General features: G+C 47.8%; 4 protein-coding genes across 6 annotated transcripts in view; 2 read left to right on the top strand and 2 right to left on the bottom strand.

Annotated features, from left to right (window-relative positions):
* The window catches only part of TM9SF4 (transmembrane 9 superfamily member 4), a 53,522-nt gene extending 45,125 nt beyond the window's left edge, over positions 1-8,397 (top strand). For 2 of the 3 annotated variants that reach the window (XM_049650021.1, XM_049650018.1), the window contains exons 14-19: positions 356-531; positions 1,046-1,109; positions 2,402-2,521; positions 3,371-3,460; positions 6,136-6,263; positions 6,434-8,397. In XM_049650021.1, the coding sequence (XP_049505978.1) occupies positions 356-531; positions 1,046-1,109; positions 2,402-2,521; positions 3,371-3,460; positions 6,136-6,263; positions 6,434-6,572 (717 nt within the window). In that variant the 3' untranslated portion in view covers positions 6,573-8,397. The remainder of the gene's footprint in view (positions 1-355; positions 532-1,045; positions 1,110-2,401; positions 2,522-3,370; positions 3,461-6,135; positions 6,264-6,433) is intronic. The other variant, XM_049650020.1, reaches the window with a different exon arrangement.
* A 14,665-nt stretch (positions 8,398-23,062) lies between these two features.
* LOC125935971 (putative testis-specific Y-encoded-like protein 3) lies at positions 23,063-28,538 on the bottom strand. Its single transcript, XM_049649813.1, is given in 5 exon segments — positions 23,063-25,538; positions 25,540-25,643; positions 25,645-26,039; positions 26,314-26,458; positions 28,440-28,538. Coding segments are annotated over 5 exon segments (963 nt in total). The 3' UTR covers positions 23,063-25,318.
* PLAGL2 (PLAG1 like zinc finger 2) lies at positions 28,536-42,122 on the bottom strand. Its single transcript, XM_049650027.1, has 3 exons — positions 42,022-42,122; positions 36,258-36,634; positions 28,536-33,677 (listed from the first exon to the last, which is right to left on the bottom strand). The coding sequence occupies exons 2-3, from the start codon at positions 36,515-36,517 to the stop codon at positions 32,447-32,449; spliced, it is 1,491 nt and encodes a 496-aa protein (XP_049505984.1). The 5' UTR covers positions 36,518-36,634; positions 42,022-42,122; the 3' UTR covers positions 28,536-32,446.
* A 129-nt stretch (positions 42,123-42,251) lies between these two features.
* On the top strand, positions 42,252-69,345 carry POFUT1 (protein O-fucosyltransferase 1). Its single transcript, XM_049650028.1, has 7 exons — positions 42,252-42,452; positions 44,103-44,224; positions 48,293-48,475; positions 49,858-49,970; positions 60,677-60,869; positions 62,688-62,930; positions 65,736-69,345. The coding sequence occupies exons 1-7, from the start codon at positions 42,320-42,322 to the stop codon at positions 65,922-65,924; spliced, it is 1,176 nt and encodes a 391-aa protein (XP_049505985.1). The 5' UTR covers positions 42,252-42,319; the 3' UTR covers positions 65,925-69,345.
* The last annotated feature ends 609 nt before the right edge of the window (positions 69,346-69,954 follow it).

The raw sequence follows: 69,954 nt of genomic DNA, 5'->3' as shown, positions 1-69,954 counted from the left end.
ATTTTTGCACTTTTGTTTTTTCCCTTTTGTCTTCGGTTAACTACCATGTAATTCTTCATCCTGGCCTCTTCACCACCCCATTATGTTCTTGCTTCCTGCCTCCTCCCTGGATGACAAGCCCCTCTGGGATGCCGGGGCTCCTTCTTTAAGGTCCTCAAGCTGCCCTCCATGTTTCCTCAGGGCTGGATCAGCCCCAGGAGGTTCTGGCCAGGAGCCTTGTGGGGGATGTGTCTGCAGGATCTTCTCGGTCGTAGTGGCCTTCCTTCCGTGGGACCCATTAGGTCCCCCTCCTCCCTGCATAGCCCCTGGCCTGAGCTTTAGGGCCTTGTGGGGCCTCACGGTGCTGTGCCCGCAGGTACCCTTCCCCACCATGGTGGCCCTGCTGTGCATGTGGTTCGGGATCTCCCTGCCCCTTGTCTACCTGGGCTACTACTTCGGCTTCCGCAAGCAGCCATATGACAACCCTGTGCGCACCAACCAGATTCCCCGGCAGATCCCCGAACAGCGGTGGTACATGAACCGATTTGTTGGGTGAGTCTCTGGCAGGGGTGAGCCCAGGGAATTCTAGAGTGGGCAAGGCGGACACTGCCCTGAGCCATTTCCTTAGAACGTAGAACAGGGTACCCTCCCCTGGGATGTTGTGCCTGGTATTTTGCAGCTCCAACAGGCTCTCGTAGACTTCGTGAAAGCTTAACTCGATGCCACATTAAGGAGACCAAGTTGTAACCAGACTTGGTGTTGGCCTAAGAACCCCCAGGATAGGGAAGGGAGGGATGGAAAAGTGCAGATGAGACAGGGGAAGACCATCACTTAGATCTAGGCAAGTTATGCCACCTCTCTGTACCTCACTTTCCCCATCTATAAAATGAGGAGATTGATGCCCAGCTTGCCTCTCTCTCAGGAGGCTGTCATGGTCCAAAAAGTATGCCAGAGAATTAGAACCACCACACCTGTGTGAGCACCATCCCTCATGCTACCTGGGAGGAGCCTGGATGCCCAGTGGCCCGGCTCTCCTAGCGGTGTTAACCCTCCCCTTCTACCGTAGCATTCTCATGGCTGGGATCCTGCCCTTCGGCGCCATGTTCATCGAGCTCTTCTTCATTTTCAGTGTGAGTACTGCTTCTCCCCGGGGCTAGGTCAGCCCCAAGAGGTTGGTAGGGTGCTCCCCCGCCCCTCCACACACAACCTTCACCCCTACTAGCCTCGTCCCTGTCCCTCCACTTATGTGCTCTGCCTCTTACCACCTGAGAGATTTCAGACAGGCCCATTTATGCTCTCAGGGTGTCCACTCCTGCCCCTCAGATGGCTTGGAAGGATAAATGAGATAGGCCATTGTATATGGGGTCTGGTGTGTGGGAAGTGCTCAGTAAATAGAAGCTGTGTCAGTAATATGGCAGCCAGTCTCCACCATGACTAACATCATGGCATCTGATTTGATTTCCAGGTCCCTATACATCTTTTTACCTGTTATACTCTGAACTCTCAGGAAAGCGGGGGGAGTGATTCCTAATTCTCAGGATTGTTGTGAGGCTAGAATGTGACAATGTCTATAAAAGGCACAGGGCTTGGCACTCAAGCAGAGCTTGTTAAGTAGTAGCTGTTGGAATGATGTGACTCCTGCCCAGGCTTGCCAAGATGGAAGTTGGCAGAAGGGCTCTTTAGAGCCATCTGCACCTGGCTGAGCCAGCTCGGCACTCTGCACCTAGAGTGCCTTGCACCAAATCTATACTGGGCCAGCATCCGCTGCCCTGGAGTGGTCCAGCCCCTCCCTGCTGATATACTGGCCCAGCATCTGCTGCTCTGGAATGGTCCAGCCCCTCCCTGCTGAGACCCCCTTGCCCACCTAGCCCTGCCTAGGAAAAGGGTCAGAGGATGGGTTGGCTGCCCCCCAGAGGGGGTACCTTACTCTTTTTGTGTGACCCTGGGCCAATTGCCAGCCTCTCTGAGCCTTGGCTTCCTCATCCATGAATGGCCACACTTTCATAGGCTTATATCTGGAGATGCACATAAAGCATGTAGCACCTTGTCTGGCACACAGTAGGCTGCCCGTAAGTGGTGGTGGCTGCTGTGTAATTTTGATTTGGGTGGGATTCATTATTTTCCACAAGTTGTCAAGTTCAGGCTGGGGCCCACCCATTGCAGGATCAGCCATGCCGCAGCTCCTCCCTGAGAACAGCCTGGCTCCCCCTGTGCTCCAGAGAGGAAGGGCCAGTCAGACCCCACATGCGAGGCCTACAGGCCCCAGTGGTATCATGATGGTGTCTCCATTCCTGTCCTGATGGCAGGTGGTGTGCCGGTTGGAACTGAGGGGTGGCTTTTCGAGAACAGGCAGCATGTGCCAAGGGAAGGGGTCGCTGGGTGGAGGCAGGCTAGCTGAAGGCCAGCTGTGATGTGTCCACAGGCAATCTGGGAGAATCAGTTCTATTACCTTTTTGGCTTCCTGTTCCTTGTCTTCATCATCCTGGTGGTGTCGTGTTCACAAATCAGCATCGTCATGGTGTACTTCCAGCTCTGTGCAGAGGTGAGGGGAATGGGGCCAAGAGTTGGGGGTGAGGAAAGCTGGGTCTGGACTGGATGGGTCATGAAGCTGTCTGGGTTTCCCATGTGGGCCCCCCTCCTCTGGCTATGAGGTCTTAGGCAAGTACATCACTTCACTTAGCTGAACCCCCATTTATTCAGCTGTAGACTGGATTTAAGAATCCCTACCTCACAGCATAGTCACATGGAGTAGTTACTGCGACTTGCAGAAGGACACTTAGATTTGTCAGTACAGAGTCCACTCCAGTAGTGGTTTCTCCAGTAGCTGAGGCAGATGGGACGACCTTCCCTCCCTCTGCAGACTAGCTCTTGGTGGAGCCCCTTGGGAAGGGCTCTGGGACAAACAGCCTGAGCTGAATTCCTGGCTCCTGCATTAGAAGCCCTGGTTGGACAGTTGGTTAACCTCTCTGTGTCTTCTGTTCCTCATCATGTGACAGGATAGCAAGAGGGCCTGACTCAGCTACTACAAGGAGTAGATGAGCTGATTCATGTATAACACTTAGAATGGTGTCTGGCCTGCAGCGAGCATTTGCTCAAGAAATGTTAGTTGTTGTTACTACTGCTCTTTTGCTGTGGTCCTTGTTGATTTTTTTTTTTTTAATTGAGGTATCACGTATGCAGAATAAAGTTCACCAATTTTAGTCTACAGTTCAGTGAATTTTTAGAAATGCATATGGTTGTGTAACCATGATCACAGTCAAGACAGAAAACATTCCCATGACCCCAAATATCACTGTTCTTATCTAGGGTCTTTAGCCCCTCAGGCAACCATGAAACTTGGGGAAGAGAGATTGTGCCTAGAGACAATAACTCTGCTCTGTTTCCTCCTCAGGATTACCGCTGGTGGTGGAGGAATTTCCTAGTCTCCGGGGGATCTGCGTTCTACGTCCTTGTCTATGCCATCTTTTATTTTGTTAACAAGGTACTGCCCTGTGTGAGGGAGCCCCCAGCCCTTTCAGGGCAGGTTGGTGGAGACGAGGGTGCTGGGGGAACACCCAAGTGTCTGAGTCTTTCCCACCAACAGTGGGAAGAACCAAAGTCATTGTGTTCTAGAACATGCTGCCTTTTAGGACAGAGAGAATCTGTGTTCTGTGTGTTTGGGAGACAAAAGCCTTCAGGATAAGTGGCACAATATTGCATGCGAAACCTGTGAGATACAGCCAAAGCAGAACTTAAAGGAAGTCTCTCACCTTACAGCACTGTTCACAGGAAATTGGAGACACTGATAATGAGGTACTCAGCTCAAACTAAGAAAGAAGTAGCAAGAACATGAAAGAACAAAGAAGGTAGATGAGAAGAGTTAATGAGGATAAAAGCAGAAAATTCCGAAATAGGCTTTGGCGCCCAAATTTAGGAACTCGGGTTCACCCAGTAGTGGCATGGAAGGACACAAGCAGATCCCCACTTGCCACAGTGGTTTTGGTAGGTCTGTGCATGACACATGAGCCAGATGGATGGGCCACTGAAAGGAGTTTGGGCTCACTGTGGTGGACCCCTCCCTTCCAAGGCTACCACCGAAGACGGTCTCACCCGCTGTGCCTCTCAGGTCTCCAAAATCCAAAAACAGGCAGAGTCCTCTCTGCTTGCAACCAGGGTGTCCTCCCAAACCAGAGTCACAGGTCAGTTGGTGGAGGCTTAGAACGCCCTTTGGCCAAATCGTCAGGTTGGAAAGAACTGTGTGGATCATCCTATGGTACTCCACCCCCGCTTCCGGTTTGCCGACTGTGCCCCTCTTTTCCAGAGATCCCAGCAAGTAACCATGTAGTTCAGGGGTCAGCAAACTAGTGCGTGCGCCAGTGAGCCTGTTTCTGTAAATAAAGTTTTATTGGAACACAGCCATGCTCGTTCACTTACGTATTGTCTATGGCTGCTTTCACACTATAGTGGCAGTGTTGAGTAGTTGTGACAGAGGCCACATGGCCTGCGAAACCTAAACTATGTATTATCTGGCTTTTGAAGAAAAAGCTTGCTGACCCCTGCTCTAGCACCTCCAGTGACAGAAGACATTCCCTCCTGGCATTCTCAGTCTCTTTGGTTAGCACCTCCTGTCATTATCAAAGTCTTCCTTGATTCACACTGGAATCCATCACCCTGTAACTTCCATCTTCAGGCCATCCTCTTATTCCTGGAATCATCCAGAAGAAATCTAATTTCCCTCCTCTATAGCCCGTATTCATCAGAACTTTTGAGCGGAAAGTGACCAAAACTCATTTCCAACTGGCTTAAGCAAAAAGAGAATGTATTGACTGGTGTAACTTGGGAAGTTTGAGAAGCTGGAGTTCTAGCTTCAGGCATGGTTAGATCCAGCATTTCAAATGGTGCTCCACATCCATTCCTCAGCTGTGTGTGTATTCTTGGCTTTAATCTGCATGCAGGATCTTGCCTCAAAGTGGAAAGATGCCAGTGGCAGCCCTAGAGCTAAAAGAACATCTTTCCTCTACCGTCAAGTTACCAGTCCCAGGGAAGATGCTCATTGGCCTGGGTTACATGCCATCCCTCACTGCTCCTCAGGTCCCATGGGATGGCGTCCTCTGATCGACCTGCTTAGGTTCTGTGTTAAAACTGACAGCCCCAGCAGGGCCACAGAGTAAAGGAGTGGGTACCCCAAAACACTGGGAAGATGGAAGATGGGAGACAGTGTTGGGCAAATGAAACCTAGCTACAGGGCCTCCTAGACTGCCCCGGGGTCATATCATGATCTCCTTGTCTTCTTCCCTGTGCCCCAGTCTTTCTTCTCTGCTCTAAAAACCTCCACCCCAGCCCCAGATCCTGTCTGTAAAATGACAGCCTTGGGCGGCCTGAATTCTAGGGGCCTTTCCAGCTTTGCCTATTTGCCTTGTACCTTTCCTGGTTTTGCCACTGGGTTTACCTACCACTGTCCTGTCCCCTACCTCCCTCACCCCATCTCCAGACACGAGAAAGTAGGAACCTGGGGAGGGTTAAGCCTGAAAACATGGCCTTCACCCCCCAGTTAGAGGATATACTGATTTCTTCCGAGCTCCTGGCATTTTGTGACCATGTGTCTGCCCATGAGCCCCAGCACAGGCCCCACTCAGGCCCTGGTGTGCCGAGTAGGTCTTGATACCAAGGTTCCAGATTAGCTCTGCCCACCCCAGCAAACACCACCACAAACAGGTCTCTGGCATCCCTGCCGGGCCCCTAAACTCTGCAGGAGAGTCCAGCGTGCTCCAAGATGAATTCCCTGTGAGATGTTAACAAAAGTGACAGAAGCATTCTTAGGAGGGAGGATTGTAGGCTGGCTTATGGTGGCTCCCCGCTCTTTAATCCTGTCTCCCACCACCTCCCGGCTGCTGCTCCAGCCATCCAGGATTGTTGCCATGCTGTTCTGGGGACTGTGGAGGGTGAAGAAGTGACACAGCTGTGGCCATTCCTAAGGCATGCTGGCCCTGGCTCCTCTCTCTCTCCTAATGAGCTCTCAGGCCCTTCTCCAGGAAGATTCCTACCCCTACCCGCCCGCCCCACCCCCCCACCCCCCGACCCCCCGCACAAGAAATGGCCTAGGATAGTGGAATTGGGCCTTGGACACCCCCAGCCCTCCAGCCCAAGGCTTACATTCTACCTCCTTCTGCTTCCTAGCTGTGGAACCATGGGTGCTGTTGGACCCCTCTGTCCCCCATCTGTGGCTGGTTAAAAACCTGCCATGGTGGTCATGAGCACTCAAGGCGGTACCCGGGCCCTGCTGCCGATGAAGGCTCGCCATGGCTGTGAGCTCCGCCTGCCCCTCCCTGCCGACTCAGAGCAAGCCCCTTCCCCTACCAGGCTTCCGCTTCACCACAAGATCAGTGAGAAGGTCGGGTGGGGGGCGGTGTCCAGGTTGGCCATGGCAGGCTGACACTAAGTGTCCACCCCTCTCTTCTCTCTCCACTCGCCCCAGCTGGACATCGTCGAGTTCATCCCCTCTCTCCTGTACTTTGGCTACACGGCCCTCATGGTCCTGTCCTTCTGGCTTCTCACGGGCACCATTGGCTTCTATGCAGCCTACATGTTTGTCCGCAAGATCTACGCTGCTGTGAAGATAGACTGATGGGGGTGGACCATGGCCAGGCCCACTCTGTCCACGGACAGGAAGCCACTCTGCGTGGGGAACTGCAGGCACGCAAATAAAATAACTCCTGCTCGTTTGGAATGTAACTCCTGGCACAGTGTTCCTGGATCCCGGGGCTGCGTGGGGGGCGGGAGGGCCTGTAGATAAATCTTGGACTTTTCTTCATCAATTTATTCCAGTTCTGTGGGGGATGAGGTTTTTGTGGGTGGTTTTTTCTTCAGTGCTACGAAAGTTCCCTCCAGCAGGAACTCTCAGACCTGTTTATTCAGGTTTATTTTTGGTTGGGGGTTTTTTCCTTAGTTTTTTTAACGTAAGGATCCAGGATGGATAAATCACCAAGACACTGGGTTTGGTCACTGTCTCCACCTCAGTTCCTCAGGCTGTTGGCCACCCCACAACTAACTGGAAGAGGAAACGCCTGGCCTTCTGGGGCTTCGGTGAGGTTTCCGAGCCTCTCACGGCCCATCCTCACCTCTGATGCCGCGACAAAGCCCAGCTCTAGCCCGGACGTGCATCCTCAGTGCCGACCAGCCTCTACCAGCCCTCTCCCTCACTCTTCTCTCCCCCCAACCTCCTCCCAGGGCTGCCCAAAGCAGGGCTTCCAGCCAGGCCTCCAGGGTGACCAAGTCTTATTGCTACAAGAAAAACCCCGGGAAGTACTTGGGGCCAAGTGCCCCAGGACAGCAGGACTCACCCCTGCTCGGAGCAGCGGGAGTTTGCTGGACCAGAGAAGAGACTTGCAGTGAACTGTGTGTGCCAAGAAACCCTGGATCCAGGGCCAAGCATTTACAGAGTCAAGCCAAGCATCCACGTGTCTGTCTGGGACAAGGGTCCTCACCCCTCAGGATTGCTCCCCAGTTCTTTCCCCGGGGGGTTGCTGCTCTTTGCGAAGTGTGCTGGTGGCGGGCCCTCTCCACTCCCCCTACCAGCACAGAATAAGGCCGGGAGACCTCAGATGCCCTCCTTCAGGTGGCTGGGGAGAGAGGCGTTCTATCCCTGACATCCCCCAGCCTCAGTGCTCATGCTCAGCTCTTTCAGCCAGACCCATCCCCTCCGCCTCCACCTCCATCTCCTGTCTGTCTGATTCTTGCCTCCTTGGGTGACACCTGCTTGTGGGAAGGAAGACGGAAGGTCAGTTCTGTCAGTCTTTCCCCGATTCCCAGGAATAGGCAAAGAGCCAAGTTAGAAAGAGGGAGCTAGCTTTGCAAGCCTGGCTCCTCTGTCAGCACCCAACCCCCTGTGCACCCTGTGCATGTCCCAAACCAAACATTTGTTCTTAAGTTGCAAGAGGCCAAACCCACCCTGGGGTTAGTGTTTAAGTAACAGCCGCTCACCCTTGCATCAGCCCCTTTGGGACTCCCACCACAAGACAAAGCTCAGGATGCTGGCTAAGCTCGGAACACACCCCACCCCCATGACACCCTGCACCCCGACTCCAGGTTCTCCCAGCAGCCCCTACCAGCTCCACCAGTCAAACCAGTGGACTTCTCAACCTTGCTCACAGTGACTCCGTAGCGCCAAACGGTGTCCACCAAGAATCAGGTTGGAGAAAAGGGAACCCAAGCAGTAGAGAATGATAATGGAGGCTTTTGTTCATTCAAATCTCGGATTTTTTCCCTAAGAGATTCTCTTTTTTGGGGGTGGGGGGAATTAGGAAATGGACTCCTCATAAAAGGTTCAAACATCATCAATTTTTCTGACTTTTTTAATCATCATCATTATTATTTTTAATTAAAAGATGCCTGTATGCCTTTTTTTGGTCCGATTGTAAATAAATATGCCATTGACCTGTTGTCCTGTCTCTTGAATCTCTTCAAGGGGTTAGAAGCCTGAGGTGAGTCATCGTCCCTACATGGGTTGAGCTGAGTGGTTTCCCTCAAAGCTCAGTCTCATGTCAGGCTTTTGGGAGCTCAGGCCCCTGTTGTTCCCCTGTGTGGTACAAGCCCATAGCGTTTCCCATTGGCTCGGTCCCTCCATCCTGAATCGCAGGCATCTGCCCTGGTCCCACAGGTAGGAAGTGGCAATCAAGTTTGAGCTTGGGTAGCAGTGAGACCTGGTTTTGGATTCCCAGCTCCAATATTTTACTGCCAACTCACTTCACCTCTCTGCCCTCTAAGACTCCTTCAAGTAGAAACATAGGTCAAACTGTCTTATGTCCCAAGGGGAATTGACTGGTTCGTAAGTCATCAAGGAAAGGAAAGGTTCGTCTTCAGGTATGGATAGATCCAGGGGTTCAAAGGCTAGCCTTAGGATTCTCCCTTTCTCCATTTGCTTCTCTCAATCCCATTCTGTCCCATTGTCAAAAATCTTTCCTATGAGGGAGGCAGTAAGGGCATGTCACAGATCACTCTAGGCTTACATTAGCCAGTTTGGAAAGCCTAGAGGAAAAAGACCTCCCCTTCCTTGCCTCAGTATATTCAATTTAGATCAATCCCAGAAAGGGTTCCTGATGGGCCTGGATTACTGTTTGCACATCTTAGAGCATCACTCTATCCAGGAAGACAGGGTTTTGTTATAGGCTGCATGCTCCAGGGGTATTGGACACTGAGTTTTAGCCCCACCAGAATCCCTTGGAAGGGGTAGAAAGAATAATTAACCACAGCAAGGGATGCAAAGCAAAAACAACAATTACCTCATACCCTACTCCCTCCACTCGTGCCTTGGTTTCCTCGTCTGCGGTGAGAAGGGCGCTGGGTGCCACTCATGGAATACTTCCAGTGTTCCAGATGCTGTTCCACTTTCCACATATTATTCATTCTTGAATATGATCCTCTGAGGCATGTTCTGTTATTAGCCCCTTTTTACAGAGGAGGTAACTGAAGTATCCTGTGGTTGAGGTAGCCTGCTGGGGGTCCCCTGGCAGGTGTGTACCAGAGTATTTTTCTGCTGAAAACTCCCAAACATGTTCTTCCAACTGCTACCATAGCTGCCTTTTAAAAGAACCATACATCTGTGTGTACAGATAAATTTGTGAACTAGAAGCATGGTATATACACCGTGAAACACCACAATCAAGACCATCTATCCATCGACCCGAGTTTCCTATGTCGTTTAGAATTCTGCCCAACAGCCTCTAACCATCCCGAAGAAAACACCAATCTACTTTCAGTCACTATAGAGGAGTTTGCATTTCCTAGGGCTCTATATAAATACAGTATGCTTTTTCTCCCATCTTTCTCATTCAGCAGAAGTCTTTTGAGACTCATCCGTGGTGTCGTGTGTCAGCAGTTGATTCTTTATTTCCAAGCATCATTCCTTTGTATGGATATACCAGAATTTATTTGCTTATCTCCTGATGGATGTTTGGGTTGTTTCTAGCTTGGGTCTACCACAAAGAAAGTTGCTGTGAATAAGTGGAGAAGGGAAGTGCCTAGACCATGTGATAGGTGTGTGTCAGTTAAACGTGGAAGCTCTTCCAAGATGATTGTGTCGCTTTTCATTCCCATCCCAGTATATGAGAGTTCCGGTTGCTCTGTATCCTAATACCTGCTGTGAGTAATCTTTTTAATTTTAGCCATTCTAACAGGTGCATAATACCACACTGTGATTTTAATTTACATATCCCTAAGTGACAAATTATGTTGAATCTTCTCATGTGCTTATATGTCACTCGTATATCTTCTTTGGTGAAGTGTCCAAATCTTTTGCCTTTTTTTTTTTTCATTGAGTTGCTTGGGTTTTTAAAATTATTATTATTACTAACTTTTGGGAGTTCTTTATATATTCTGCATACAAGTCCTTCACCAGATCTACGCTTTGCAAGGATTTTCTCCCAGTCTTTGGCTTGTGTTTCCATTCTTTTAGTGGTGTCCTTTAGAGAAAAGCAGAAAATTTTAATTGTGAGGAAGTCTGGTTTATCAATTGTTCTTTTCTGGATTTAGTTTTTGGTGTCATATCTAAGACATCTTGGTCTAACACAAGATCACAATGATTTTCCTCCTCTTTTTTCTTTTAGAACTTCCATAGTTTTCGGTTTTGTGGTTAGGTCTATGATCCATTAGGTAATTTTTGTATATGGTGCAAAGTATGGATCCAAGTTCGTTTTTCTTATCATTTGTTGAAAAGGTCATCTTTTCTCTTTTTGTGCCTTTGACAAAAGTCAGTTGCCCATATATTTGTAGATTTATTTGTGGGATTTCCATTCTGTTCTATTGATCTATTTTTATACCAATATCATACTTTTTGTTACTGTAGCTTTATAATTCTTAGGATCAGGTGTTTTAGTCCTCCAATTTTGTTCTTTTTCAGGGTTTGTAGGCCCTTTGATTTCCATATGAATTTTCAAATTATCTTAACAATTTCTATAAAAACATATGCTGGAATTTCAGTCAGGATTAATATGGATCAATTTGGGAATAATTGGCATCTTAATAATGAGTCTTCTGACCCATGAACAAGATATATCTCTCCCATTTATTTAGGTTTTTAATTTTCTCTCAGCCATATTTTGTACTCTTCAGTGTTTGGGTCTTCCACATCTTTTTGTTGGATTTTTCCTAGGCATTTCATATTTTTGATGGCATTATAAATGGTATTTTTTATTTCTGATTTTTCATTATACAATTGAATACAAATTGAGTTTTATATATTGATCTTATAGCCTGACAACCTTGCCAATAAATTCATTTACTAGTACTAGTAGCCTTTTTCGTAGATTCCATCAGATTTCTACAGATACTCATGTTGTCTGTGAATAAAGACAGTTTTACTTCTTTTTAAAATTTTGAATGTTTTTTTATTTTTGAGAGACAGAGAGAGACAGAGCACAAGCAGGGGAGGGGCAGAGAGAGCAGGAGACAATCCGAAGCAGGCTCCAGACTCTGAGCTGTCAGCACAGAGCCAGACATGGGGCTCGAACCCACAAACTGTGAGATCATGACCTGAGCCAAAGTTAGACACTTAACCAACTGAGCCACCCAGATGCCCCTCTACTTTTTCTTTTTAATGCTTATTTATTTGTCTTGAGAGAGCACATGTGCAAGTGGGGAAAGGGCAGAGAGAGAGAATCATAAGCAGGCTGCATGCTCAGCACAGAGCCTGGTGCAGAGCTCGATCCCACGGCTGTGAGATCATGACCTAAGCCTAAATCAAGAGTCAGACACTTAACTGATGGAGCTCCCCAGGCACCCCATATTCTACTTTCTTAAGAGAGAAGGTGAGTCATTTATTTGAGGCCCCTTTTGTGTATGTATGTCTCTATTATGGGTGTTCAGTGCTCTAAATTTCTTCCTAAGTACTACTTTAGTGACATCCCAGAAATTCTGATATGTTGTGTTTTTATTGTCATTCTGTTCAAGATAACTTTTAAATTTCTGTCTGGCTTCTGTTTTGATTCATTATTGAGACGGAGAAGTGTATTATTTAGTCTATAAATATTGGGAGATTTTTTTCCAAGGATCTTTCTATTACTGATTTTTATTTTATTTCATTTTATTTTAATGTTTATTTCTGAAGGAGAGAGAGACAGAGTATGAGTGGGGGAGGGGCAGAGAGAGGGAGACACAGAATCCGAAATGGGCTCCAGGCTCTGAGCTGTCAGCATGGAGCCTGATGCAGGGCTCGAACCCATGAACTGTGAGATCATGACCTGAGCTGAAGTCGGTCGCTTAACCGACTGAGCCACCCAGGTGCCCCCCGATTTTGAATTTAATGCTGTTATCGGCAGAGACCATAATGGACAAACACTGTGTGTATGACTTGAATCCTTTTGAATTTATTGAGATTTGTTTTATGGCCCAAAATATGCTCTATCTTGGTCTGTGTACACTTGAAAAGAATGGGTATTCTGCTGTTCTTGGGCAGAGTGTCCTATAAATGTCAGGACAAGTTGGTTGGTAGTGTTGTTCAAGTCTATGGTACCCTTGTTGACTTTCTGCCTGCTTGTTGCATCAGTGATTGAGGGATGGGTATTGAAATTTTTGACTGTAATTTAGATGTGTATATTTTTCCTTGCAGGTCTGTTTTTGCTGAATGTTTTTTGAAACTCTTTTAGGTGCATATTGTCCTCTGGATGAATTTGTTTCTGGTAATAGTCTTTGCTTTGAAATCTACTTTGATGTTTAGCCAATCCCACTTTCTTCTTTTTTTTTTTTAATTTTTTTTTTTAATGTTTATTTTATTTTTGAGAGAGAGAGAGACAAAGCACAAGCAGGGTAGGGGCAGAGAGAGAGGGAGACACAGGATCCGAAGCAGGCTCCAGACTCCGAGCTGTTAGCACAGAGCCCAGCACAGGGCTTGAACTCACGAACTATGAGATCATGACCTAAGCTGAAGTCGGTGCTTAACCAACTGAGGCACCCAGGCGTCCAGCCAATCCTACTTTCTTCTGACTGATTAGCACAGCACATCTTTTTCTATCCTTTTACTTTATTTTTTTTAACTTTTATTTTTAATTCCAGTGTAGTTAACACACAGTGCTATATTCATTTCAGGTGTACAATATAGTGATTCAACAATTCTGTATATTACTCCATGTTCATCAAGATAAGTGTACTTTTTTTTTTTAATTTTTTTTTTAACGTTTTATTTATTTTTGAGACAGAGAGAGACAGAGCATGAACAGGGGAGGGGCAGAGAGAAAGGGAGACACAGAATCGGAAGCAGGCTCCAGGCTCTGAGCCATCAGCCCAGAGCCCGACGTGGGGCTCGAACTCACGGACCGCGAGATCGTGACCTGAGCTGAAGTCAGACGCTCAACCGACTGAGCCACCCAGGCGCCCCAAGATAAGTGTACTTTTAATCCCCTTCACCTATTTTACCCATCCCCTCACCCACCTCCCCTCTGATAACCATCTGTTTATTCTCTATAGGTAAAAGTCTGGTTTGTTTGTTTTCCTTTGTTTTGGTTTTGGTTCATCTCTCTATTTTTCCTTTGTTCGTTTGTTTTATTTCTTAAATTCCACATATGAGTGAAATCATATGATATTTGTCTTTCTCTAACTGGCTTATTTCACTTATCTTAATAGTCGGTAGATCCATTCATGTTGTTGCAAATGGCAGAGTTTCATTCTTTTTTGTGGCTGAATAATGTATAACTGCATCTCCTTTATCCATTCTTCTATCGATGGACACTTAGGTTGCTTCCGTAATTTGGCTATTGTAAATAATCCTGCAGTAAAGATAGGGTGCATATGTCCCTTTGAATTGACATTTTGATATTCTTTGGGTAAATACCCAGTAAGTGGGATTACTAGATCGTAGGGTAGTTCTATTTTTAATTTTTTGAAGAAGCTCCATATTGTCTACCGGCACCAGTTTGCATTCCCACCAACAGTGCATGAGGTTTCCTGTTTCTCCACATCCTCACCAACACTTGTTCCTCGTGTTTTTTATTTTAGCCATTACAACAGGTATGAGGTGATACCTCATTGTGGTTTTGATTTGCATTTCCCTGATGATGAGTGATGTTGAGCATCTTTTCCTGTGCCTGTTGGCCTATCCTTTTACTTTTAACCCATTTGCATTTTATATTTAAACTTTTTTATAGGCAGCATATAGTTTGGTCTTGCTTTTTTTTTTAACCTTATAATCTTTGCTTTTTAATTGGAGTGTTTAGACTATTTACATTTAAGGTGATTGTTGATTTGGCTAGGTTTAAGTCTATAATCTTGCCAGTTGTTTCCTATTTGTTCTAACTATTGTTTCCTTTTTCCTCTTTTTCTGCCCTCTTTTGGGTAAATCAAGTACAGTAGTTCCCCCCCCCCCCCCATTTGTGGCTTTGCTTTCTCCAGTTTCAGTTACCTGCAGTCAACCATGGTCTGGAAGCAGATAATCTTCCTTCTAACATATCATCAGAAGGTCAATGGTAGCCTAACACTACATCACAATGCCTACATTATTCACCTTACTTCATATCGACATGTAGACATTTTATCATTTCACATAGAAAGGTGAGTATGGTACAAAAAGATATTTTGAGAGAGAGAGAGAGAGGCTACAATCACATAACTTTTATTACCATATATTGTTATAATTGTTCTGTTTTATTTTTAGTTGTTATTATTAATCTCTTATTTTGCGTAACTTTAAAAAAATATTTTTTAATGTTTTTATTCACTTTTGAGACAGAGACAGAGCATGAGCAGGGGAGGGGCAGAGAGAGAGGGAGACACAGAATCCGAAGCAGGCTCCAGGCTCTGAGCTGGCAGCACAGAGCCCGACGTGGGGCTCAAACTCACAGACTGTGAGATCATGACCTGAGCCGAAGTCACACGCTTAACCAACTGAGCCACCCAGGCGCTCCTACTTTGTGTAACTTTAAATTAAACCTTATCATGGGTATGTATGTGTAGGGAAGAACATAGTATATGTTTGTACTCTTCATGGTTTCAGGTTTGTACTCTTCATGGTTTCAGGTGTCCGTTGGGGGTCTAGGAATGTATCCCCTGCAGATAAGGGGGAACTACTATATTTTTTTAAGTAAGCTTTACACCCAGTGTGGGGCTTGAACTCACAAACCCAAGATCAAGAGTCATATGTTCTACTAGCTGAGCCAGCCAGGCAGCCCAGGACTACTGTATTTTAATCTCCTTCATTGGCTTATTGGATATTCCTTCCTGGTTTGATATTTTAATGATTACTTTAGGGTTTGTATATATATCTTTAACTTATCACAGTCTACCTTCAAGTGATATTATACCACTTTACATAAAGTATAAGAACATTAAAATAGTATGCTTCCATTTCTCCCTTCCCAGCGTTCATATTATGGTTGTCATTCCTTTTTACTTTACAAATCCCACAATATATTCCTGCTATTTTTATTTAAACAGTTGTCTTTAAAGAATTTAAATAATAATAAAAAAATCTTAGCTAAGTACCCAGGTAGTTACCATTTCCAGTAGTCTTTGTGCTGTTGTATAGATCCAGATTTCCATCTGGTATATTTTTCCATCTGCCTGAAAGACATCCTTCAATGTTTCTTATAGTGAGGATTCGCTAATGATTAATTCTTCTAACTTGTGTATATCTAAAACATCTCAATTGTACTTTCCTTATTGAAAGATATTTTTGCTGGGTGTAGAATTCTAGGTTGACAAGTTTAACCGCGCCCCCCTCCCCGCTTCCTAGTACTTTAAAGATGTTACTCTGCTCTCTTTTATTGCTTGTATTACTTCCAACAACAGATCTGATGTCCTCATATTTGTCCCCTCTATATGTAACAAGTCTCTTTTCTCTGACTGCTTTTTCTTTTTTTAAATTTTTTTTTAACATTTATTTATTTTTGAGACAGAGAGAGACAGAGCATGAACGGGGGAGGGTCAGAGAGAGGGAGACACAGAATCTGAAACAGGCTCCAGGCTCTGAGCTGTCAGCACAGAGCCCGACGCAGGGCTCGAACTCACGGACTGCGAGATCGTGACCTGAGCCGAAGTCGGCTGCTTAACCGACTGAGCCACCCAGGCGCCCCTCTGACTGCTTTTTCTATATCACTGGTTTTGAACTATTTGATTATGGATATTGATGTAGTCTTCTTTATATTTCTCATGCTTAGAGTACATTGAGCTTCTTAGAACTGTGTGTTTATTGTTTTCAGTAAGTTCAGAAAGTTTTAGACCATATCTTCGAATGTTTTTTCTGTCCCCCATCTCTCTCCGTTCCTTCAGCAGTTCTTTTTTTTTTTTTTAAGTTTATTTATTTTGAGAGAGACAGAGATAGTGCAAATGGGGGATGTGGAGAGAGAGAGAGAGAGAGAGAGAGAGAGAGAGAGAATCCTAAGCAGGTGCCACGTTGCCAACACAGAACCCGATGCAGGGCTCAAACTCCCAAATTGTGAGATCATGACCTGAGCCCAAACCAGGAGTTGGACACCTAACCAACTGAGCCACCTGGGCACCCCTCCTTTAGAAATTCTAATTGTCCAGTATTTTAAGCTATTTGAAGTTGTCCCACCGCTGATGCCCACCCACTGATGTTCTTTTCTTTTTTCTTTTTTCTTTTCTTTTCTTTTCTTTTCTTTTTTAAATTATTTTTTCTGTGTTTCATTTTGAATAGTTTCTGTTGCTATGCCTTTAAATTCACTAATCTGTCATGTCTGCTCTGCCATTAACCCCATCCAGTATGGTCTTCATCTCAGACATTGCCTTTTTAATCTCTAGAAACTTGATTTAAGTGTTTTTTATATCTTCCATACGTCTACTTAACTTTTTGTGTAGAATATGCAAAGCATACAATAATTTACCATTCTAACCATTTTAAAGTGTATAATTCATTAAGTACATTCATAATATTGTGCGACCATCACCACTAGCTATCTCCAGAACTTTTTTTTAACATTCCAAACTGAAACTCTGTACTCATTAAACACTAACTCTTCATTCTCTTCTCACTATAGCCCCTGGTGACCACTACTCTACATTCTGTCTCTGAATTTGACTACTTTAGTGGAATCATACAATATTTGTCCTGTTGTGTCTGGCTTATTTGACTTAGCATAAATGTCTTCAAGGTTCATCTACATTGTAGCACGTATCGGAATTTCACTCCATTTTAAGGTTTATATTCCATTATATGTATATACCACATTTTGCTTATCCATTTGTCCACCAGTGGACAGTTGGGTTGTTTCCATTTTTGGCAATTCTGAGTAATGGTGCTATGAACATGGTATACAATGTATACAATGGTATATAAATATCTGTTCAAGTCCCTGCTTTCCAATTCTTTTGGGTATATACCTAGGCATGGAGTTGCTGGATCATGTGGTAATTCTATGTTAAAGTTTTTGAGGAACCACCATACTCTTTTCCCCAATGGCTGTACCATTTTACATTCCCACTCTGAAAGTTCCAATTTTTCCACATCCTCACCAACACTTCTTTTCTTTTCTTTTTTTTTCTTTTTGATAACACCCATCTTTGTGGGTGTGAAGTGATATTTCATATTTTTTATTTGTATTTATCTAATGATGAGCAATATTGCACATTTATTTATGTGCTTATTGGCCATTCGTATATCTTCCTTGGAGAAATGTCTATTCACATCCTTTGCCCATTTTGTAGTTGAGTTGTTTGTGTTGTGTTATTAAGTTCTTTATATATTCTGGGTATTAATTCCTTATAAGATATATGATTTTCAAAATATTTCCCCCCATTCTGTGAGTTCTCTGTCCTTTCTGTTGATAATGCCCTTTGAGATACAAAAGTTCAATTTTGATGAGGCCCATTTTATCTATTTGTTTTGTTGCCTGTGCTTTTGGTGTGACATCTGAGAAACCGTTTCCAAATCCAACATCATGAAGCTTTCCCCCTGTTTTGTTCTAAGGGCTTCATAGTTTCAAGTCTTACAGTTGAGTCTTTGATCTGTTTTGAGTTAATTTCTGTATGTGGTATAAGGTAAGGGCCCAACTTTATTCTTTTGCATGTAGATATCCAGTTTTCCAGCACCATTTGATGAAAAGACTGTCCTTTCCCAGTTGAATGGTTGGCATTTTTTTGTCAAAAATCATTTGACTGTATTTGTGAGGGTCTATTTAACTTTTTAAATGCATGAAACACAGCTATAACTTCTAATGTCCTCAATCTACTCATTTTAACATCTGAATCTGTTGTGGGTTGGTTTTGATTGCTTGTTTTCCTCATTATGGATCATGTTGCCTGCCACTTCATCGACCTGATAATCGTTGTTTGGATGCCAGACACTGTGAGTTTTACCTTGTTAGGTAGTGGATGTTTTTGTAATCCTGTAAACACTCTTGAGCTTTGTTCTGTGACAGTTAAGTGACTCAGAAACAGTTTATCCTTTTGGGTCTTGCTCATAAGATTTTTTTAGGCAATTCCAGAGCAGTGCTCATTCTAGGGCTAATTATTGGCCGCTTTTTTTTTTTTTTTTTTAATGTAGACTTCATGCCCAAGAAGGGGCTTGAACTTCATGATCCTGAGATCAAGAGCCACATGCTCTACCGACTGAGCCTGCCAGGAAGCCCTTATTGCCACTATTAAGGCAAGACCTTTCTCAGTATTCTCCCTAATACTTCATGATACTCTCCCCGGTGCCATAGCTGTGGGAATAGACACTATTCCCCACTCATGTGAGCACTAGGCACTAGTCCCTTTAATCCCTCCTGATGGTCTTTACGTGGCCCTAGTTAGCTTCCTCACATGCTTGTGCTGGTTAGTATTCTAGTGAAAACTAATTGGTCAGTGTCCAGAGCCTTGAAAACCACTGTTTCATGTATTTTATCTGATTTTCTGGTTGTTTCAGGTGAGAGGATGAATCTGATCCTTGTTATTCCATCTTGGCTAAAAGCAGAAGTCTACTGCTGCTTTTTTTTTTTTTTACCTGTAAGACCACAGGGTCTCGGTGAAGGACTGTATCAGTTCTGGTAAGTGAAAAGTTCACTCACACAGTAGGTTCTCATTTATCCCCTTTTCACCTACCAAAGGTGATTCTAAAGACCCTGACTCTTAGGAAACTTAGTTAGGCAGTGAGTTGGCTAGACTTAAGGAACTCTCAGGTCCAGAAACCTTGCATTTGGACCTGCACTAGCCCAGAAGTCAGCGCCCTTGAACCCGGAGGGCCATCATGGGGTGAAAGTGCCACGGGGGCATCCCACACAAGGGCTGAATTATGACTGTGAGCTCCTAGAGTTAATGACCTTAGCTATCCCACTGGACATCGTGGACATCCATTTCACTTTCCTGCTCTGATGCTTGTCCCGAGCAAGCTGTGACATTGTGCTCTCTCTTGCCATAACTCATTCAAGAGTGAACATGTTGTACCCAGCTCTGGACAATTAGATGCAGGATCTGGAAAGTCTGGAAAGATGCAGCATCACAGAAAGTTTCTGTGAAAGGTTTTCTCCATTTTTTCAAAATTTTAAATGTTTGTTTCTTTTTGAGAGAGAGAAATAGAGCGTGAGCAGGAAGGGGCAGAGAGAGAGGGAGACACAGAATCCGAAGCAGGCTCCCGGCTCTGAGCTGTCAGCACAGAGCCCGATGCGGGGCTTGAACTCACGAACCGTGAGATCATGACCTGAGCCGAAGTCAGACGCTTAACCGACTGAGCCACCCAGGTGCCCCAAGGTTTTCCCCATTTTAAGGGAGTCATGGGAAGACACAATCAGCCTTCTCTGGAGTTACTGTTTCCTAAAATGAGTCTTGGAGCTAGTGCTACCAACTTGGCACCACGTTGAAGATGAAACCAACAGGAAAGACAGCAGATCAGAGAAGAAGTCTTAAGTCCTTGAAAACATAATTGAGCTGCTGAATCACACAGCCCCCAAAGCCCATCTCACCTCTGGATGTCCACGTAAGGAAAAAAATCAATTAAGGTCAGAGTTTCTGTTAGATACAACGAGAAGTATTGTTGCTGAGCCAGCCACCTGGCAGGCTGGAGGTATACATGGAGGTGGGACACCTTAAAGGAACTTTCTCCCTCTACTAAGGAACTTCAAGTTCTTTGTTAGATGAGAAACAGGCTGAAAACTGCAGAAAGACATGCCCAAGGCCACACAGTGGGGAATCAAGAGCACACAGGCCTACCAGCCTTCCAGCTGGTGCCTGGTGCCTACTCGACCACAGCCCCGTGCCCTTGAGATCCTGAGTCAGCATTGATGAGGGGGCTTGTAGGGTGGGGGCCTCAAAGTTCACCAACCCAAGTCAGCGTTCAGTTCTGCTGAGCAAGGGCAAGCAGATACCAGAGACTTCCTTGAATTTTTGTGTTGAAATCACGTCCTTGGAGGAAAAAAATCAAAGTCCCCCAAACCGTAATCAGGGCAGTTACAGGTAACGACTGATTGCAATAGTTTCGGAATAGATTTTTCTGATTGTAAAAACTTGTCCAAAGTTCCTCCCCAGGCCAACAAAGTGGGCGGACTCCTGAGAGCAGAGGTGAACAAAGACCTGAGGTCAGAGGTTCCTGGTGCTCTCCATGCCAGAGCAGGAAGCCCCTCCTCACATTGACCTCCTTCCTCCACCCTTGGAGCATGTGTGAAGCAGGTAAGCAGCTCTGTAGGAGGAACCAGGAATGAGCCCAGACACTGCCTAGAAAACAGCTATACTGGCCGCACAGAGTTCCTATCCCCACAGATATCGTCTTCCCCTTGCCCATCTAGAAGACCCTTCTAAACTTTGAGGATGTTAAAGTACTTACTGATCCCACAAAGAGTGTCTGAACCCTGAGCTGTGCCGGGTAAGGGGAATCCAGCAGAGAATAAAACAGGTCCTCACATAGGTAGAGAAAAAGGCAGGTACATAAATGAATAAATGCATATAACGTTAGGTGGTTGTAAGTGCCCTAACAAGAGCCAAACCACAGAAAGGGAGGGATAGCCATGGTGGTTTTGAGAAGGGGTCATCAGGGAAGACTTCCCGAAGAGGTAAAATTGTAACCAATGAGCTGAGAAACCTTAATGAATCGAGAGCCAGCCATGCAAGTATCTGGAGAAGGTTCCAGGCAGAGGCAGGAGCAAGCAACGTTCTGAGCCTGGTTTGAAGACCAGAGGGAGGTGGTGTTGTTGGAAAGTGATCTGGAGGAGGCAAGGCAGAGGAGATGAAGTTAGACAGGTGACAAGAGGTCAAATCATGAGGCTCTTGAAGGTCATGAGGAACATGTTGGTTTTTCCTCTTGCATGAGGTGGCAGCTTTGGAGGGTTTGGAGCAGAGGAAGGACATGGCCCAACCCTGGTCCTGAGCACCACCTGGCTGCTGTATCCATGTCAGCCCATGGGACATAGCAGGTGCTCACTAAATGTCAGTGGTTGGATTCACTGCTTTCAGCCTCACCATTGGACTCTTGAGGCCACAGAGGGCACAGATCAGAATAGTCCTCTTGTGCCCCCCAGTGCCCCGTATGGAGGGGTACTCAGATACGTGAATGAGTGAGTAAGCAGGAGTAGGTTCTGAAGACAAGACTCATGCCCCAGATGGGTGGCTGGGACACATGGTATCCACAGCCATTTGCTGAGGTCAGTCACAGGGTGAAAGAAGGGTGCCACCGGCCGTGCAGCAGGAAGATCAGGTAAATGCCTGCTTTGGTAAGCACCGTCATCTAGGGCCTAACAATGTGCAGGATGCAACTGGGCCCAAATTTAGGTTGCAGGAGCCAAAGTTGCACCTGCCAACAACCAGTGCAGGGCAGGCAGACGACATGGGGCACCAATTTCTAGGATCACCAGGATGTTTAGAGGCTCACTCTAATTCCCCTGGGAGCATCACGGACAGGTGTTTGGCACAAAAAAAGAAACCCAGAGAGTGTAACCCAGCCAGGCACTGGTATCCAAAATTTGGGTTCTAGGCTGTACTTGGAAGGTGGCAGATTGTTGTGGTCAAAGACGATCATGGAGGGCTTCCTGGAAGAGCTGCAGCCTGAAGTTAAACCGAAGACACTAGAGAGCTGGAGTTGCAGACACTCCCCTCTCCTTGTGTCCAGCTGCCCTGTGAACTCTCTTACCTCCGAACCACATCTAATATTCCTCCCCACTATCCATGGGCTAATTAATGCCTTGGCTTTGAATTCAAAGTTCCTATTTCCAGAAAATGGCCTTAACTTACCCCCTCCCCTCCACCCCAGCCTTGTCTCTTCCAAGCAGCCACACCCAGGGTACATGCTATGCCCTGAACACATCATGCATCTTCTACCCCAGTGCCTTTGGTCAGGTCATGCCATTTGCTCTCTCAGGAATTCCCTCTCCAGCCCCACTTTACCTGAACTATTGCCTTTTCCTCATACCCCAGCTCCTGTGTCCCAACTTCAGGGAAGTCTCCACCCTCCGATCTATCACACACACTTGGGGTGAGCTGCGTGCCAAGCTCGACTTGGTTGGGTTTAGTCTCTTTGGGGTGATCATTCTGTACCGGTTAGGCTACAGACTAATAGCATAATTGTTAGTCGTGCCTCTTTCGCCCCCAGATGTGTTCCAACTCAACAACAAATTACATGGTTACCCTGCACTGCCCTCGCCCTTCTCTGCCCAGCTGAAATCCTTTGGGCAGGAACTATGCCTCATTCTTTGCTCTGTCAGGGCCCAGGGTAATACCCTGACACATCTGGATACAGTCATTCACTCACACAAGTGATTTCTGAGGTGTGATGGGGGCAGAGCAGCAGATGGAAAGGCCCCTGTTCTCCTGACCCATCAGAGGTGGAAGGAAGAAGAGAGGAAAACAAGACCATTTCAGGGAGTGACGACGATAGGGAGAAGGCCACGAAGAGGAGGAGAGAAGATATAGGAGGTAGATGACTTTAGACAGGCAGGGTGGGGAAGGCCTCTGGAGAAGTGGCATTTGACTGAGGCCTGAAAGAATTGAGGGAGCTAGAGATGAGAATATCTGCAGGTAGAGAATTCCAGAGAGAGAGAAAGGCAAGTTCAAAAACCCTGAGGCCGGGACGTGTTCAGTGTGTTTAAGGAACAGCAGAGAGGCGGGTGCAGGGTGAGTGAAGAGATCAACGGGAGATGTCAGCAGGTGCCAGACAATGCTGGGCTTTGTCAGCCATGGCAAGGAATCAGGACTTTTTTTTTTTTTTTTTTTTTTTTTTTTTTCTGCCAATGGAGGGTTCTGGATCCGGGAATATCGTGATCCAAATCATTTTTTCCCCAGACTGAGAGGTCTTTATTTTTCAATCACGCAGATAGAAGACAGAAGTGCCATGACTCCTCTTCTCATTGGATAAAGCCACCCCATGAACATTTCTCTGTTTAGAGGCAGACACGTCAGTTACAGCGATGTCAGTTACAACATGGTCACCAGGTACCGGATCATCAAGACCTTACCGATATCTTTCTGGAGGTTACCCTCAGAACATGGTAACAGTTTCTAGTCGTAAGTCCTACAAAACCCTTATTCATACTACTTCTAAGTACAGGGCTATGTTAACAGGCCACAACAACTTGATAACAATCACGAATAGCCATCTGAGTTTCCAAATGGTGTGGTGTAGAAACATTACATGGACATTCTTGTAAATGCTCTCAGCTAAAAGCAACAAGCAGGCCTGGACAGCTCAATTTCTCCACTGAGTGGAAAAGGGGAAGGAGATGCCTAGGGTCTTACTTAAAAGCAGTGAAATGAAAAACACACAGCATTAACTTTATACATGCACAGGTCATACCTGGGCCAAGAGAACCTCTAAAGTTGCAGTGTTCAGTTAGTAATTCTTCTAATTCAAAAAACATCTTGGTGAATCAGAAAAGTTCAGAAGAATCAGGGGGCTCTCCTCCCTACACCCTGTGGGCTCTCAGCCACCCTGCCTTTCCAGCGGGCTCTGGCTTCGATTGCATTCCCCTGCCTAAAGCATCCACCACTGTGTTTTGTGTCAAGCCCTCCCCTCCCCGTACCCAGGTCCTGGAGAGCAGAGGACAAGGCCTTCCAAGGGAAGGGGGACTCCAGGAAGCAGCTAAGCTCTTCTACCTATACAATCCCACCATGGGGGGTTAGACCCAGTGGAAGGAGAAGAAAGGAGACCGGGGCTAGAGTTGGTCTAAAAGAACCCAGCACCAAACAAAACGATGAAACAGCCCCGCCCCTGGGGACCCTTGCTGAAGGGGGTAAAGAGGCTGCAAAGATCCAGCCCAGGGGTCTACAGCACAGCCCTCCCTCTCTGGAGCCAAAGAGGGGCAAATTCAACAAGAAAGACAGTCTCCTTAGCTGTTCTTAAGAAGCTTGCTTCTTCAGTTGTTTGTTTTTGAGCTGTCATTTTAAAGAAAATGAAAAGAAATATGTGAGATCTGAGCAGGTATGGACAGGTCCCATGACTAGAAACAGCCCTGCTGTACTGCAACCTGGCAGCCTAAAGACAGGCAGAGACTGGAGATGGGGGCAGGGGCCCAGGGGATTCTGTGTGGGCCTAGTGACTGGGGCTCAGGAAGGTAGGCTTCTGGGAAAGAACCCCCATCATTGCCCCTGCCTTGAGCACATGCCCGGATATGCCAGTGTGGCAGAGTTCCTAGGGGGCTGGGGGTTTTCTTGCGCATTGGCAGGCGGTTGTTGAGGTCCTTACAGACCTGGGAGCAGGCAGCAGCGGTGGGAGCCTGGGTGGAACTCAGAAGGGATGATGGCCAAACACTGGCAGGATATCACAGATCTTGATAAGCGGATAGCAGGCCGTGGGGTAGTACCAATGCAGGGGTAAGAAAAGCAGTGTGATCACAAAGAATGCCTTGCCCACTGCTTCACAGCCCTGACCTCATCATGTGGTCCTGCAGTCCTGAGGCCCTGAGGCTATGGAATGTCCAAGACTGGCTGACAGGCAACACCAAATGCATCCCCTTCTTGGATGATGAGACTCAGCTTGCCACAGCCAATATTCTGGATGCATAAATACGAAGCCCAACGTGTTGTGGCCTTGAAGTAGTGAGCCTCAAAGAGGCCCTGGTCCTCCTAGTGCTGACTTGTGGGTGCCCTTGTCAAAAGTGGGTGGGAAGGGGGCGCCTGGCTGGCTCAGTCAGTAGAGCATGGGACTCTCGATCTCAGAATCACTGAGTTCAAACCCCACATTGGACATAGAGCTTGCTTAAAAAAAAAGAAAAAAAAAGAAAAAAAAAAGGTGTGGAGTGGGAAGGCCATGATCAGAAGCAGGCTGGGGCCACAAAGATAATGGGAGTACACATCCATAGCGCTGGGTGCCTGGGTAGAACTGTGGCATGTGACAGCTATGTGATGCCCAAAGGCCGCATGGAAACAAAAGAGCTTGGCCACGGAGGCCACAATCTTGGAGCAGAGTCCACTGAATGTTCGGAGGGGCCAGGGTGCATGAAAGAGAAAGCAGACAGCAGAGCTATGTCATTGGCTTGAGCACAGGTCCACAAGAGGCAGAAGGCAGTCTTATGTAGATGCCAGGTCCTAGTGCAGGGCTTAGCCAGACTGGTACCTGCAGGACATAGGAGGGGCCTCTGTGCGCCACCTTGCTAGACCTCTGCTGGCTCCGCGGGGGGTGGGGTGGGGGGTGTCTTTCCCCCAGTAGGTAGTACTGCAGGAGTTTGGGCCACAAGTCCTCTAATAATCTGGGCAACCTTGTCAGCCTCTGGGAGGTTGTTCTGTGAGAACCCGCTGAAGAAGCTGCGAACAGTGTCCCAGTTCCTGTGTACCAGAACAGGGGGTTCCTTGGCCCTGGTGCCATCGGATGAGACTTGCAACTGACACCACCGGTCCTGAGGATCTGCACTCATACTCCTTCACGAACACCTTGTTCCAGAAGAAGGGATTGTTCCAAAACTTGAAACTGCAGCGCATCCTGGCATGCCTGAGCTCCCTCACCTCCAAATTCACCAAGTACCAGGGCACGTCTTCATCACGAGGACCGATCATGTCTGACAGATGCGGGTGGTTCAGAAAGGCAGTGACCCAGAAGCCAGAAATATTCTGGATGATGAAGCGCCTACGTACCAAGTGCAGACGGCGCATGCGTCCAAACCTGCGTTCCAGCCGCAGGTAGGGCCAGTCCGCCTGGGCACTCACAGCTTCCAGCTCCCACCGGATGGCCTCAGGCAGGTCCGCGGCTGGGCGTTCCAGGTTTATGGGCCCCGCTGCACCGCCACTCCCACCTCCGGGTCCTCCTCCCCCACCAGCCCCTCCGCTCCTCCGCCCCTTCCAGGAAGATGGCGCCCTGCCCAGGCGTCACTTCCTCGGCCTTCCCGCCGCCTCCCGACCGCGACCCCGCCCCCCAACCTCGGCGCGGCGGGTCTCAGGGGCCTCGGTCCGACTAGGCCCGGTGACAGGCGGGGCGGTCCCGGGGGTGGGGGCGGGGCGCCCGCGTGCAGCGGCTTCGCTGACCCAGCGGCGAGGTCGGGCGACGGGCGCCTGGCGGTTCTAGGCCCCCCGCCGTCTCGTCCGCCATCACCTGAGGTAGCCTCTCGCCTGGAGGGGATGGGGGTGCGTGGAAGACACCGCGGGTCCCGCCGGAGGGGCGGTACGGCGGCTACGGGACCATGGCGGGAGGTGGGAAGGCGCGGTCTCCTCCTCGGGGCGCGCTCCGCTCCTCGCACCCTCCTTCGGGGTGTGATTCGCAGAGGTCCCCCTAGCTGCGAGGGACGAGGGTCTTGCCGGCCTGGCTGAGTGGCACGGGGCTGCCTGAAGGGGATGCAACCGCAAGCGCCGGACGGAACTGGCCCCAACATTAGTAGGACAATGGCGATAGAGATGGGGTGAATTGCAGGGGTGTACCAAGCAAGGAATAGTTCCGAGTGGGCACCAAGGATCAGGCACAACTCCGGTCACGGACACATAGAACTTTCCATCACAGCGACCACGCCGGGCGATTACTCTTCCCGGCGGTGGACACTGGGGGCCACGGGGCACCCACACTCAACTGTGGTTTGGGGCAGCTGTAGGAGACTTGCAGCTTTGCACAGGGTAAATTATTCAAGCATATGCAGAAAAGACTATGCAGACTCAAACTGGAAGCCGCAGATGATGGTAATTACCTGGCACGTGGAGGTGCTCCAAGTACTTCTATAGAGAAAGGAAGAAACAAACTTGGGAGTACAAGGATCTGGGGCAAGGGAAGGTCTCAAACGCTGGCAACGGGGAGCATATTGGCATCTGTATGTACAAACTGTATCTTCCTGGGCTTGTAGACTGAAAGATGGACATTGTTTCACCTTGCCCAATGCCCAGAGGCTGCCTCTTGCTCTATACCAGACATTTCACAAAAGTGAACCCGTCTGAAATGCAGGGAATGTGCTTGGATAGGATAAGAGCCTGGATGGACCAGCCTTGCAGCCCTGATCCTGCAAATGCATCTGCACTCCTGTGGTCTTGGCTCCCAAACTTGTGGCTTATGGAGGTCAACACACCTAATTCCCCCTATGCCCGAAAGTCCCTGCTACCTCCTCCAGAAAGCTTTCAGTCTCCTCCCGCCCGATGAATAGGGTGGCGCTGAGCCCCCAGACCCATCCTGGGGTATACACTCCCTAGAGAGCAAGGTGTATTCCCTTGGGGCTCTAGCCAGGGCTCTGACCCATTGGGGTGGACATTCAATCTTTGTCAAGTAAATGGAAGGCCAAAGAAATGAAGGGCTAGCCCACTGCCTTTGTACACAAAACACCCGTAACACACATTAACAGTTGTTAACGTCCCATGGACTCTTGGGCTGGACTCAGGACTGTGTGGCTGTGGACAGTGGCTCCAGACCACACAATACTCAATCTGAGCCCTGGATAGGAGCATCTCAGTACGAGTTGCAGGGCCTATGATGATGAGGACTACCTTCGTTAGACTGGCAAAGCAGCAAGGTCAGAAGCCACGTCAGCCTTTCAACAGTTTGTCTGAACCCAGTGAGTAGGTACAAGTGTGACAAGGTCAGGTCCTAGCTCTGTCACTTGCCAGCTGTGCACCTCGGGCAATGGATGACATCTTTTCTTGGACGACCAGTATCCATTCTTCATCCTAACAGAAGCCCCAGTTTCCTTTGAGAAACCACTCCTATCTCAGCCTTGCAATTGCTGGCTGGCTTGGGGGAGAGCACAGAGCCCTTTCAAGGCCAGTGAGACAGGAGATACCTGGGAGGTGGGGGGCACTTCTGTGAATACAAGGACTCCTCTCTCCTTTCTCTTCCTGGTCAGCACTGAGAATGACGGATATGGAGCCATGGCAGCAATTTACTCCTACACAAAGGGATGAGCCACTTTGTAGGGCCTGAGGATGAAGTCCCAACTACACAAGAGGGTGGAGAGAAATAGGAATGGCCAACCATGTTTGAGTTGCTGGATCCATCCTAAAGACTCTGCTAGATCTGGCACTTTTAGTTACATGAAATTTTCATGGGGCCAATGAGAGTTTCCTCTTGCATCCAAGTTTAAGTGATAGCATGATGCCACTTAGCTCAAGATCTTTCATTTCAAAGTATAAAGTCTGTAGGTGCTAATGTGAAGGCTTGCTACTGTCTGCTCTACACTCACCATCCCCTGGGATGCTAAAGATGTCTGTTGTTTCCAGTTCTTCCCCAGGCACTCTCCAACCCTTTCCCAATCAGACAGGTTCACAACTTCCAAACGCATCATTCAGAAGTTTTTAATAAACAACTTCATTATAAAAACTTTTTTTGAAAATGTAATTCTGTAAAACATTGAAAAATCTACTTTAACAAAGATACGCCCTGTGCATTTTCTAATGGCACTTATATTTTACAATTAAAAACCTTGTTTTATATAAAGCCAAAAATACTCCAAGAGGTTATTCACTGTGTTTACAAAGTGCTAGAAGGTTTTTGTCTTGTATTTTTCTCTTTAAATAATCTGGCATTACGAAAGAGTGGCCCCAAAGCCTTGATCACCAGGAGGGAGGGAGGCAAATGAGAAGTGGTGTCTCAGGAGTTCTAGTGCCAAATATTTAGAGGTGGAGAGGGGCAGCTATGGAAGTGAGCTTGCATCTGAAGAAACTGGGCTGGGATACTTCTTCCAGACCCCTCCACAGAAGCACTAAATTATCACGGTGAATCCTTCTCCTGTGAGAACCGGAACACCCCTTCCCTTGCCACAGACCCTCCTCTCCAGTGGTGAAGGTCATAGCCAATTCCTTCCACAGCAGGTTCAGAGCTCCAGGAGAGGCCAGGGTGAGGTCCCAGAGGAATCTGGACTTTTCTGGCCAACACCTGCCTAAGGCAAAGTTTCTTATTACATAAATATCCTTGTTAAAAAGCAAAATATTGATCCTGTACAATATAAACTGTTAAAAAAAAATCGTGCTTAAAGACAGCTCCTAGATAAGAGGGAAGGTAGAGGGAATGGGGTAAACAGCTACCAAAAAGAAAGGGGGGGGGGCAAGGATTCAGACTACTAGGAGAAGTTTAGGGCAGTGGAAAAATTTCAACTTAGGACAATATCTACGAGCAAAAAAGTAATCACACCTGCTTCCCGGATTTCCATTAAATGCCATTTGTATAAGGTTGGGGGGAAACTCATTGGTGCTCCTTTTCCCACCTCTTCCCTCTTTAAAAGATGTGCACAGATCCTGAGCTGACACAGCTGGGTAGGTCATCCCCTGGCCCCCAGGACTGCACTCAACCTTGACCAGCTGTGTGCAGGATGCGAGGTGCCTGCCCCCTGTTCAAGGCAACTCATCGCTGACAGAGGTTGGAGGTGGTGGGGAAAGGGGTCATCACCCCTTTTTCCTGGTCCCTGTTTGGTCTCTGCCACATGCCATGGCTCCTGTCGTGGGCAGACACCCCTCAGGCTCTCATGGCCTCAGTAAAGGTACTGAAGTGGGTTTGGTACTGAACGTAGGATAAAGCTATTTTTATCCTTTGAACAACCAGGCCAATAAGGCTTTTTTTTTTTTTTTTTTTTTTTTTTTTTTTTTTTAATTTTGGGAAGGGAAGTTTAAGAAACAGCTGGGTGGCTATGGTCCAAAAAAAGGTGAAGGCAGATGTTCCTCTGTACCAGCAAAGTTCACAGTGATAGGGAAATTCCTTGTGTGGGGTGAGAGTACTGACGGAAGAGTAAAGGAGAAACAGGATGGAAGGAGAGGGGAGAAGGGGCAAGGCCCCACTTACAAGGCTTTAAATAGTTGCTCTGCCTGTTCTAGGAGTTTCCCAGCATCGCTAGTGGGGGAGAGAATTCAAGGAAGGGACAGGAGAGACAGGCAGGGAAGAGTGGACTCTTTAAGCCTGAGATTTTATACTCCATGGCCAGAGGCCCACTTGCCTCTATAAATGAGGTGTGCAGGGAAGGTGGCAGGGAGCGGATGAAGGGTTGCTGGGTCTAGTGATGAAGACCAGAGACAATAAGGAGAATGGCAGCACTGAGTCCTGCTTGGATCCTCACGTACCATTTCCTATAATACGAGTCCCAATAACATGCACAGCATGCAGGAGGTGACTGCGTACCAAGGTGGACGCTTTTAAAAATAAACCTTAATTAGTCCCTGGGACTCACTGAAACGAATTTTTAGAAGCAAATCACCTAGTCTGATCCTAACCTTGCCAGACATTTTTATATCTGGTTTGTTTTTTCAAAAGTATCCCAAGCTACCCTGCCTAAATCAAAACATGCTTATTCACTCCACATTGCTTCCAATCAAGGGCCAGGGAGCTACATTTTAAGGCTTGCACCTCAAAGAGTACTGGCCTGGGCTGAAGCAAAAGCCTGGGTCTTGGACCTGCTCAGTTCCTGATGATAAAGCAAAGTGATGTCTAGAAGGAAAGAGGGGGTGTGAGGACTGGGCGGAGGCCGAGGCAGTTCCTTGGTAGTATGTCCTGAAACCCTAGTGGAAAAGCCAGCATGAGGCACCGCTGAGAAAAGTGCCCAGAAACTACTGGCTGCATGTGTAGAAGTTAACAGTAAAGAGGTAGAAGTGTGTTTCTGAATCAGACTGGAGGTGTCTCATGAGGGTCCCACATTGGTGGTCCCTGAGCTGCCTCCCTTCTGTGAGTGGTGAGAGTAAAGCCCGTGCGGAACTGAGAAATGAAGCAGGGATGGGGTTCGGCTGGGCAAGGGCTGTGCTTTCTGTGGCAGGGAGCCCCACAAGCCAGAAGAGTGAGTCATCTGTTGCGAGAAACCCTGCTAAGTATTGGGGGCAAATTGAGGGGGGGCCACAAGAGGAAGGTGGGATTACTTTGATGGGGAGCAGAGAGGCCTATGCACAGTGGCCCTGAGTCCACTGTAACTGCAAAGTAGAGGAGTGGGGACATTGTGGATAAGAACAAAGGTTGGTATGGGAGCCAATGACGTACCCACAGGTTAGGACTCAACTATCTGCCCAGCCCTAACTTCCTGAAGACTGTTCTTGCAACAATTCCACAACTTCCTGGAAAAGGGACAAGCAGGAGAGACAAATCAGGGGTTCATACCCTCTCCTTTGCTATCCAACCAGCTTAGAACCCGAGTCCCTCCTTCCAAGACTAATGATAACAGCTCATGATGTTTGGGGTGGGGGTGGGGAATGAGGGTGATAGAAGCGGGCATGCCTTTCATTTCTTCCTCTCTCCTGTTCAAGAGGAGGAGGAGGGCTCATGATGTACTTGGAGAAAAACAGAATTGCAGACCTGTGAGAAACCTGCTCCAATCTTCTTGCCTGTCTCGCAGACACTGCCGAGGAAGGCAGGAACAGACAGTCATGGAAGATGGCAGAGACTGAAGCAGTCCAAAGTCAGTTTATTTCCCCACAGGGGAAAAATGTGACCTCAAGTGAAGAGAAGTCAGTGAGACCCGACTCCGCCTTGTAAACAGGGCTCCAGTTAACACCAGGTACCAAATGGTTCTGGCTGGTGCCAACTGGACTGGACTGGTGGGAATGAATTCACGGCGTGTAAACAATGTTCACTGCAATCATTCTAAGGCTAACAGCTTGGCAAGGGAGGTGAAATGGTGTGTCTGAGGCGACTGTGTAAACGGTACCGTTGCTGGACAACACTGACTGGAAATGGAGGTGCTGCTACAGGAGGGACGGGGCTGGTGGGCAGGACAGAGGCCCTCTCTCCTGCCTATTGGTGGGAAGCAGGCGACGGAGCCAAGTGACCCTTTGCAGCAGGGCCTGAACAACTGCTGTGGGGGTCTGCAGGTTGGGACCAGAAGGCGGGCTTCTTGGGCTATTTCTCTCGAGGTCATCCAAAGTGAAACCCTTTGTGTCTCCAAGAGGCCTCCCCCTTCTCCAAAGAGGAGGAGGTTCTGACACTTTGGAGAGGGAGAGGGCGAAGTGTGGCTCCCGATTCAGATCAAAAAAAGTAAAAGTAAAAATACCTGAAGTTCTATGGTATGAGATCTTTTCATGGGGTTGGGGCTCAAGGCTCCTCCCAGAACTGATCCTGGAGCTTGAGCCCCCAAACCAAGTGCTCCATACAGATACTGGAATTTTTTTCTTTTTTGAACCCAGCTCTGAAAGCTCAGCTGCCTTCATGGGAGATGCAGATGGGGTGGGTACAGAGGCTCCCTGACAGAGCCTAAGACTGGGCTGAGGGCCTCCTTGGGGGCTACTGGAATGCCTGGTGGAAACGAGGCAGGGTGGTGGTGCTCAGGCCAGAGGTGAAGACAGGAGGCAAGGAGTGCAGAGGTCCAAAGTTCAGTGGTCCGCCAGCTCCCGGGGAATCTTGAGGCTGAGCTTGCAAAGTGGTGAGTAAGGGCTGAGCCTCGGCCTGGGAGTAGCCCATGACCAGGCCTCCGGTGGCCCCGGGTGGGTTACACGGGGGTAGGTTGAGTGGAAGAAAGCCCAGTAAGTGGGAGAAGTCCACATTAGCAGCGCAGAGGGCCTCAGAGAGGTTGGCGGGGCTCTTGGTGAGCAGTGCTTCATCTAGGAGGGCCGCAGCTGCCGCCGGCTGAGGTGAGGCGGGCTGGGGTTCAGCGGACGAGAGAGACAGGCTTCCAGGAAGCTCCGCCAGAAAACTATCCACCTCCACTTTGGGCAATTTGTCGGGCAAGTATGAGGTAGATCCAAGCTGGTATTTTGGAGGAAGCTGAGCTGGGGAAGAGATAGGTGAGGATTCCAGGGGGTAGCTCATACCCATGGGCAGCGTGTTGTGCACCAGGGAGTGTGGCATGCCCGTGCTGGGCATGGTAGGGATGTGGGCGCCATACATGCCCATGGGCAACATGCCAGGGAAGGCCTTGGCCCCCATCACGTCCCGAGAGGCCATGCATAGCACAGGGCTCAGCTCTTCCTTCACACTGACTGTGGAGCTGCAGCTGAGGAGGCCTAACATGTCCACTGGCTCTGTCTTGATTTTGAGCAACTCCTGCGAGTGGCTCTTCTTGACATGACGTGTCAGGTGGTCCTTGCGGCCAAACCGCTGGGCACAGTACTGGCACAGGAAGTCCTTCCGGCCTGTGTGCACCACCAGGTGCCGCCGCACATCCTTACGAGTATAGAACCGCCGGTCACAGTGGTCACAGGGGTGCTTCTTCTCCTTGGCACCACCTGCTACTCGGCGTGAGTGGGCCTTCAGGTGCTCTAGCAGAGCCTGGGTACTCTCAAAGGTCTGCAGGCACACCTTGCAGCTGAGGTCACCGCTGCTGGCGGCATGCATAGCCAGGTGGCGCCGGTAGCCTAGCTTCGTATTGTAATTCTTACCACACTCAGAACAGTGAAGGGCCTCTTTGTTGGGGTCATGGGTCTGCAGGTGGTTCCGCAGATGGTCCTTGCGGTGAAACATCTTATCACAGTACATACACTGGTGGGGTTTCTGGGCTGAGTGGGTGGCCATGTGCCTGGGGGTAGGGATGGAGGACAGAGGAGAAAGAAAGGAGATCACAAGGCTGGCCAGACAACTGAGGTGTCCATTAACAGGGAAGTAGATACAAAAATTATGGTAGAGACACGCAGTGGAATACTATGCCAACTATATTCTATAGACATCCTCACCCACCTGCAAAATCACATATGTACTCCTAGTCTTTGCAGCACCGTTTGTAGTAGTAAAAAATCAGCAACAATCTAAACGTCCATCAATAGGGAATCGGTGAAATAAATTATCAGTTCAAAAAATGACTCAAATAAAAAAAAAAAAGGCAGCTTTATATGTACCCACGGGGAACAAACTCCTAGGATACAATGAAGTGGTAAAAAGCAGTGGGACAGGACAGTGCATGCAGAATGGTACTACGCATAAGAAAAGAGGGAAAACAGATGTATGTTTGCTTGTATGTGCTTAAAAATATTTCTGGAGGGATATATAAGAAACTAACACTGGTTCCTTATGGGGAAAAGGGATAGGGAAGCTTATGGCTTTGATGGAGAATTTTCATTTATACCTTTTGACACCTTGTGAATTTTATGTGAATGTATTTCCTTTTCAAAAAATTATATTTAAAAAATTTTCAATGACACCATAAAAGAAAATTGAAAAGAAAAAATCTAAACTTCTCTATCTGGAACAATCCCAAAACATAATGAGGGGTTAAATCAAAACAGGAAGTTCAGTTTGGTGTGTGTAATCTAATCCCTTGTGAAAATAAAAAGGGAAGGGAATACATATTTCAATGTCTTAGCATGGATACACAAGAAACTGACCCCACTGGATACCTCTGGGGAGAATGGTAGCTTCCAGCATAAGGACAATGCATTTTTCACTGAATGCTCATTTGTACCATTTAAAGTGTTTGCCGTGTAAACCAGCAACATTTAAAAAAGTGTTCCCATGGTATGGCACCTCAGTGTTCCTTGGTTTACCTGCTCCCATCTGGAGGGACAGGAGCTCAGAGTGCAGGAGTTACAATCCAGAGCTCTACGGGACTTTCAGAATCAACTCAGTAAGACTTCGAGGACCCACCATCTGCCAGGTCCTGTGTGAGCTGTCATTAACCTTGTTCTCCACAAGAGGCCGAAGCACAGGACAGCCCCACCCACGTCAGTAAGTGGCAGAAACTGAATTTGAACACAGTCCTTGAAACCTGGGTTCACTCAGGTATACCACAGCTGTCTCTAGTATAGCACCCAGTGATCCTTCCTACCTGGAAGGTATCAAATGTAGCCATTACCCTCAGGCTACGTGTGAGTGCTCGCACCATCGAGAGCTACTATTAACCTCCTGTGACATATCAGACACGGTAATGTACGAGAGGGAGGTGCTGATGGACCCACAGTCCATTTTCCTCATTTTACAAGCGAGGAAACGAAGGCACTAAGAGGTTTAGTGACTCGCCTAAGCTCACGCAGTGACTAAGGTTGGAGTCAGAGCTCCTGCCTCCCAGACCCTATAGGACCTTTCCCGTAGCCTCTCGCAGACACCCAGATTGTCACTAAGGAAGTCTAAGAGGATGGTCCCAACTGGAGTCCACCTCAGACACAGGAGCACACAGTTATCAAAGCATTCCTGAGGACCACAGAACTGTCATGAGGGCAATCCTGGTCACGCTGCCCTGTTACCTGCTTTAGTTCCTTCCTATCAACTGTTTTCCAGACAAGAACTGAGGCTTTCTTTGGTCATCTTGTTCATGCATTTACTTGTCTGCGGTCTGTCCCCACTATTAAGATAGACTCAAGGAGCACCCCCATCTGGCTCACTACTCTGTCCAGGGCACTTAACACCATGTGTGGTATGCAGCAGGAGCTCAATAAATTAGAGTTGGCTAGATGAGTGGATGAAGCAGTGTGCATCAGGCAGTCTATCTCATTTGTAAAGGGCATATTCCTGTTCCTCTGATGGAAAGGCAAGGATAAAGTCAAAATCACTTTGGGGCAGGCCCCCCTCCCTTCCAAGCTGCTCTGCCATATCTACTTTATACTAGCACTTTTACATTCTATTTCACTTTATGTAGGGCTCTTGGGCTTAAAGTTTCAGGAAAGCTGCTGACCGAGAAGACACCAGAGATTCCACAGAGACGGAAGTAATCATGTGAGTAGCAGGCTGGTTCAGAAGAGGCACTGCAGGACCAAAGATGCTATGGGACTTTGGGTAAGTTACTACCCCACTCTGAGCCTCCACTTTAAAATTTACAGATGGGACCAGAGGGTCTCCTTTTCCTTCTCAAGTTAAGACTGATTTCTAATTTCTGGCTAACATTACCTGGCATTACCTGGCAAAGGTGGGGAGAGTAGTACTGAAAACATCGTTTAATCTAGTTTGTTCATGACGGTCTGATATTTCCCCATCAGAGTCTAGTGTCTGAATACAAATACCACCGGTAGCTTTTAGTGAGGGATTTCAAATTGTTGGTGTTCAGGGTACACTTATGGGCCAATAAACGTCTACTCTTCTGTCACAGATAAAGCCTCCCACTCAGTGGAGTCTTTCTGGCTTTGTCCTCTGGGAACCTCAGGGCAGGAAGAGGTATGGGAGCGTCACCTACCTATACAGCTTGTACTTGGAGGCAAAAGCCTTGCCACAGTGCAGCTGAGGGCAGCTATACGGTCTCTGCTCTGGATGGGGGAGGCTGTGAGGCCTCAGCTTCTCCCCATTTGAGAAGGGCGTCCCCGAGATTTCGCATTGGCACTTCACTTGACTCTCCGCCTCCCGGCCCCGAGGCCTGGGAACTAGTTTCCAGCCCACTTCCTCCTCCTGCTTTGCATCTTGAATCCAGGGGGGGACGCCGGTGAAAAATGTGGTCATGGCAAGACTAATGGCGAAGGGCCATGTTATTCAGAAAGCCTCCCCATCAGCTCCACACGGGCTCTCTGCTCTGTCACAGCCTCCAACGCAGCAGCCTTCAGAAAACAATCTCTTCACCTGAAACATCAGAACACCTGGTGTTAGGGAGCCCAATACCATGAAAACATGGGCTCTGGAGGCAGACAGATCCTGTTCAGATCCCAGCCCTTCCACTTCAAAGCCCCGTGACTTTCAGCCAATTACTTCCCTGAGCTATCTCATTTACAAAATGAGTTTAATAATCTCCCAAATCAGAAGGATATTTCGAGGATTAAATGAGATAATGAATACACAGTATTCAGCAGAAGGCTGGGCACCTAATAAGTGCTTAATGGTAACTATTATTACTAGTTCTACCTAGGCTAATAAGAAACGAGATAATCTAAGGAAGTAAAAGCCCTAAACTCCAAATATTCTCTTCCGACTTCACTTTGATATCCTTTCCACTAAATTTAGAGATGGCAGCTCCTCCTCCTTCTCCTCCCCCCCCACTACTTTCCACAATTCTCCTCCTCATGAAGGTGCTAAAGAGCAATAAAATGCCCAAAAGGCAACAGAGAAGGAAGGAGAAGCTTTTGCTTAGGAAATTTACACCCTGGAAAGACAGCCCCTGAGCCAGATGTGTTTCTCAGTAGCACATCAATAAGAGGTTCTGCCTGAGGAGGCAACAGCAGACTCAGCATTTCTCCTAAACCAGTCCTGGTCCCATCCCACCCTCCACCACCTCTCTGGGTCTCCCAGGCCATGCTTCTTTAGCAAAGCCGTCCAACACGCCGCGTGCCGAGCAGCCCCTCCTGCAGACCTTTGTAGCACACGTACATTTCTCCATTATGAGCAGGAAGCATACTAGCATTAGAACTCCTCCACCAAATTGATTCTTTGAAGGCTCAGATCACAGTTCTTTCATTTCCATACACTTAGCATCTAGAAGAGGACTCTCAACTTTCTTACCGTTCGATGAGTAAATTAGTCACTGAATGCAAGCTGATGCAAGGCTCACTTATGCTCACAAAGTTCTGGTTTAAACTGGTGTCACAGCTCTTCCAAAGTGGGGAGCCAACACCTTGAAGTCTGATCCTCTCTCTTGTTGAGGCAGGGGGAGGGGAGGGGAGGGGTGTGGGAAAGGGGAAAACTGGAGCAAAGATGACAGAACTTTTCTCCTGACATCAATTCAGAGAGGATGGAGATTACTGTACCGACTCTCCAAAGGGGGACAACAGACCCACATTCACACTAATAAGATTACCAACTGCAAAGCAACTTGCTACAACAGGGGGATTCCTTTTGAAGAAGTCATGCCAAAATTTGGTCATGAGGCTTTCCCATGTGAAGGGAGCAAAGGACAGTGGGGACTGTCCACGAGAATCTGGGGAGGGCTCCAACCGCACAAACAGCTGTGGGCCACAGAATGCTTGCTCAGCTCATTAGCACCTGCTGCTTACAGTGACCATTCATCTAACAGACTGGCGGTGAACGAGATGATGGGATCAGCGGGTTCATGCCCCAGAGAGCTTTGCTCATCATTAACGTGAGCTACGTCCTGTTCAGGAACCATTCCTCTTGTTGAAGAAACACTGCGGTGTAATATGATAAACATTTCCCCATCACGAGTGGAGATCTGCCTAGAAAGATCTGCACAAAGGTGGCTGCATTTTGCATGAGTCACATGCCGGGGAGGGGTAGGCAGTGCTAAAAAGTAGTCCCACTTGAGCCTTCGAGTCATCGTGGCATATCTGCCTGCTTCACTATAAATCTCCAAGGCCTCTGACGTCTGCCTTTCATGGGTTAAGTCCCTCCTTCTCAAGGGTGGAATCACCTGTTTATAAAACCAGCGATTACTACGCTACCTTGGAATCGGGCAGAGAGCAAGCGTGAATTCGAACATCTACTTTGGAGGGAATTCACCCCACCCTCAAAGTCAAGTTCTGCTCCCCGCTGCTATCTAAAACCGTGCATCTCAGCCTCTGAAAAGCTGGGAACGGCAGCCGGAGGGAAGCAGGTCGCATCACTTTGGCCGACATGAGAGGGGAGCCTAGCCCTGGAAATTCCACACAAACTCAGAAAGAGAACAGTACGTCCCCCACCTCCCACACATACACCTCTTCTGTTCTCCTGAACAAGCACAAACAAGACAGAGCAGTTTAGTATGCTGCTTCTGAAAGAGTGAGTAATGGGCTTCTAGGAAAGAGGCTGGTGGTGGCTAAGGAGAGCTCAAGAGGTTGTAATGACAGAAGCAAAGGAGGGAGGCAGCCATGTGCTTGCCTTGATCTGCGTTTAATGGGGCTATGGCCTTAAAAAGAAAACAGCCAACACCCTGATCCTATTCCCCGTATCCTTTCAAAAAGGCACAGGGGAAGCCCTCACCCATAGTCTCCGACAGGCTGCTGCCGGTGTTACCTTAGGAACCCTTTTGGGAATCTAGTCTCTCTCCCTCTGTCCTTTGTCTGCAAAGTCCTCTCCTCTAGGAAAATTCCTGGGCCTCTCTCCTGCAGACTTCCTGGGCAAAACTGAAAGAATCCTGCTTCTCTTTCAAAGCCGCTCTTCTGGTCTCACACTCTAACCTTAACAACTGTAGAGAAGCTGACGGAACCTGTTCCCATAAAACAAACACAATCAATCCCTCCCAGTTACTGGTATAACTCGGTGTATTTTCATCCAAAGATCGCTTCTGGCGCCTGATCTGAAGAGGGAGGTAGTGCGGAAAGAACCTTGGACTTGCTATCCGAAGAGCTGCCACTTACTGGCTGTGAAAGCAGGCGCAGGTTACTTTGTTTCTCTGAATCTCAGATTCCTCAGTTTCTAAGACAAAGACGTCTTCTCCTTACCTAGAACGGTCTCACAGAGGATGACGCGTCTGACACAAAGTGTGCGCACACATGCGGTGCCGTCTACACTGTGTCTGCCTCTTTTCCGCACAGGGCCCGAGCAGTACTTCTTTTTCCCCCCCCTTTAATGTTACTTCTCAGGCCTCTGAGTGAGTTTCCTTCCCTTCACGTCGCCCCAGAACGCAGCCTTCCCCTTTTCCCTCGCCATCAGCCGCCAGCACATCCCCTCAGCCAGTCGCCCTTGCGCTCCCTCTTCCTCCAGCACCATATCCCGGGCCGGAGCTCTCTCTCTGAGTCCCTTCTGTTACTAAGGCTCCGCGCCCCAAACACAAGTGCTTTCTAAAAACTCCCGAAGGCCCTCTTTGGCAGCCGAAAGGAGACAAACTGCTCTCCAGTCTGTCCGTCCTGTTGTGTGCCATGATGCCTGCTGCCCTCTGACGAAACTATAGTTTTTATGGTGTTACATCATCTCTATAGAAACTGCGTTCTTTCTCCATTATTAGCCTGTTTCCTCATCTGTAAAGCTAAAAATACTTACCTCACAGGCTTGTTGTGAGGATTATTTTAGTCAGGTATGCAAAGGGCTCAACACAGGGCTTGGCTTGCTATAAGTCCCCGACAAAAGGCAGCTATGATCTTTGCCTTTGTACTCAGTTGCACGTTCCCACCTTCTGCTGCCACACTAAATTGTCCCAACCCTCCCCAAACCGTGGAGAAGCAGCCCCCCTGCAGCAAGGAAAGCGTTAATCTCTAAGTGTTCTTAACTAGAGAGACCCATAGAGGATTAACAGCTCCACTCCAGTGACTACCCTAAAATAGCTTTTATCCCTCCTGCCCAAGAGCTACTTGGGGATCTGAAGAACTCAATTCAACACCTGCCCAGGAGGAAACGTACCCGGGAACACACCCTGGAACGTTCTTTAGGGTGGACAGACTCTTCCCTTAAGCAGAGCCCAAAATAGCAACTGGGAAATTATAAATAGACCAAGAAAAAAAAACCCAGGTCTTGACCCCAGCACCAGAAACAAATCCAAAAGACACACCGACTGGCTGGAAAACAGTGAGAAAGGGGAAATGAGCATAGCTGCCCCCCTCACTCACTCTCTCACACTCACTCCAGAGTGGTGGGAGAATTAAATTACAGGGAGGCTGGAGAGTCTCAATGACTTGCATCATTCCAAGAGACATCAAACAGGATTAGCAGGGGTTGGATTTACTCTCGGGCTGCTAGTTCTTCTGTCACTGTAGATGGGCCCTCTTCGGAGTCCCTTTGATTCACTATTTCCTCTGAATCCCGCTGCCTCCCACTCCTGTGGAGGCCTTGAGCAAATGGCTGCAGCTCACTACAGCCCCATTTTCATTACGAGGAAACCTGGTTGGACACCCCCTAGTATTCCTCCCCCCCCCCCCCCAGCAATCTAGTGGCCTCACCTTGGGGGGCAGGGTTAGAAATCCAAGGCCAGACTCTATCACAGTCCCAAGCTAACAAGATGGAAAAACACACAAGCCAGGAGATGGGCTACTCGTGCAGGTGAAAGCACCAGCAACCCCTCCCCCAACCTCCCCAGTTGTCCCCTCATCTTCCACCTTACAGGTCCCTTTCTCCCACCAAGCTGGGGCCATAGCAGGGGACTGGATTTGCAGGGAATAACCAGGCTCCTCCGGCAGCTTCTAGACCACTCCACTGTGTGGTGGGAAAGGTTAAACTCTCCGGGAGCTGGGAGAGATGGGAGTGGACGCCTGCCAGAGAAGGGAGAAGGCACAGAAATTCAGGGAGAAGTCTGGAGGAGGTCTCAGGGATGGGAAGGAAGGGCAAGTGTGATAGAGAATCATTAGCAACTTAACTGGGTCTCTAAGGGACCTCCCCCCGGCCAACAGAAAGAAAGAAAGAAAAAGAAAGAAAGAAAGAAAGAAAGAAAGAAAGAAAAGAAAAGAAAGAGAAAATAAGAAAGAGAAAGAAAGAAAGAAGAGATGGGTTATAAAGGCTGGAGGATTCCAGGGATTGAAGATAGAAGTGAATTCTCTGAATTTCAATGGTCTCAAAACGGGTAACCAAATAGATGATAAGATTCGGAAGTGTAGTCACTGAGGAAGGAATTATAGGTAGGGCTTATCTGGGTTCTCCAGAACCAGGTATTTGAGGTAAGTCTCAAAATGGGCTATGCGGTTCTGGAAAACGAAACAGAGAGTAAAAAGCGACTATTTGGAGCAGGAAAGGGGGTTATGTGGGTCCGAGTAGGCGTGTCTGAGGGGAAGGAGCAGGTGCAGCTTATCTGCGTCCCCCAGACCCGGGTCCCTAGTAAGGTCAGCAGCGCGTTATCTGGGTCTCCAGGGAGCCTGGGGGTCAAGAGTAGGGGACCCTCAGGGCTCTGCGTCTCCAGGTCTCGGTAGGGAGGGAGCTAGTGGGGTTTCTTCCGGTCCCCCAACCCAGGTATCGGTTCCAGGGAGAGATTTCGTCACCCTGGGGCCTATCTGGGCCCGAACTGGCGTGGAGGGGGCCCCCGGTCGGGGGTGTAGGCGACCGCGCCGTGGGGCCCGAGAGGAGAGGCGCCGCCGCTCCGGGTGTCGGGCGCGCGGGCGCAGCGAGACGGCCTCCCGCCCCGCTCCCCGCCGTCCCCCGGGGCCCTCGCCGGCACTCACCGCGCTCGGGGCCCCGCGCCGCGGGCCGGGCCGCGCTCGGGCTCCGCCAGGCCCGTTCAGGCCCCGGTAGTGGCGGCGGTCGGGCCATTGTGCGGTGCATTGTGGGAGCCGCGCGAGCGGGCGCTCGGGCCGTGGAGGGGGCGGTGCCGCGGGCTCTCTATGGTCCCGCCCGCCCGCCGGCTAGAGAGGCCGGGGCGGCGCGCGGGCGGCGCGCGATGACCGCCGGGAGCGGGGCGGACGCTCGCGCCCCTCCTCTCCCCGCCTGTGCGCTACCCCGCGCTCGGGCTCCGGAGCCGTCATGGGCGCCGCCGCGTGGGCACCGTCGCCCCTGCTGCTGCGTGTGTCTCTCCTGATTCTGATTCTGCCGCTCCCGGGGCTGCTCGCGGGCTCCTGGGACCCGGCCGGTTACCTGCTCTACTGCCCATGCATGGGTAAGGCCTCCCGAGCCCTCTGCTCAAATAGGGAAACTGAGGCCCAGAGAGGAGAAAGCCCTCTTCTGAGGCACTCAGAGATCCCTTGACATGTCCAGGACAGAAACCCAGCGCAGGGCATGGCCTGCTCCTCGCCTCCCTGCCCCAGTTGCAGTGGCCCTGAGGGACCTCTGTGTCCAGCCTTCCAATGTGGCAGATGAGGAAACTGAAGCCGGAAGAGGTGATGTGTCTTGTGCAAGGTCTAAGCCATCCCAGAGTTCAGTAAATGGAGTTTGCTGGGGCAGGACTTGATATGACTGACTCAACGTTGGCTCTGGACGATTTTTTCACCAACCAATAGTATTTATAGGACCCTTACTCTGTGTCCAGCCCTGTTTTCTGCTCTGGGGATACAGCAGTGATAAGCTAGAAAACGCCGTGCCCCTGTAGAACCTTCATTTTAGCGGGGGAAAGACAGACAATAAAAGATACACATAAAAAATAAGTAACTATGTGGAGTATCATAGAAGAGGATGAACACCGTGGGAAAATAAAATAGAGAAGAGCAAGGGGGAATCTAAAAGCTGGCTGAAGGGTGCAATTTAAATGGGGTGGTGGATCGTCATCGTAGAAGTCATTTCTTTTTCAGACCCTGCAGATCTTGATGATTTGGCTCTCTGCGCATCATTACCACCACTCCCTTCTCCCCAGGTCCTCCAGCTGCAGCCACTCTTTATTCCCTCTCTGTTTTTCACACGTAATCAGGTCCTGAAGCCTGTGCTATTCCCTCTGCCTGGAACACCTTCCCCTTCACTTCTGCCAGATCAACTCCTTCCCATTCTTAGGTCGCATCTTAAATGTCACCAGAAAGGGCTTCGCTGACCTCAATGCAAATAATCTCCACTTTATTGTCTATCAATCACCAAACTTTTCCTGTCTTGAAATCATCAGAATGTGTCACTGTATACTTGTTTACATGTTTAATGTCTCTGTAGCTGGACTGTGATTGCCTCGAAGGCAGAGACCTTATCCTTGCTCAATCCCATATTCCAGTACCAAGCAGAGAGCCTGGCACCTTGTGGCGTCTCTCTATTTGTGGAATGAATGAATGGATGTCATGCTAGGGACAAGGAAAAGAATCAGATAGGGTCCTCACCCCAGGCCCCCAAGGTATTTACAGGCTGAAGACACAGCCAGTACAAAGGCCAGGAAGTGAGAAAGGACATTTGAGGAAAAGTGAAGAACCGGAAATAACTCCAGTCTGAGGTGGGAGGCAGAGGAGGGGATTCAGGATAGCAGAGGATTGGTGAAAGGATTCCAGTGAATGAGGCACTGGAGTTGCCCCTTTCACGCACAAGTGAGTGGAGATAGAGGTGGAAAGGCAATCCTGGATGAGAGAACCCCAGGAGCAAAGGCATGGGGTGAGGATGGAAAGTGTAGAGCATGTTTGGGAACACCAAGGCACCTGGAAGGTCTGAGGCAGAGGGGTAGGACCTAAGGGCCTTGATTGTCAGACCCAGGAGTCCACACCTGGATCCTATGCTGCCAGCTCCCCTGGCTCTCCTTGGTGTCCCGGTCCTCCTCACCCCTGGCTCTGCGTCCTTTCTGGACCCTGCATGCCCCATGCCCTCCATGCCCCAGGCCTCACCTCAACCACCATATACCATCCAGGGCGCTTCGGGAACCAGGCTGATCACTTCTTGGGCTCCCTGGCTTTTGCAAAGCTGTTGAACCGCACCTTGGCTGTACCCCCTTGGATTGAGTACCAGCATCACAAGCCTCCCTTCACCAATGTGAGTACCTCCCACTGACCTTAGCCCTTGTCCATCTTACCCCAATCCTGCTTACCTCCTCCTGACCCCAAGTCCTTCTCTGGGCTTTACCTCCCACTCCTCTGAGCCTGCCCTGCTCCCCACCCAGAACTGTCTTCCCTGGCTACCTGGCTAACACTTATCCAGTGCCTTCGGTCTGCCAGGCACTGTCCTGAGCACTGCAGGAGGACTAGCTCTTTTCTCCCTCGTTACATGCCTATGAGGAAACAGGTTCCCAGAGGTTAGGTAACTTGCCCAAAGTCACATGGCTTATAAGTAATGTAGAGCTGGAACTCAAGCTCATGTCCGTCTGACTCCAGAGCCTGTGATAGGAACTTAAAGCTCCATTTCCACCCCTGATTGGTCCCACCCTCTGGGCATCCCATTAGTCAAAGGGTGATGGATGCTAGTGTCAGTCTGAAGGAGAAACTGAGGCACAGGTTAGTTAATAATGTGTCCAAGGCCATAAACCCAGGCGGTCTGGCTCCAGAGCTGCCTCACCCTGTCACAGTGATACTCAACACCCTCTAATTCCTTGCTTTTTATTTGTGTCTTCCACTGATCCTGTGTCTGTCTTTGTTCACACTGTGTCCCCCAGAGGCCTGGCAGTAGGAATTGAATTAATCTGATGAACTGACTTTAAAAGTTTTTAATAAACTTTAAAAAACGATATTTAGTATGTACAAAACACTGTATTTCATTCTTACAGCTTTTTCTCTGCATAGGTTTTATTTATTTTTATTTTTTTCTTCTGTATGCCTATATTTAGAGAGGTTTTTATCAGAAGTTAAAAGCCAGAGTACCTGAGATCATAGTTTGGCTTTGCCACTTACTGGCTGTGTAGACTGGACAGAGTACTTACTTGATCTCTTTGTGCTCAGTTTCCTCATCCTTAAAAGAGGCTGATAGTAATTGTGGCCACCTCCCATAATGAGTGAGTGATTGTAGCATGCCTTGAACATTGTATGCCTCTCTCTTAGAATCAACTAAGTTCATAGGGGCGCCTGGGTGGCTCAGTCAGTTAAGCGCCCAACTTCGGCTCAGGTCATGATCGCGCGGTTTGTGAGTTCGAGTCCCGCGTCGGGCTCTGCACTGACAGCTGAAAACCTGGAGCCTGCTTCAGATTCTGTGTCTCCCTTTCTCTCTGCCCCTCCCCCGCTTGTGCTCTGTCTCTCAAAAATGAATAAATGTAAAAAAATTTAAAAAAGAATCAACTAAGTTCATCAACGCAAAGTGTTTAGGACATAGGAAGTCCTCAGTAACTGGGAGCCACTGATGTGCTGATTTTTTGCACTCAGTGTTATAGTTTAGACATTGTCTGTTCATCTCACTCTGGCTTGTTTTCTTTCTCTGGCTTTGTCTTCTCAGCCAAAAATCTTTCCGAGTCTCTACTTCTTGCTTTTTTTGGGTTACTCAACCCGTCCAATTACTCTCCTCTTCCCCACTGGGGCTGTTCTCACAGAGGTCACCAGGGACCTCAGAATTGCCAAATCTAGGTGTCATTTCTCAGTCTTTCCCTCAGCTATTCTCCTGGTGACACCTGGTCCTGTGAGCCTTTCTCCTTCCTGAATATCCCTACTCTCCTGTCTTCTAAGACACAGCCTATTCCTGCTTTAGCCCTGACCTCTCAGCATTTTCCTCTTTGTGTTGTATTGGAGGCTTTTCTCTCTCCACTCACTGTTTAAATATTAGTGTGTCTCCTCCTCCTGTTTGGGTATTAGCTCTGTGACCTCAGTTGAGTTATCTGGATTCTGTCTGCCTGGGTTTCTTCATAAGTACATTGGAGATAGTTATATTCCTACCTCTTAGAATTAGATGAGCAAGTCCATGAAATGTGATGAGCATACTAAGTCAGCACTCAATAAATATTAGTTGCTGTTATTACCATCATTTGCTTTGTTGTAAATTTCTGTTAAATCTTGTGGCTTTCACTGTTTTCCACGTACCTCCCAACTTACCTGAGGCCCAGACCCTCCTCTGATCACAAGCCTGTGTTTCTAATTCCTAAGCCCTTGAGTCTATTTGGATGTCCCACAGATACCTCAAATTCACAAAGCCAGCACTGAACTTGGCATCTTTCCCTGACAAACCTGTGTCACCTCCTATATTCCCAGCCTTAGTTTATGTTACCTCCATTCACCTGGATACCATGCCAGGAATCTAGAAGTCATCCTGAATACCTCCTTCTACCCGCTGCTTCATCTTCCTTTACCTCTCCTAACCTGTCCATGCCTTCCATCTTCACCTGGACTTATGCTCAAAAATATATGTTGAATGAGTACTTGAACAAATAAAGGGATCGTTGCAGTAGCCTCCTGATTCCTCTTCCTCCTCTAATCTTACCATCTATATGTCCTCTCCTCTGCCACTAGAGTGATCTAAGAGGCAAATCTCCTATTATTTCTGTTTAAAATCCTTCAGCAAGACCTAGTTGCTAATGGTTAAGTGCCCCAAAGTCTGTTGGAATGCCAATGGCTTGTGAAGGAAGGGTGCAGTGGTTAAATCAGCTTGGGAAGTTATATTCTCAATACCCCAGCCTCCCAAACTGGAGATTCAAACTACGTATTACCATACTGCAAAGTCCTGTAGTAAAGAAATCAGCTTAACACAGTGTTTCCCAGGTCTGTGTAACTCTGGAGCCTTTTGATTGCAGAACTCTTTATTCTCCTGAACTAGTGGAACATGCTTGGGAACCCTGAGCTATAGGGTAAAGTCTACATTTTTATTCCATGGTGTTCTAAAAAACTTTTTTAAATCCAGAAAAATACAGAGGTTAATACAGTCACCATCCATGTACTTACCACTAGAAGTGATCGTTGTTAACATTTTCTTCTTTGCTTCATGTTTCTTTTTTTTTTTTAATAAAAGAAATAAAGTATTATTACAGATGAAGTTGTTAAAAGATAAAGCCTCACGTGGCTCCAGAGGCTAGTCCCGCTCCCCTCCCAGTCCCAGAGGCAACCACTGTCATGGATATAGTGTCTTCAGTGTGACTCCTTCCAAGGTCTTTCTTGTACTTCTGCTGCGGCACTGAGCATCCTTACACCCATCTCCTGGTGCAAAGTGGGAGAGCTTCTCTAGGGAAAATACATAGAGGTGCAAGGAGCATTTTAAATTCTAGTAGATGCTGCAAAATTGCATTCTAAAGTGGTTGTTCCAAAACGTATACTTTGACTACCAGCCAGGTACAGCAGTCCCTGTTTCCCCACATCCTTTCCAAAAACTAAAGTTAAGTTTTTAGGTCCTGGGTGGCTCAGTCAGTTGAGCGTCTGACTATTGATTTCGGTTCAGGTTTCACGGTTCAGAATATTGAGCCCCATGTTGGGCTCTGAGCTGATAATATGGAGCCTGCTGGGAATTCTCTCTCTCTCAAATAAATAAACGTGAAAAAAATTTTTTAATAAAGCTTTTTAAAAATGTTTATTTATTTATTTTTGAGAGAGAGAGAGCACAAGCTGGGGAGGGGCAAAGAGAGAGGGAGACACAGAATCCAAAGCAGGCTCTAGGCTCTGAGCAAATTATTGTATTTGCCCAGAGCCCCACACGGGGCTCAAACTCACAAACCGTGAGACCTGAGCTGAAGTCGGATGGTTAACCAACTTAGCCACTCAGGAGCCCCTAAAGTTAAGCTTTTAAATCTTTGCTGGTCTAATGAGTGAGAAGTGCTCTCGTAATTGCAATTTGTTTTTTCTAATTACTAGTGAGTTTGTGTATCTTTTGAGTATATTGGCTATTTGGGTTTTCTTTGCTGTGTAAGTTGTTCACTCCTCTCCTTTGCTCACATTTTCTCTTACAGCCTATGTCTTTTTTCATCTAGATCAGCAAGCATTTTTGAACACAAGGGGTGTTACTATTTCTTTGTTAGTTTGCAGATAAATTCTCCCAGCCTGTTTCCGTTCTAAGTTTGGTGTCCTTTCCTAAAAGTTTTTCATTGGCTCACAGTCTGAGTTATCTGGGTCTTGGATGCATGCTTTTATTAAATGTCTTTCAAAGAGCCACTAGGATACTGAAGAGGGACCTCTGCCTCTCCTTTTCCACCTTTTCCTGTAGCTCCATGTGTCTTACCAGAAGTACTTCAAGCTGGAGCCCCTCCAGGCCTACCATCGGGTCATCAGCCTGGAGGACTTTATGGAGAAGCTGGCACCCACTCATTGGCCCCCTGAGAGGCGAGTGGCATACTGCTTTGAGGTGGCAGCCCAGCGAAGCCCTGATAAGAAGACGTGCCCCATGAAGGTGGGTCTGGGGGACCCTTTATGCCTGTTCCATGTCCTCTAGGCCCCTGAGACGCTGTGATGGCAATATGTGGGGGATGGCACTAGAAGGGCTTAGAGTAGAAAGATGGAGATTTAAGTCCCATTTGTGACATTTGTCAGCAGTGTCACTTTGGGCAGAGTACCTTGATTCCCTTGAGACTTTATTTTACCAGCAAAATAAAGACACCAATCCCTGCTCTGTCTCACTCATAAATGTCATGAGGGTCAGGTGTAAGAGTGCTTGTAAACTGTGAAGTGCCACATCAGTAATAATAACTAATACCCATATGGCACTTACTACGTGCCAGGTACCATGCTTAGAGCTTTACACATGTTAACCCAGTTACTCCTCAAACTGCTCCACTAGGGAAGTACTATTAATATCCCCATTTTATAGATGGGACATGAGCGTAACACAAAGAGGTTTGGTATTTTCCCCAGGGTTACATTAGCAAATAAGTGGTGGAGCTGGGATTCAACCCCAGGTGATTTGGCTCCATTGTCCACCCTCTTAACTTGTATACTTGCCTGCCTTTCAGTGGGTAAATAAGAAGCTGTCATATTTTATCAGGAGAAATTTATAATTTTCTGGCACTTTGGGAATAAGACAATCCCGAGTATGTCTGTAGGTGCTGATGCTAAAGTCTGGGGAGGGTGGTTGGAGGAGCCACAAAACTTGAGAAAGGAAGACTTGGCTTACAGCCCCAGCACTGGCCTCACCTTGGGCAAGTGTTTTACCCTGTCTGGACCCTGCAAGTATTTCCATCTTGAAAATACAGGCATTGAGGGGCACCCGGGTGGCTCAGTCAGTTGAGCTTGATTTCAGCTCAGGACATGATCTCACACATGGTTCATGAGAGTGAGCCCCATATCTGGCTGTGCTCTGACAGCCTGGAGGCTGCTTGGGATTCTCTCTCCCTTTCTTTCTGCGCCACCTTCTCTCTTCCTCTCTCTTAAAATAAATTTAAAAAGCATTTAAAAAGAAAAGAAAAAGGGCGTTGTATTAGCTGGTCTTAAAAGTCTCTGGAAGCTCTAGTCCAAGATCCAAGGCCCAAATCCAAGGTTCACTCCCTCCCCACTTACCCCACCAATGCTGCAGCTTCAGTGGGATATGGCACGTAAAGGAGGAAAGAGTCCTTTAGACACTGGTGAACATTTCCTGCTGAAAACCAGATTGGAGGCCCAGCTGCTCTCCTCAGGTCTCCAGCCCAGGCTTTACAAAGTGGCATTCCTATTGGGCCATCCCATGAGGTGTTTCAACCTGTGTCCAGTCCACCAGAGTTCCCCCACCCACAATTCCTTGGCCCCATCCCCAAAGGGCTTTCCCTCCTCAGTAAGCCTTTGATCACTCTCTTTCTGCAGGAAGGAAATCCCTTTGGTCCATTTTGGGATCAGTTTCATGTGAGTTTCAACAAGTCCGAGCTTTTTGCAGGCATTTCCTTCAGCGCCTCCTACAAAGACCAGTGGATCCAGAGGTACTTGGAGGGGGCAGTGTTGCTGGGTTTAAGGGAGGGGCCTGGGGCCCATGAGCATTCAGCACCTTCCTGACCCTCTTCCCCTCCACCACACCCTGATGTATGAGACCAAAGGTGCAGCCGTTCTATCTGTTGAACTTGGGATCCTGTGTGATCTGTTCCCATCTCAACGCCTGACACGGTGGGACGTTGACCTGCCACAAGGTTGAGCAAGAGTTTATCAGCCGATAAAGGATGTCATAAAAAGATTATTGTGCAGTCACATGGGTCCCGATTTCCTCCTCTAGGCGTGAGAATCATTCCCCTCTTAACCTTCCTCCTCACAAGGTGAAAATTGGAAGCAGCGTCTAGAGAAAAGCAGCTTCAGGTGCAGACTGAGAGATGATGTCATCCAGATAATAATTGGATGTGCTTTATTAATTGTGCTACAGTAGGCCCTATTAAAAAAAAAAATAGGTTAGCAGGGCACAGGCACAGGCTGTGAAATATTTATAGAGCGTCTGTCATGTATGAGACATAGTACTCAAAAGCCAGAGGTGATATATAAAAATGAAGAAGACCCAGCCTCAGCCCTCAGGGAGCCACAGGCTGGTTACAATGATGGTAACTATCAGAGTGCGCTTGCCTTGATGCTAGAGCATGGCGGGAATGAACGTGGGCTTGAAAGTCAGGTTGGGAGCTGTGAGGGACATAGGAATTCACACAGGGTCACAGCACTTGGCATTCAGTAGACCAAGGACAGACTGATGTAGAGAAAGGAGTCACGCTCATGGTAAGTCAGACCTGGGCTCTGATTCACCCCTGCCTCTTTCTCAGGCGACCCTGAGCAGCCTCTCCAGCTGTCTGGCCTGAATGGAAGGAGCACTATGGTATCTGCTTCCTAGAGCTTAGAACGCATGGCACATAGTAGGGGGCCAACCAATGTTAGCTGTTACTGTTGTTATTTACATGCTTTATTTCATACAAGCCTTTGAGAAACTTCATGAGGTGGGTGTTATGATCAATTTCCATTTGACAGGTAAGGAAACAGCTCAGTGAGGTAAAATAACTTGCCCAGGGTAACTGAGCTGGTGAGAGGGCAGCTGCAGTCCAAATGTAATTCTTTAATAGATGAGAAAGCTGGGGTGCCGGGGTGGCTCAGTCGGTTAAGCGGCTAACTTCGGCTCAGGTCATGATCTCGCGGTCCATGAGTTCGAGCCCCACGTCGGGCTCTGTGCTGACAGCTCAGAGCCTGGAGCCTGTTTCAGATTCTGTGTCTCCCTCTCTCTGACCCTCCCCCGTTCATGCTCTGTCTCTCCCTGTCTCAAAAATAAATAAAACGTTAAAAAAAATTTAAAAAAAATAGATGAGAAAGCTACTGTTTATTTAGTGCCTACTGTGTACCGAACACTGTTCCAAGTTTTCCTTTCACTACCTAAGTCTTCTAAGGTTACTTACTCGATACTTCCACAAGTCTGTATGACAGGCATTATTGTCTTCTGTGCTTTACACTTAAGGAGATTGAAGCAGAAAGGAGTGAAATCATGTGTCCAAGGTCACACAGCTTGAAGTGGCAAAGCTAGGATTTGAACCCAGGCAGTCTAATTCCAGAGCACCCGTTCTTAATCACTATGGAGAAAACAGCTGTGCCTGGAACAGGTGCCAATTCCCATTTGGGACTTCCGAGCTAATTAAGGAGCTACTGAGGACACTTGGTCATGGCAGGTTCCACTCCTCCCTCATGGTTGGTCTAGGACATTCCCATTTGATCACCTACTTGGTTCTTCCTATTCAGTTCTGAGTGACCTGGAGCTATTGCCAAAAGGTAGATCTGCCCTCCAAGGGTGGAGATTTTTCTCCTATTGACAAAGTGCCAGGAAAAAAATATGTGACACCAGCTCCAAAAGTAGTTCCAAAAGCAAATTCCAGAAAACCAGAAATATCACACAAGCCTGGTTGGAAGAGAAGGTACAGTGCTGCATGGATGCATCAGTCAGGGAGTGTTGCTAAAACACTTGCTCAGTGCCTCACCATCTTGTTTGAGTTCACTGAGTTGTAGGAATTGCATGATGGCTTGGGAAAGCTTGGGCTTTACAGCCAGACTTCCCTCCCCTCCCCTCCCCTCCCCTCCCCTCCCCTCCCCCTTATTTAAGAAGCACCTGCTGGGTGTCACGTACTGGTCTGGACACTGGGGATACTGGCAAGAATAAGACAGATAAGGTCCCTGCCCTGATGGAGCTGAGTCTAATGGGAGAGACAGTGAATAAGCCTTTACAGAAGATAATTCCAGAAAACAAAGTACTATGAAAGACACAAACAGATGTTGTACGTGAGACCTTGTCTCAGTCAGCTCAGGCTGCTATAACAAAATAGCACAGACTAGGGGTTTAAACAGCAGGTGTTTATTTCTCGTGGTTCTGGAGGCTGGGAAGTCTGAGACAGGATGCCAGTATTGGGTTCTTGCATTAGGTTCTGGTGATCTCCCTGGCTTACTGCCTTTCTGCTGTGTCCTCACATGTTACAGTGAGAACAGGCTCACTTATAAGGCGCTAATCTCATTATGGGGGCTCTACCCTTGTGACCTCAACTAAACTTAATTGCTTCCCAAATGCCCTACTTCCTAATATTATTACCTTGAGGGTTGGGACCTCAACAATGGATTTGGGGGGACACAAGCATTCAGTCCATGAGAGACCTGAAGAAAAAGACCCATCCGTGGAAAAAGCTGGAGGGAAAGGTAGTTCTTCATGGTGGGGACACGGAGAGCAGAGGCTTTGAGGCAGGAACAAGCTTAGTATGATCAAGGGACAGACAGAAGACCAGTGTGGCTGGTGTGGAGTGAGTGAGGAGGAGAATGGGAGACTGTACCGTTGTCTTTTGCTGCATAATAAACCATTCCAAAACTTAGTGGCTCAACAGCAGTGTATTATTATTTTCCCAGAGTTCTGTGGGTTGACTGGATTCAGCAAGGCAGTTCTTGTGTTCTTTGATTTTCCATGTTCTTTATAGAATCCCAACTGTACAAAGTTTCAATTCATGTTAAACATCAAATTTCTTGGTGTAAGTATCCTTTAGAATACCCACCACAGATTTGGTGGGAGATTTTTTTAAATTTTTTTAATAAAGAAGAAAATTAAATTTACTCCTAATCCACCACCCTGTCAAAAAACACTCTTTGCATTTTGATGTATGTACTTCCATTCTCCAGTGCTTTTTTTAAATGTCTTTTTAATTTTTATTTTTGAGAGGGAGAGAGAGAGAGAGAGGGAGAGCACGTTGCATGAGTGGGGGAGGGGCAGAGAGAGAGAGGGAGACGGAGAATCCCAAGCAGGCTCCGCGCTGTCAGCACAGAGCTCGAACTCATGAACCAAAGATCATGACCTGAGCCAAAGTCGGATGCTTAACCGACTGAACCCCCCAGGCACCCCTCCAGATACTTTTATACAAATCTACTTACCTATACAGATTAACTTAAAACGAAATTACTGCATATAGTTTGTAATTGAGTATTGTTTATCATTTCTCAAGAGTAATTAATATCAGTATTTACTAGGTTAGTAAATATTGCTGGCAGGATTAGTTCTAAACATAAAAATGGGAGATTTCAAAAAATGGTTAGCATGGTGTATCTGTGTGTATTTGTGCCACTGGAGTGTGTGTGTTATTTATTCATTTACCATTGTAACCACTTTTTTAAGTGTACAATTCAGTAGCATAAGCACAGTGAATTGTGTGACCACCACCACCATCCATCTCCAGAACTTTCTCATCACCCCAGACAGAACCTCTGTATCCATTAAACACTACTCCCCATTCTTCCACACCTCTGCCCATCCCTCTATTCAATTTTTCTGTCTTTGAATTTGCCTGTTCTAGGTCTCGTATAAGTGGAATTATATGATATTTGTCTTTTCATGCCTGGCTTATATCACTTGGTATAAGGTCTTCGAGTCTCGTCTGCGCTGTAGTATATATAAAAATTTTAGTCCTTTTAAGGCTAAATAGTTCATTGTATGTACAGACCACATTTTGCTTATCCATTCATCTATTGATGGACACTTGGGTTAGCTGGGCATGTCTTGCTTTTTGGTCAGCTTTCAGCTGGGGCTGGAGTCTGAAAGCTCAGCTGGACTGCGCGTCCACAAGGGCTCACTCATGGCTAGCAAGCAGGTAATACTGGCTGTCACCTGGGAGCTCGACTGGGGTAGTGGATTGGTGTGAGTACACTTGACCTCTCCATGTGACTTGGACTTGTGACAGCATATCAGCCAGGTTGCTGAGGATGCATCCAAGGGAATGAGTGTTCCAAGAGGTGGGAAGTAGAAGCTGCTGGCCCCCAAAGCCTGGGCCTGGTGACCGGGACAGTGTCACTTCTGCTCCATGCTGTTGGGAGGAGACATAGAGCCCACCCAGTGAAAGGCGATTTGAAGAATTGATCTGCCACACACAAGGAGATTGGAGAAGCGGGCAGGGGTCAGACTGTGCTGGGCTTTGTAGGCCCTGCTGATGCGGTCTGATAAGAAGCCTGAGTGCTTTGTAGGGGTGAGCTGGCGAGTATACATATTTTAAACATTTTCTAAAATAGCGGACACTTGCTCGCTGTAGAAAGTTGTCCTCTGGGCCCGCGGGTATGAGTATAGGGAGAACGGCGTTGGAAAAGGTCAGGCTCTTCCCTGGCTTACTGTATGAGTAGGCAGATTGCTTCCCTTCTCTGGCCAGTGTTCTAACTGTAAAATGAAGGAGGGGAGCAAGATCAGTGGCTTCCATACTGTTCCTCAGAATTCTTAAGAAGTGCCTGTAGTCCCACGAGGCTGGCAGTGCAGAGCCTGCTTGGATGGGCTCTGGTCCCCTCCCCCACTGCCTTTAACCAGTAATTCTCTTGTGTAACAACTGACAGTTTGGATGGCCACAGATCTAAGTGTATCAGGCATAATTTAAGCTACATGTTACAGAAAATCCCAAATAACAGCAGATTAACAAGATAGAAATATATTCTTTCTTTTTTAATGTTTTATTTATTTTTTATTTTTTTAATGTTTATTTTTGAGAGAGAGAGAGAGAGGGAGAGAGGGAGAGGGCAAGCAGGGGAGGGCAAAGAGAGGGCAGGGGAACAGAGAATCCAAAGCAAGCTCTGTGCTGACAGCAGAGAGCCCAAGGTGGGACTCAAACTTATGAAGCATGAGATCATGACCTGAGCTGAAGTCGGAAGCTGAACCGACTGAGCCACCCAGGCACCCCAGAAATGTATTGTTTTCTTAAGTAAGAGAAGCACTAGGGTATGCAACCCATGGCTGGAAGGCAGCTCCCGTCTCTGCCCAGCCATCCCAGTACTGACTTTTATCCTCAGTGTCCCCTCACAGGGCTGTTGAAGCTCCAGCCATTACATCCTTGCCCCAGGCAGCTGGAAGGAAAAAAGGGCAGAAGGGGGCCACAGCCTCACCTTTTTAAGGAACCTTTCTAGAAGTCCCATACAACCCTTCTTGAATCTCATTGGCTAGTTCTTAGACACATGGCCTATACCTAGCTGCAAGAAGGACAGAAATCTTATTTGGGGCTCCCATATGTCCAGCTAAAAATCGGGTTCTAGGAGAAGGGATAAGAGGTATTTCTTCCCCACTAGGTGATTTCTGAGAATCCTTCTAGCTCTGCTGCTTCTGAGTCTGAATCCCCTGGTGGAGGTTTAATTCAACAGACATTTATTGCACGTCTGCTGTTGGAAGACTGTGGCCCATCATGCTGAACCATTCTCATGGCATGAAGGTAACCAGTATTTGGAGCTCTTAGGAAATTCTATCACCATCACCACCATCGTCGGTATATTGCGTGAAACCCACTGCAACTTTTTAGAAATTCGACTTTATGTTTTAGAGATTTGGCCACATTGATTGTGTTAGCTTCTCTTGAAATTTTCCATTTTGCACGAATAAACACAACAGCTGTGGTGGGCACGCCCCTTTCTTCACACCCAACGCAAACACCTCCCAGCTCTCCAAGACCAGTTGCCACTCCCAAGCCACAGCTCCTACAGGAGGGCTCCCTGTCCCACTTCTCCTCTGCTGCCTTCTGCACACTGATGTGCTCGACAGCCGTCTTCCCTGCTCTCACGTCAGCCCTTATTCTTCCAGGCTGCAGCCTTCCTGAGAGGCCCTAAAGAGGTGACATGTAATTGGCAGGTCGGAGACTTGAAGGATGAGGAGCCAGCCAGGCAAAGAGCGGGACAGAAAGATAGTCCTTCAAGATAGGAACATTAAGAGCAAGGCCCTGCCTTGTGCGGGGCGTCCCTGCATCCTCTGTACTCAGCATGGTGTTCATCCACTGTCCCACAGATGTATCTGGGCACATAAGTGGATGCTGTGCATACAGAAACCCTGGCTTGGTGGGGGAATCTCAGTAGAGTAGGGTGGGGGTTGGGGGGGGGGGAGAAGAACCCCAGACGTTTACTGCACCCAGCAACAAGAGCATATGCCTTGTTCAACTGGACAGTGACCAGGCTAAGGGCCTGATCTAGGGCACTCGGGCATATGGAGGTAGTCAATCTTTCTTTCCAAACAAGATCCCTAACGCTCCCTTGCTTTCCAAACAACACTTTCCTCTCTCATTGGGAGTAAATAAACACATCATTCTCGGCCTCTTGGTGCTTTGACTGGTCAGAGCTGATGTCCCAGTGGTGCAACCATGTGCCAGTCCAGTTCTAAGGAGAGGGGAGGGACATTCCAAATCTAGAAATCACGAAGGGTCAACTGCAGGTTCTCTCCAAGAGGGCAGAGTGAGCACAGATCCTGATTTATCCTAGTGTTCTAGCCTCCCTGGGAGATCACAAACTCTGGCTTTCCTTTTAAAATCTTTTGAGGTGACATCTAAAAGGAGTTTGGCTGAGGGCCTGGCAGTGGTAGGTGTTCAGCTCATACTCACTTCTTTTTCCTCTGACCCCTGACAGCCTGGCCTGGTCTTTCTGGTAAGACCCTTGAATTCTTCCCATCCACTCATTCATTCATTCTGAAGGTATTGATTGTACCCCCTGTGTTAGGGGTTGGTGATCAGAAACAAGACCCAGACCTGGCCTTTGAGGGGCTCATTGATGGCCCTGGGGGACTGAGAGAGAGGTGCATAGTTAACACAGGTTCTGGGGACACCTCGGTGGCTCATTTGGTTAAGCATCTGGCTCTTGGTTTTGACTCAGGTCATGATCTCACGGTTTGTGAGTCAAACCCCGCGTCAGGCTCCATGCTGACAACTCATCATGTGCTTGGGATTCTCTCTCTCCCTCTCTCTTTGCCCCTCCCCAGCTCGCTTGCTCGTGCTCTCTCTCTCAAAATAAATAAACTTAAAAAAAAAAAAAAAAAGGACAAGCCCTACATCAAGCCATCAGTGCAGAGCCCACTTCAGATCCTCTGACCCCCTCTCTTTCTGTCCCTCCCCCACTCACACACACTTGCTGTCTCTCTCTCTCTCTCTCTGTCTCTCTGTCTCTCTTTCCCTCAAACACACACACACACACACACACACACACACAAAACCCACACAGGTTCTGGAGCAGACTGCCCAGACTCAAATCCCAGCTTCACCAATTCCTAGCTGTGTGACCTTGGGCCTGTTACTTAACCTTTCTGTGCCTCAATTTCCTCATCTGTAAAAAGAATAACGATAGTGCTTACTTCACAGGGCTCTTGTGAGAATCAAATGAGTTCATACACGTAAAACAATTAGAACATTGCCTGTTGCATAATAAGGCTCGATAAATGATTCACATGCACATATGTATAAAATTATTATTATAACAAAGAGCCAGGATGTCAGCAAACACTTGATTGTTGCTTTCTTGGCATAGGCCCTGGACCAGAGTGTGTGGGACTCACGGTGAGCATGACTGCCCAGGCTCCTACCCTCGTGGGCTGACGTGAGAGCAGGGAAGACGGCTGTCGAGCACATCAGTGTGCAGAAGGCAGCAGAGCAGTGGGACAGGGAGCCCTCCTGTAGGAGCTGAGGCTTGGGAGTGGCGACTGGTCTTGGAGGGTTGGGAGGTGTTTGCAGAACGAGGTGTTTGGGTTGGGTATGAAGAAAGGGGCGTGCCCACCACAGCTTTTGTGTTTATTCGTGCAAAATGGAAAATTTCAAGAGAAGCTACACGATCAACGTGGCCAAATCTCTAAAACATAAAGTCGAATTTCTAAAAAGTTGTGGTGGGTTTCGCGCAATATGACAATAATGATGGCAATAGAATTTCCTAAGAGCTTTGTATATGCCGAGTATTGTTCTAAATGCTTTGCTTATATTAATCCATTTAATCTGCTCAAGAGCACTGTGACTTAGGAGCTATTATTAACCCTATTATACAGATAAGGGAACTGATGTACAGAATGGTTAAGTCACTTGCCTAAGTTAGTAGGTGGCATAGTCAACATTAGAACAAGGCTGTCTGGCTCGGCAGCCTGTGCCTTTACGATTACACTGTGTAAAAAGCACACAAAATAATACCTTTTTGTACAAATAGTAAAAGTGTAGTCATGCACAAAACCACAATATCTTCTGGGAAGAGGAAGTAAAGGAGGGAAAGAGATGACAGGAGAGACCTTTTATTTTGGTCTTTCTTTTTTAAAAAAACCTGAAACAGAGCAAAGTATTAACATCTGCTAATTTGGGTGGTGGGTATGTGGGTTGTAAAATTATTCTCTGTATTTTCCTGTATGCTTTGAAATACCTAATTTTTCATTGAGACTTTTATGGAGGTAATTATAGAGTCACACATCGTAAGAAATAATACAAAGACAAGAAAACAACAACAAAAAGAAAGACCACAAAGAGGTCCCAGATCTCGTCCACCCAGTTTCCCCCAAAGCTGGCGTTTTGCAAAACTGTAGTGTGTCACAGCCAGGATGATGACATTGACACAGCCCACCCACTGTATCCGGATTTTCCTAGTTTTACTTGTACTCGCTTCTGTATGTTCATGTTTGTAGGTTTGTGCGTATGTTTAGGTCTATTCAATTTTACACAAATTTTACACATAGGTAAGTTTGTGTGTCCACCATCACAGTCAGAACACCTGAACGATTCTAACTTCCCAAGGATTCTCTGTGGTCAGTTTATAACCGCATCCGTGTCCCTAAACACGCACGCATGCACGCAGGCCCACATGTGCACGCACACCCTGGCCCCTAGCAACTACTAATCTCTTCTCCACTTCTGTTCTCTATTTTGTCATTTCAAAATGTTATGTAAATGCAGTCACACAGTATGTAAGATTGAGGGCTTGGCTTTTCTCACGCTGCATGATTGCCTTGAGATCCATCCCAAATTGTTGCCTGTCTCAGTGGTTTGTTCCTTGATATCTCCGGGTCGTATCTCATGGTGGGATATCCCACAGTTTATTTAACCTTTCACTTGTTGGATGTTCGAGTTGTTTCCAGTTTGGGGCTAATAGGAGTAAAGCTGCTGTGAACATTCATGTACTGGTCCGTGTGTGAATATAGGTTTTCGTTTCTTCGGGATAAATGCCCAAGAATACAATTGCTGGGGGATATGGTAATTCATGTCTGTCTGTCTGTCTGTTTATTTGTTTAATGTTTATTTATTTTTGAGACAGAAACAGAACATGAGTGGGGGAGGGGCAGAGACAGAGGGAGACCCAGAATGCGAAGCAGACTCCAGGCTCCGAGCTGTCAGCACAGAGCCCCACGCGGGGCCCGAACCCACAAACCGTGAGATCATGACCTGAGCCAAAGTTGGCCGCTCAACCAACTGAGCCACCCAGGCACCCCGCATGTCTGGTTTTATAAGAAACTGCCAGACTGTTTTCCAGAGTGGCTGTGCCTATTTCATAATTTTAAGAAAAGGTTTTTGGCTGACAGAGGAAAGGCAGTCCAGGTCGAGGCAAGAAACATACAGAGATCTGGAGCCAGAAAGTGCATTCAGGCTTGTGGAACCAGCAGGATGTGTCGTGTTGCTAGGACAGACTCTGGGGTTAGCTGAAGAGGGAAAACAGGTTTGCTCTTCATTCAGTCAACAGACACTTACTGGGCTCTTCCATGTGCCAGACACTGTCCAGCACACGGAAGCACCGCCTTCAGAAGCCTGTGTCTAGCAGAGAAGACAAGGTGAAATAATTACAAGGTCCATAGTTGACAAGGGTGAAGGAGAACCTTCGGGAGGGTGTGACGAGGGCATCTGCAGACATCAGGTGCTTTCCATGAAGGTAGGGACGTGCCTGTCTCGTTCTCCCCCTGGGCCCCAGCACATAGTAGGCAGTCAGCAAATATGTGTGAAATGTTGAGCGGATGCTCTCACGCAGTGTACCCACTCCCTGTGAGCATGTCCTGTCCACGGCCCTCTGTAAGCAGCTGTGTGTCCCAGTCCCGCCGTGTGGGTAAAAGGGCAGAGGCGAGGCCCAGACACCCCACCCCGCAGTGAATTACCACACCACAGATTGGAAGCCAGCGTGACATACAAAAGGTTGGAATGTTCTACTGTAAATTTTTAATTGTTAAACAAGCAAAGAGGGTTGTAAATTCCGTGCGACGGGACAGTATTACATATTGTGCCTGTTGTCGCCGCCACGGTTTCTTATCAGCCCGTTGGGGTTTCACAGCCTCTCGTGCTTCTTGCATGTTAGAGGGGCCCCTCCGCAGGGTCTCTGGGGCATGGTGCCACACCATCCTCTTTACTGTGGAGGTGGCGGCCAGCTCTGTGCGTCCTCCATCTGACTTCCCCTCATTCCGTCTCATGTCTAGATTTTCTCCAAAGGAACATCCAGTGCTCGCCCTCCCAGGGGCGCCGGCCCAGTTCCCCGTCCTGGAGGAACACAGGCCACTCCAAAAGTACGTGGTATGGTCGGACGAGATGGTGAAGACGGCAGAGGCCCACATCCGCGCCCATCTCATCCGGCCCTACGTGGGCATTCACCTGCGCATTGGCTCTGACTGGGTAATTTCTCCCTTCCTCCCATGGCTGGCTTGACGTGTCCCTTACTAGGGCCCATGCCTGTGGGCGTTGAACACTGAACCCACTGCACCGAGTCCCAGCCAGGGCAAAGAGGTCTCATTCAGCCAAGTCTGTGGTACTGTATTCCATGATCCTGCCATAGACACATCAGAAATGTGGCTCCAGAGTGCTTACTTGCCAACCCTCATTTTGACAATTGCCATTTTTGTCCTTACTTTGCAGATGGAAAAAGAAACATCAAGGTAGACTCCAAGTCAGGCAGTAAGCCAGAGAGAGACCCGCAGCTCAGGAGTCCTCTGGTCCAGCTCAGCGTTTAGCCAGTAGACTCTGTTGAAAAACAAGCTCTGGAGATTGGGTGGGGCCCCCAAGAAATGAAGATGTCATCCTCCAAATTCGGAGGCTGCTTAAATATGCAGAAACCTCATCAGATTATCTTCTGTGTGGAAATAACAGAGCAACGTAGACAGTCTCCTTAATTTACACAAGAAGATATATGTGTGTATGTATATTAGAAATGCTCATTGTGGAAGACTTGAAAAATACTGACGAGTATAGAAATTAGATCAAAATTCACTCAGAGTCCATTGAGGAAGTACAGGTGACCCTTGAACAACTTGGGTTTGAACTGCGCAGGGGCACTGAAATGCTGATTTTGTACAGTGCAGTGCTGTACCTGTGTTTTCCTTACGACTTTCTTGGTAACTTTTTCTTGTTTCTAGCTTCCTTTGTTATAATACAGTACGCGGTATGTATAACATACAAAATATGTGTTCATTGACTATGTTATCAGTAAGGCTTTTGGTCTACAATAGACCATTAGTAGTTATGTTTTGGGGAAGTCAAAAATTATATGCAGGTTTTTGACAAAAATTATAAGCACGGGGTCGGGGATAGTGTCCCTAACCCCTGTGTTGTTCAAGGGTCAACTGTAGTCACACGCGTATGCCCTTGACTCCCTTCCCGCCCTCCTTCCACAAAGAAAAGGAGCCAGGCTCGGAGTATCTTGGCCCAAAATATCTTGTGAATGGTTTCAGCCAAACCTTTAAGAAACAGTTTCTGTCCATATGTGCTTAGAACATAAAAAGATATAAGATGTCATTTTTTATAAAGCTAGCATAGCACTAAAGCAAACTCAGATAAGGTCAATTCAGAAGAGTAGATAGTGCCCATTGTCACAAACACAGATGCCCAAATTCTAAGTAGAATATTAGCAAGTAAACTCCAATAACATATTAAAGAGCATATAACACAAGTAAACTTCATCCCAGGAATGTAATTCACCGTATTAGCACCCAAAGAGGAAAAATCACATAATCATCTCAATAGAGGCCAAGAAAGTATTTGATGAAAGTCGACACTCATTCATGATTTAAAAAAAAAGAAAAGCAAGGAAAAGAAAAACTTCTTAACTAACCGGGAAAGAAGGGACCCACCTTAACTTGATAAAGGCTATCTCTCCGAAACCCACAGCAAACATGTACTTCATGGGAGCTATCAGAAGTGTTCCCACTGAAGTCAGAAATCAGATAAGGCTGCCCATTATCACCACCACGGCTCAGAATTCTACTGGAGTTCCCAGATAATATAGTAGAACTAAGAAAAAAATATTTTGTAAAAAGCCAGTACGCCACTACACGGCAGTAACCGCTGTTACTGTTTTGATGCGTTTCCCTCTTCCCTCGGTGCTTTTTTAAAAAACACAATGCAGCTTCTGTACAGCCTTTCTCCACTTAGTGGCTCCTGCCCCTGGGGTCCCGGGCCGTTTGCAGCCTTTAACCCTGTCCCCCTTGAACACTGCAGAAAAACGCCTGCGCCATGCTGAAGGACGGAACCGCAGGCTCCCACTTCATGGCCTCCCCGCAGTGTGTGGGCTACAGCCGCAGCACGGCGGCCCCTCTCACCGTGACCATGTGCCTCCCTGACCTGAAGGAGATCAGACGGGCCGTGAAGCTCTGGGTGGAAGCGCTGAACGCCCGGTCGGTCTACATTGCCACGGATTCTGAGAGTTATGTGCCCGAGATCCAAGAACTCTTCAAAGGGAAGGTGTGTGTGGGCCCGGTGGGGTGCGGCGGGAAGGGAATCAAAGAAAGCTCCAGGGTGGCCCCACGGCTCCCTCTACGTGCTTTATGTCCTTCTGACACTTAGACATTTCCGCTCCGGTTCCTATCCTTCCTTCAAACCCTGGCCCAAACACCTTGGCCCATTCTCTCCAGTTTCCCCTGCATTCTTGTAGCTAATGTGTCCCTACTGGAGCTGTCACAGTATTTAACACAGCTGCTCTCGAGGCACTGTCTAGTCTGTGTGAGACTAGAAACACGTCCCACTTCTTCCCACACATCGTGGCTTCTTGAAGGCGGGATCAGAGGCTGACTCACCGTTCTGTTCCTCAGCTTGTAGAGGCCTTGCCGTCACCATTGTCTAGGTCAGTGCTTAACACAGTAGACACTCGGTGACTGTTGAATAAGGGCTTAAAGAGTGGGCCCTTGGGAGAAATCCAGTGTAACAGATTAAGAGCTGGACTCTGGAGCCAGAGAACTTGGGTGCTACCCATTGTGCAGTCTTGCACAAGTTACTTTAGTTCTCTGTACTTCTTTCGTTTTCTGTAAAATGGGACTGAGAGTAGTCCTGTTTCATAGGGTGATTGTGAAGATCAGATATGAAGAAAATAAAACCATTCCAGTGCAAAACAAGTGCTCAATAAAGTTAGCCATCACTGATAGTAGGAGTAGGTGGTTGATGAATAAAGGGAATGCTCTTTTGTACTTCGTAAATGCTTAAGGAAGTGGCGAATAGTAAATATTCAGTGTGTGACTAAAGAGTGGGATGTGCTTGGTGCTCTATCAGTGGAGGGTAGGTAAGAAATATCAATAAAGTGACTGAATTAATACCAAGAATTCAATAAGATTTTGTGGAATGAATGAAAGCCCTAAACACCTGCACAGACCTTAAAAAGTTTGCTTTCTAACAGTGGGAACCCTTGGCTTTATGTGAGGGGCTCCCTTCTCTCTTTTAGCCCAGACACCAGCAGGAAGCCCTGACTTGAAAAGAAGGTGCCAAGTCAGTGCATCCTGGCCTGCCTCCCTCCCACCCGCTTTTTAGAAGACCATCAGAGCTGGGAGACCTTGGGGCTCCTCCAACTCAGCCCCTGCATGTTATAGCTGAGGAAACCAAATTCCCAAGAAGGGATAGAATTTACCCAGGAGGTCTCAAAGCTAATGATAGTGGGTATGACACGGAGCGGGTAAGTTTCAGGGCGTGGGTGGAATTATTCGGGGGATTTTGGCCATGATTATACTAGTATTATTTCTCTGCTACCATCCAAATAGCAAGATGATGATTTTTGTTAGATCAGAAATCTCTGTGTGACAGCAAAGCACTTTCAGCCCCAGCTCTGCCCACACCCCCACTTCTGTACTAAGTTGAAGCATTTGGAGAGTCCCTGGGAGTTTTTTCGTGAGTTTTTAGAGTTGATATATTTGTTACACGTTAAGTCTCTTGCCATTTTCTATTTCCGGTTCATGTGCCACTGTTGTCGTCCTTGCCTACTCCTCAACCCCTCTGTCCATGGGGTCAGAGCCCACCCTTGCTCCTCCGTTAGGCTGGGCCACTGCTGAGCTGAGGATGCTGATAAATAAGATGTAGTCTTGCCCTCCAAGACTCCCAGTCTAGACTCAGGAAAAGAGACTTTGCACAGAACTCTAATATATGCTGCAAAAGAGGTCCGGGAGCTTGAGGAGAGGCAGGGGCTCATTCATTCCTGTGTCCAGTCAACAGATATTTATTGAGACAGGCCCTAGCCAGCAGTGACAAGAAGACCACCACAGCCTGGCCCCATCAAGTGCAGGAGGCTGATCTTAATCAGAGTGAAAACTACAAGCTGAGATGTGTGCTCCAAAGTAAAGGAATGTGGTTCTGTGAGAGTATAGAGCAGAGGACCCTGGCCTAGACCAGGGTCTGCAGAGGTGAGACTGGAGCTGCAGAGTGAGGGTCAGGTAAGAAGCAGACAAAAAGATGAATGCCTCAAGCAGAGGGAGAGTGCATGCAAAGGTCCTGAGGCAGGAAGGGCCTGGTGGATAGTGGCTAGAGCTCAAGGGATGATGGGGGAAGGTATGAGAGGTGGAGAGGTGGCTTGGACAGGGCCTTGTAGGCCACATTCAAGATTTTTCATCTTCATCTGAAGAGAAGTAGGGCACAGTTTAAGAGTGTTCAACTTGCAGTGGAGGGAGGGACAGAGAAAAAGTTTTTCCAGCTGCTCTGTGGTAAACACACAGAAGCAGTGAGGGGACCCATGAGGAAGTAAGAGATTGTGGTGGCTGCGCCCCTGGAGTGATGGTCCACCAAGAGAAGGGGTCACTTTTGGGGAGTATCTCGGGGACAAATTGAACAAGACTTTGGGGCTCAGAGGCATCTAGGCAGCAGAACAGGATGGGTGGAGCCCTATGTGATCAGATCACAGTTTGATGGGGAGAGCCACACCTGCTGGCCTAGGGCTTCATGAGAATGGTGGAACTCGAGCTGAGCCTTGAACTAGAATAGGAAAAAGACACTCCAGGCAGAGGGAACCACACCAGTGAAGGAACCACACTAGAGGGTGAATGATGCTGTATTTGGAGCTGAGGCTGGCAGTGGGGGAAGGGTGTGCCATGTGGGGGTGTGCTGAGACAGCATCTGGGCAACACTGCCAGCGGAATGCCCGACCCCATGTCTGAATCCTCTGTGCACCTCCTTTTGTGTCTGGCACTTCTGTGCAAGGGAAGAAAGCTGGGGGTATGGCTGCAGGCCTTGGCCAGACTGGCCACCTTTGCCTGCAGCCACCCTGGTGAAAACGTTCTGCCCTCTCTCCTGCAGGTGAAGGTGGTGAGCCTGAAGCCCGAAGTGGCCCAGATCGACCTGTACATCCTTGGCCAAGCTGACCACTTTATTGGCAACTGTGTCTCCTCCTTCACCGCCTTCGTGAAGCGGGAACGGGACCTCCAAGGGAGGCCGTCCTCTTTCTTTGGCATGGACAAGCTCCCTCAGCTGCGGGATGAGTTCTGATCCTGGCTGGAGCATGTCACCAGTCTAAGCTGGTCACGCTTGCCAGGCCTGACAGCCAGCGGTGCTCCCAGGACCGATTCCCAAGGATGCAAGCTCTTCCCCCTCGCCAGAGACAGGAAAGCACCAGGGACTTCTGGAGGAGGAGGACTCCATCTCCCGGGGCACAGGGCTTTCAGGCTCCCGAGCCAGAGCGTCTCCAGTCCCTGTGTGCCTCTGCTGTTTCTCCTGGGGATTTCTCACACTGGCAAAGCAGTCTGACCTCCATCTTTTGGTCTGCCCTGCTCTGAGCATCCTAGGGGGCTGAACTCTTCTCAGTATTTTTTTATATAAAGAGAGACAGAGGTTCTTATAGTTTTGATATGAGGTCATGACTACCCTAGAACTCTCCCTCATTTTTAAAAATCAGTGAAGTTCATTACCGTAGGTATCTAAAGTGACCTTGAATGAGGATGAGGCCAGGGGTGGAGCGGTTGTATTGACCCCTTTTCCAGCTGACCCCCAAAGTAGCCCTTAGACTGGGCCAGAGCCAACCCCACTGCCTGGCCAGAGCCATCATCTACCCCTCTTCCGAGCCCATTTCCATGCTCACTGGGGCATGAGCACTTGTCTCATTATAAACACTATGCAAGTAGAAGTTAGGAATCATGATGCTGTGCACTGCTCTGTTGCAGACACGGAGTGCTGCCCACACAGCACGTTCCAAGTAAGGAGCACCTGCCATCGAACGAGACCATCATGCTATTGCTCTCAGAGTCTTCTGGTGCTTGGTGACCTGCCACAAACCTGGCTCCATCGAGATCTTGGAGCGTATCACCAGGGACCAGCAGTGGATGGCCTGGCGGCATCCTTCTGAAGGCTGCCCTCTCCTCCTTCATCTGTGTCCTAAGGGGCCTGGTTGTAGAATTTTGCCATTAAGTTGCTATCCAAAACCTGTCCCCGCAGCCTCCTGCCTGTGGCTGGAGCTCTGAGGCCATATTCTCACAAGGGAGCGTTTGCTAAGCCTCTGACCAGGTAGGAGATACCCCTGACCCAGAAGCCATCAGATTCCCAATCTGCCCTTTCCTGTCCGATAAAATCTCTGCCAACCCCATGAGGCTTAAACTATTACATTGTGCGGGGTTTTTTTGTTGTTGTTGTTATTGTTGTTTGTGGTTTTTTTGTTGTTTTTTGTTTTTTGGGTTTTTTTTGACTTTCAGATGCTACAGTTGTGATAATCCATGACTCCTAAGATTCTGTGATGTTTTGGCCTTGTGGTTCTAAAATTCATGTCTAACACCTGCTGGTGTCTTCCCTGCCATGTGCCTTCCCTTGGCCTTCAATCCTGGGAAGGTGGAGGAGAGTCTAATGAGAGCCAAGCCCAGAGCTCTGTGCAGGGCTTCTCCCTTAAATTACCTTTGGGAAGAAACATTGTCTTTGTCAAGGCCAGAGGTTGCAGAGCAATAAGGATTTCAAACACCAAAGGTGGCCTTTGCTGCTTGGAGCTGCTGCCCGACTTGAAGCAGAGAAACTAGAGAAAGGGCTTGGGAAATGTGAGATGTTCTAAATCCTGGGTGGACCCTGAGAGATGGCTTGTCTGTTCAGACTTGCTCACAAGCTTCACTCACGGGTGCAGGGGCCTGTGCACGCCTGCCTCTGTGGGGTCGCTGGGGAGGGGAGGCTCACTTCTGGTTTTGTGTGCTGAATTTGTTCGCTGTTCACAGCCTCACACTAGGCACACGCTTTAGAGTCTGGGGCTCTGATGGGCCATCCAGATCACTTTGATTAGCATCGGCAGTGGTAACAACTCGTGTTTCTGGCGAGAAGATGCCAGCGTTGTAGTCAGATTCAGTTGTGTTCCACAGGCAGGCACTCTATTCCTCTTTGACCCAGTTGCCTCACCTATAAAAATGGTGATAAAAAACCGACGGGGTTGTTGAAAGCCTCAAATCAGATAAAGCATGTATAAGAGGACGTTGTAAACTAGAAAGAACCAAAGGCGCATATATGGCTGCTGATTAATTTGGTGGCCTGTTGTCGCACACCTACTCTGTGCCAACACTGTGCTTGTCAAGTGCTTTATGGGAATTTAGCCCCCACTCCAGCCCTGGGCGTAGGAACTGTTAATATCCTTCTCTTGCTGCACAGGGAAAAACTAACACTCAAAAAAATTCTCATAATTTTCTCGAGGCCACATAGCTGGTGGTGTTAAGCCAGGATCTGACCTCCCAAAGCAATTACCATTAGCCCCACACCCCCCCATTACTGCCGCCAGTTCACAGGATGTACTTTACGCAGTGGGGGGGGGGGTGGAGCGGGGTTCAGATGGGAGAATGATCAGCCACTTTAGTTCCCACTGGGCTCCTGCTATGGGTCTGTTACTGCCAGGAGGTTTTGGGGAAGGAGAAATCACCCAAAAACAAAGCCCACACGAGGCTTGTAGTTCTTTCGGTATTTATTCCCACATTCTTTCATTCGAGTCACCAACTATGTGCCAGGCTGTGTGTTAGGTACTAGAGATTCAGCAGAGAATCAGACATAAAGTCTGTTCTTAAGGTATTTGCATTGTAGTAAGTACACGACCCAATGAAGACATGTACTGGGGGAGGTACTGACCAACTGCTATGAAGAAAAATAAAGGGTCTGAGGTGTTCACAGAGGGAGCAGTGCTGTTCTGGATGAGGAGTTCAGGTAAAGACTCTCCCAAGAGCTGCCAGAAAGAAGGAAGGGGCCACTCATTCAGATATCTGGAGGCAGCACATTCCAGGCAAAGGAAACAGCAGATGCAAAGGTCCTGAAGCTGGAATGACTGAGTGAAGAGTGGCAAGGAGCTTGCATGTTTGGAATGGCAGGACTGAGGCAGGGAATGGAGCAGTAGATCAGAGCAGGCAAGGTCCTATATCCTGGAAGCCAGTGGTAAAGTCCAAACTTTTATTTGGAGAGATGGGGAGCTTTTGCAGGGTTCTGAACAGAGAAGGATCAAGATCTGCTTATAGTTTGAGGGACCCTTCTAGCTGAATGTGGAATAAAGGTGGGAGGGTGGAAGCATGGAGACCAATGCAGGGCTGGTGCTGGGATACAAGCCAGGTGGTGGGGCTCAGGCAAGGACCATTGCATTGAAGGTGATGGGAAGTGGGCAGATACTGGATATATGAATTATTTTTAAATTTCAAGCTTTTTTATTTTTTTAAGGTTTTATTTTTAAGTCATCTCTACCCCCAATGCGGGGCTCAAACTTACAGCCCTGAGATCAAGAGTCACACACTCTACTGACTGAGCCAGCCAGGTGCCCCATTAAATTTCAATCTTTTTTAAAGATAGGAGTCTTTGTATATTTTAATAATGCAATGTATACAATTTCATGTGTTGTTTTTCACTTAATAGTATATCACATTTTCCATGTTGGTACACATCCTGAATAAACGTTTTTAATGGCAAGATTCTATTGAGGGGTGTCCCATAGTTTAATGTCCTATTAGGAGAACTTAGTATGTTCCCAATTTTTCACTATTATTATTTGAATAATATTTTTATTTACTTTTTTTTCCTGTAATATGTTCATGAAGATAAATTCCCAGAAGTGGATTTTATTTTTATTTTTTCATTTTTTTAAGTTTATTTATTTATTTTGAGACAGGGCGCGTGAGTGGGGGAAGGAGCAGAGAGAGAGAGAGAACCCCAAGCAGGCTCTGCACCATCAGCACACAGCCTGATGCCGGGCTCCAACTCACGAACCATGAGATCATAACCCAAGCCAAAGTCAAGAGTCAGATGCTTAACTGACTGAGCCCACCCGGGTGCCCCGCAGAAATGAATTTTAGATCAAATACCTAAAGGTAAAAATTTTTATTATGGAAAACCTTAAATCTACATAAAAATTGTGAGTAATGAACTCCCAGATCAGCGATTCTCAACATTTCACGGGTCTTGTGTTATTTGCCCTTCCACCCCCAAGTCCACATGCTGGAGTCTTTCAAAGAAAATCTGAATGTTTTGAAGGAAGAGCCAACAGAATTTGCTGAGGCACCGAATGGGGGGTAAGAGGGAATCAGAG

This window comes from Panthera uncia (genome assembly GCF_023721935.1).
Source record: "Panthera uncia isolate 11264 chromosome A3 unlocalized genomic scaffold, Puncia_PCG_1.0 HiC_scaffold_11, whole genome shotgun sequence".
Taxonomy (NCBI): domain Eukaryota; kingdom Metazoa; phylum Chordata; class Mammalia; order Carnivora; family Felidae; genus Panthera; species Panthera uncia.
This window is presented reverse-complemented; position numbering and strand designations above follow the sequence as displayed.

Coding starts and splice junctions, on each gene's coding strand:
- POFUT1 (XM_049650028.1), top strand. CDS start 42,320: ATGGGCGCCGCCGCGTGGGCACCGTCGCCCCTGCTGCTGCGTGTGTCT. Junction 44,225..48,292: donor ACAAGCCTCCCTTCACCAAT/GTGAGTACCTCC, acceptor CTTTTCCTGTAG/CTCCATGTGTCTTACCAGAA. Junction 48,476..49,857: donor AGAAGACGTGCCCCATGAAG/GTGGGTCTGGGG, acceptor CTCTTTCTGCAG/GAAGGAAATCCCTTTGGTCC.
- PLAGL2 (XM_049650027.1), bottom strand. CDS start 36,517: ATGACCACATTTTTCACCGGCGTCCCCCCCTGGATTCAAGATGCAAAG. Junction 33,678..36,257: donor TCCAAGTACAAGCTGTATAG/GTAGGTGACGCT, acceptor CCCTACCCCCAG/GCACATGGCCACCCACTCAG.